General features: G+C 46.1%; 1 long non-coding RNA gene across 1 annotated transcript; it reads left to right on the top strand.

Annotated features, from left to right (window-relative positions):
• The first annotated feature begins 15,204 nt into the window (after positions 1 to 15,204).
• LOC148524066 (uncharacterized) lies at positions 15,205 to 45,650 on the top strand. Its single transcript, XR_015878399.1, has 3 exons — positions 15,205 to 15,462; positions 15,750 to 15,796; positions 45,247 to 45,650. It is a non-coding gene; the product is annotated as an uncharacterized LOC148524066 (long non-coding RNA).
• Positions 45,651 to 72,089: the final 26,439 nt, after the last annotated feature.

Below are 72,089 nucleotides of genomic sequence, written 5' to 3'. Positions count from 1 at the left end.
GATGGTGAAGAAGGGATATGAGGGACACAGGATATCAAGAGGGGGACATGAGGGACACAGGATAGTGATATGATAGTGAGGTGAGGATATGTGGTACACAGAATGGTGAGGCATGACACAGGGTAGTGAGGAGAGGACATAAACGACACAGGATGGTGAGGAGGTGACATGAGAGACACAGGATGGTGAGGAGAGGATATGAGGGACAAAGAATGGTGGGGAGAGGACATGAGGGGCACAGGATAGTGAGGAGGGGACATGGGATGGCGAAGAGGGGACATGAGGGACACAGGATGATGAGGGGACATGGGATGGGTAAGGAGGGGACATGAGGGATACAGGATAATTAGGTGGGTCATGAGGAATACAGGATGTTAAGGAGGGAACATGATGGACCAGATGGTGAGGTGACATGAGAGACACAGGATGGTGTGGAGGAATGCAGGATGGTGAGAAGAGCACATGAGGGATACAGGATGTTGAGGAGTGAACATTAGGAACACAGAATGGTGAGGCAAGGATATGAGGGACACAGGATATTGAGGAGTGAACATGAGGGACCCATGATGGGGAGGCAAGGACATGAGGAACACAGGATGGTGAGGCTGGAACAAGATGGTGAGGAGAGGACATGCGGTAAACAGGATGTTGAGGAGAGGACATGAGGGACACAAGATGTTGAGGAGGGAACATGGGGACACAGGATGGTGAGGAGGGGACATTGGGTCTCATTCAGAGGCGGTCGTTAGATGCAAGCGGTCGCTCTGAATCAGGGCGGCCGCTTGCATCTCAAACGGCTGCCTACTTGTCAATCATTAAGCTGTGGGTTAACACACACAGCTTTAACGACCGACATTGGTCCTTCGGGGCTTACGACCAGACCCTAGGGTACGGTCTGGGCACTCGTAGGCCCCAGAGAGCTTCTTGCTCTGTTCGAGCAGGAAGTTCCCTACTGACATCAGTGGGGCTGCCCCCAAACGGCAAGCGTTCCGACTGGAACGCCTCCGTTTGGCCGGTAACGCCCCCGGCCCGCCCAGCAAACGGGGCGAGCTGTCACTCAACATCAACAGCTCGCCTCATCTGCTACGAGACCCCTAACGAAGGTGTGCCCGTCATTAGTCGGGTCTCGCATCGTGCGCATGCGTTGTGGGGCAACACCGAGACGGTTGTGAGCGCTCAGCGCTCAGGACCGACTCTGAATGAGCTCCCTTGATACAAGATGGTAAGGTGAGGACATGTGGTTCACAGGATGGTGAGGCGGGTAAATGCGGAACACAGGATGATGAGGAGAGGACATGATGGACACATGATGGTGAGGAGGGGACATGAGGGTCACAGGATGTTGAGTAGAGTACATGAGGGACACATGATGGTGAGGAGGGACATGAGGGACACATGATGGTGAGGAGGGACATGAGGGACAAAGAATGTTGAAGAGGGTACATTAGGGACACATGATGGTGAGGAGAGAACATGAGGGACACAGGATGTTGAGGCAGGCACGAAAACACAGGGTTTGATTCAAAGATAGATGCAATGCTGATATTTTTGCAGAATGAGCAATTGTTTGTAATTGTGTAGGAGTGAATACCGCACTGCACATGTGCAGCAATTGCATCACGATTACTGTCATACACAGGAACCACTCGCAAAGTGAGTGACCAAGTAGTTAGCATTTGGAGGTGGTAACAGGGGGAGACGGTAAGAAAAATGCAGACTTGTCGGACCGTTTTGAATTAGCTATTGCAATCATTTTCGGAGTATGAGAGCTCTCTGCATGTCAAGAGAGCTGCAGTATTTGCAGCTGGTAAAACTTAACCTAGATGCTGTGTGACTGCCTGATGTTCATTGATGGCAGTGGCGTCATGAGGGGGGTGCAGGCTGCACCCGGGTGTCACCCTTGGAGGGGATGACACCAAAATGCTGTCTACTCTGCAGTGACAGGAGCCGGGTGCTGTAGTGTGATATTCTCCTGCAGCACCTGGCTCCTATCATGGTAGAGGAATTGACAGTGCAGACAGCCCAGTCTCCGGGGGCAGCCCAACATCTCTGGTGATGCTGGGCTGCCCTGGAGTGATGTTATCAGGATTCCCCATGAGTGCATGCCCTTTTACTTAGGCCAAACTCCCTTTTTAGTCAGACGTGCCTCCAACACGCAGGGGCTATCCAGTAACGCCTTTGATTGATGGTACTGATGTTTATGCTGTTGCATGTTGTCGGATATGAGAAGGCAGCAGTGGTTGTCCCTATGCTCGGCTATGCTTTGGAAGGCATTATCATAGTTTAGAAACTGCGATCCATGAGAGTATGTAGTTGTGATTGCTGTCACATAAATCTCTGAATAAGGCCCACAGGGCCTGATTCAGACAAGGACGCTAAGCTGCGGACGCACGCTATGTGCGATTGTCGCCCGTCTGCACATGCGTATGCATCGCAGTGCATGTTCGCACACCCGTCACTGCAATTGGGAATTGTGCGCTCACAACACAAAGACTGGGGGCCTGATTCAGACCAGCTCGAGAGCGCATGCGCGAGACCCGGGGAGCGACGGGGAAGCCGTCGCTCCAGGTCTCGCACCAAAGGGGGCGTGCTGTCGATGTTGATTGACAGCACTTCCCCTTTGGTGGGCGTGCCGGGGGCGTGGCTGCCAGACGGAGGCGTTCCCATGGAACGCCTACCGTCTGGGTCCGGCCCCACTGACATCACTAGTGATGTCAGTGGGAGTGATTTTGGCTCTGATAGAGCCAAAATCACTCCAGGGCTTGCGGTCACCGAGACCCTACCACAGGGTCTCGTCGCAAGCCCGATGGTCACGATGGTCTTGACCATCGCGACCATCATCATGGACGCTCGCATAAGCTGTGGGTGGTAACCCACAGCTATGCGAGTGTCCAAGAGGCCGCTCCAAGTTTAGGTAGGAGTGCCCTGATTCAGAGCGAGCGCTCTGGTCAGAGCGTCCGGCTCTGAATCAGGCCCTGAGCGCTACTTTGAGTGACAGATAGTGCCGTTTGTGGGTGGTAACAGGGGAAGGTGCTTGCGAACGGGGGAGTGGATGTGCGAACGCAGGCGTGTCAGGGCATCTAAACGGGGTTTTAGGGGTGTGCATAATTAGCAAAGATGTGTCATTGTACACGTCACTTGGTTGTATTTTAGACAGCAGTGCTTGCAGTGGGGTAGGGGCTACCACAAGCGCTGCGTGCAGCTCTGATGGCTCTCGATGTCACAGATTAATCATACACTTCCTGGAGATGACGTGTGTTAAGAAATAAAAGTGGGCGTCTTTCGACTGGCGTGCATTCGCTCTGCCGTCGCTCTCTAAGGCATAGAGGGCTTTCTTCTACCAGACAGTGCGATCGCGGCATTTGCACACCTGGCCCCTTTTGGCTGCGTTCATTTGCGGCTTAGCGTCCGGGTCTGAATCAGGCCCACAGTGCGGACCAATAAGGTAAATTGCGAGACAATTACTCTAAACAGACAGGGAGTAGTGGTTAGTAGTTAGGCTAGAAAAATTTTCGGGGGTACTGTATGTAGTGCACATTATTTATAAAGTCATGGGACTTACTGTACCTTAAATAATTGTGCCAGGTCTGTCCTCCCTTGCTATAGCTCATTCCACCTCTCTGTGTTTGTGTACCTCCTGCAGCTCTGTGCACCTCCCGTCTGTGGGTTATAAGACTGTACACTGACGCAAAGATGGTTCCAGACCAGCCACTGCACAGCACCAGTGTCATGGTCAAGGTCAGTGCATTTTGCAGATGGTCGGGACATCTGGATTACAGCTCAGGACGAGTAATGGGAGGAGTGGGAATGGACCAGGGAACGAGTAGGGATGGACATCGGAAACTGATGGTTAGCAACCATCGATTTTGTTAATCAAATGGAAGTTACTTTTTTGTCATTACGGGTATTGGGTAGTTGCCAGCCATCAGATCCAGCTTTATGATGCTCATCCAATGGCTGACAGCTTATAAGTAGATGCGAACACCCATAAGTGGTGTCCACAGCTCAGCTGACGGCTTCTGCGGATGCGCACATAGGGCCTGATTCAGACCCACTCGCAAGTGGCTGTCCGCTTGCAAGTGGGTCGATGGTGTGCACTGCACATGCGCACGACGGCGGGAGCTCTGTCGTGCGCATGCCCCAGACGCGACGAGCGAAGGACTTTCCTTCGCTCGTTGTGTCTGATCAAAGGGGGCGTGCTGTCGATGTTGATTGACAGCACGCCCCCTTTGGTGGGCGTGCCGGGGGCGTGCCTCCCAGACGGGGGCGTTCCCAAGGGAACGCCTACCGTCAGAAGCCGGCCCACTGACATCACTAGTGATGTCAGTGGGAGTGATTTTGGCTCTGATAGAGCCAAAATCACTCCGGGCCTTGCGGTTGAGAAACTCAACCGCAGGCTCCGGCTCGCAGTGGCGATGGTCAAGACCATCGCGGCCATCAACCTGCATGCTCGTATAGGCTGTGGGTGGTGACCCACAGCTATACGAGCGTCCAGGAGGACGCTCCATAATTATGGAGGATGGCCCTCATTCAGAAAGTGCGCTCTGCTCAGAGCGTCCGGCTCTGAATGAGGGCCATAGTAACTAGAGATGAGCGGGTCCAGTTCTCAGAGAACCGGACCCGCCCAAACATCACTTTTCCGAGTCAGATCCGAGTCCGTCTCGGGCACAGATACTGGGAGTTATAGTTTAGCCAGAGCGCTACAGGATGCTTTCCTCTGATGTAAACAGCAAGTCTTGGTCCCATTATTCCTAACAATCTCCCTGAGCACAAAGTAAATGTCTGTTTACAATATGTACTATTTAGCAGCACCTCCACAAGCAGGGCCACCGCATTTCTATTAGATGTATAAAAACCTACTCCATATCAAAGATATCTTTCAGGAACTGAAGAACTTGATCCTACATTGATTCTCCCTCATAAATTATCTTCAGAATCAAAACATTAAAATAAATAAATGTACAAACTAATCAATCCTTCCGTCCTTTCCCTGACTTCAGTCCATAAACATACTAAAACTCCCACAGGCATCTGATCTAGTGCTTGATTAATGAAAACATTCTTGGTTTTTAAACTTCCTATTGGTTTGTATAGTTTATTAAACTGCCATCCTGTCTACCACTGCAGTGCAACTCTGTGCCATGTTGGAAGCTGAACTGCCACATGTTAGTGCCGCCCAGTGCTGTCGCTTAGCTAAGTCAGTCAGCTAGCTCGATGTAACTTTTTGGACTAAACTGAATTAAATCAATATTGTGAGCTGTGAGGTGGTCAAAATTGACTGGAAATGAATGGAGATACATGTTATTAAAGTTAATAATATGATAGGAACAAAAACAGGCCCAAGTTATATGATTTCAATAGTTTTTATGATTCTTTATAAAAAAAATACAGATCTAAAACCAAAACACGCAAGGGCGGTTTTGGCAAAACCAAAACCAAATACAAAACACGAAGGAGATATAGATCCAAAACCAAAACACGGGGGACGGCGCACATCGCTAATAGTAACCATCAATGGTTATACCATTGAATGGCTTTGATGTGATCGTTAATAGCCATCACATCACTTGATTTGATATCAGAAGCCCGGCATCAATTCAATCCCGGGCTTCCAATGTCCATCTCTAGGGTGGAGGCGGAACGAACCAGGTGGAGGCAGGACAGACCAGAGGTGGAGGAAGAACAGACTAGCGGCAGGCGAGATAAACCAGGGGGGTGGCAGAACAGACTAGGAGGAGGTGAAACAGACCAGTGGGGAACCAGAGCGGATCAGGGGAGGAGACGGAATAGACCAGGTGGAGGTGGGATGGACCAGGAGGGGGGGCAGTACAAAATAGGGGAAGGACAGAATGGAAAGAAGTAGAGCAGACTAGTGGAAGGCAGGACAGAGCAGAAACTAAAGGGCTGGGCTGGCTAGCTCTGTGGATTCTGGACACCACCCACATGGGATTGCTAATGCTCCAGAATCTATAGTCCTTGAATTTTTGTATGGATTCACATTCTGTATCAGTACATGATGGCATCAGGTCGAATATAGGCTCAAAGTACAGAATATTCACGTACATATATGCGTACAAGGCATGAGAAAGCAGCAGAACTGCAATTATTAATAGACATGATCTAGGAGTGGAAGAAAGCAGTAAGATGCAGAGTATATCAGGAGATGAGTAAAGAGTTAGCGGGGATAGGGATGCAGGTGACAGGAGCAGTGACATGATATGAAAAGTTGAATGGAAGCAGCAGGAAGTCACAGACTGAGCGGTATGTAGGTAAAGAAGCAGGGCCCCAAGCAGCACAGAGTACATCAGGAACTGAGTGATTGTGTTATTGAGGACAGGGCTGGATGTAATAGGGAAGTGAAGGGGTGGGGAAGGTGCTTCGCGTAATTAGGTCCATGGGCAGGGCTAAATTGATGCAATAGTCATAGATTTGCATCATATTGGCCCAACCCTCAACCCTCACCCCTACTCCCTATCCTGCCCATTTCACTTGGAAGTGGATGGGATGCTGGAGGACCTCTTCTGGTGGTCTGGGGGACAGAAAATTGTGGAGTCTAACAACTGTTCTAGGAGAGTTGGTTAATATGCCACAGACAGCTATATAGTGGAATGAGCAGGATCCCCCAACAGCACAGAGTATATCAGGATATGTGTTAGTGAGGACAGGTCTGCTTATGATGTGGGAATGAGTATTATATGAAGAGGGGAAACTAGGCATCAAGAAGTCACAGACTGATAACGGAAGGAAAAGGGTGCACCAGCAGTAGGTCTGGGTTGCATTTGTCACAGGCAGTGTAATGATGTGAGTAGGTGAAAGGAAGCAGCAGGAAGCAGTAGTGGATATGCTAATGAAATACTGATGCAGGAAATGTTTGTGTTGAATGTACCCAGGGCCGGTTCTATGGTTATGCATGGTACGTGCCCGCGTAAGGGGCCACATAGTGAAGGGCGCCGCGGCCGCGACCATGCAGATTTCAGTGGCTTACCGCGGTGCAGACTGTGTCTCTGTGACACAGCTGCACCGCGCATGTAGCGCTGACCGGACGGAGTTCGGTCAGCGCTACACAGTGCCAAACACACAGCCGCCGGAGCCGGCAGCTGTGTGTTTGTTTCAGCAGCATCGGCTGCTGCTGCTGCTCCCACTGCGGGAGCCATCTTCCGGCTCCCGCAGTGGGTAATGGGAGAGACGTCGTCATGACGTCATGACGACGTCTCTCCCATAATGCAAAGCGGCCCTGGAGAATGGTCGGGAGTAGCTGATATCGGCGGCGGGAGCAGGAGCGATGGGGGTTCAGGTAAGTGTTTTTTGTTTTTTTATTACGTGTGTCTCTACTGGGGGGGCTACAAGGGGGGGATTACTACTGGGGGCACTTGAAGAGGTGATTACTACTGGGGGCACTTGAAGGGGGATTACTACAGGGGGTACTTGAAGGGAGGATTACTACTGGGGGCACTTGAAGGGGGGATTACTACTGGGGGTACTTGAAGGGGGGATTACTACTGGGGGCACTAGAAGGGGGACTACTACTGGGGGCACTTGAAGAGGGGATTACTATTGGGGGCACTAGAAGGGGGACTACTACTGGGGGCACTTGAAGGGGGGCTACTACTGGGGGCACTTGAAGGGAGGATTACTACTGGGGGGGGGACTACTACTGGGGGCACAACAATGGGGGGACTACTACAAGGGGGGACTACTAGGGGCACTACAAGAGAGGGGATTACTACTAGGGGCACTACAAGGGGGGACCACTACTGGGGGCACTGCATGGGGGGAGGACTACTACTGGGGGCACTGCAAAAGGGGACTACTACTGGGGGCACTATATAAGCTTACTAATGGGGGCACAAGGGGCACTGCACAGGGGGGACCACTACCGCGGGCACTGCATAGGGGGGGGCACCAAAAAACCTACTCGCTTACCAAAAAATTTGGGCTAGGGCCGGCCCTGAATGTACCTCTATAGTAATCAAAGTTAATACATCCAAAGGGGCATATATCACAATCCACATTTTTAATGCGGAAATTTTCAATGTGAAAATGTATATTTTCATGCAAATTTACAATTAAGCTCCTGTCGAGAAAGGGGGTCTTATGAGGTTATTTGGTACTATGACTGCTGCTGCTGAAATGCTTACTAACCTTGTCCATGTTCTGCAATGTTTTGTAATGTAAGTCATTTTTTTCTGTTTACGTACTCTGTAAGATGCTGTGGACCCCTTGTGGTGCTATATATATATATATATATATATATATATAAATGATAATATGATAAATGATAATATTCTATCAAATTGCTTAATGGTTCGGATCCCTCGCAGCTAATATGTATCCCTCTCCGTTAAAATTTTCAATTTCGTAGACATAGGTACCTATAGGTTGACACCATCTGCAGATAATGTTAGCTATAGGGGCCAAGCTCCAGAAAGATTCGCAATTACAGGGTTTGGTAAATCTGGCAGTGCAGTAGTCCCCATAGAAACCCTTCATGCCGTGATCCCTCCATTGTATATCTGGGGGATCCTTAGCAGTTTTCAGCAGGTACCTGCAAATATTGTTTTCAGGAAATATCCCACAAATACTGAATGATAAATATGCTTCAAAGAGATATGATGTAATGGTCATCATGGATAATATTTTAACATACACAAGTGGATTCTTTTGAGTAAACTGATTTTTTTTTTTATATTGTTAATAAATACCAACAACAAAAAAAAAGAATTCCTGATGAAGAAGCCCAAGAAAGAAACCACTAATGCTGCACTGCCATCTTGTGGCAACTGAAAGTCATAGGCTTATTATCATTAAGAGTTATTTATTAACAGTTACTTATATAGCACCATCATATTCCATTGCAATTGGTCACTATATTAATTCAAACAATATGGCTCCAAGACAAAATAGATAAATTCATAAATTCTGCAGTAACCAATGGGATTATAAGAGCATTATAATTCACATTACAAAGTTATCAAACATCATTGCAACAAAAAAAGTCTATGTTTGCAATGCACCTTCATTGGAAGCAAAGCTCCTCTACCCAGCTTGTTTCACTCTCTGGTCAGTTTTCAGGCAGCTCAATGTAAGTTGGACGTTTGCTTGGTGCTGACTCCGACTTCCCAGACTTGCTTTAGCTGCCTGTGCTACATCATCAATCACAGGCAACTTAAAACAAGCCCGGAACGCAAGAGATACCATAACTAACAGGACATTGCGATGTGTGTTATCCAAATGAATTGCTGCCTGTTAAGACAAAGAGACCATCACAGGCTGCATTCAGGAGAGACAGTCACATACAGTATACATTCATTTTTGTCTGTTATTTAATTACCGATAATACTCCTTTGACCTTGCGTATTCAATATATTGTATTTCGTTTTCTTGAACCAAACAGCTTAATAGTGTCACCAAGGGGATAATATTACAATATGAAAGTGATATTTTACCAATAGTTTAAGTTCACTGATAATTTTCGTATGCAACCCTGTTACTGTGTGGCTGGTATGAGGTGCATGAGTACACAGGTCTCCTCCTCACTGATGCATACTTCTACCCTGGCTAGCTTATAGCTATTGGCAATTAGTCACTAAGGTGTCCCCACTCACGCAGGCTTTACAGCAAAGTGTTTTCTAGTGTGGACACAGGTGATGTTATGTGGTGGTTGTGCAGAGTAAATACCGTAAGTTGGACGCCAGACTATCTCTATTCCAAAATATGTATTTTTTATTAGATGACTCCTACAGTACATTATATGGTTGCAACATGATAAAAGATAAATACGTGGGTAATGACAATGAAAACTAAAATATACAGTATACATCTCCTTGCTGGTACCGTCATTCCTAACATAGTCCCCTTCTTTTATCAGGCTCTCTATGATTTACATGCACTAGGCCTACACTCATCTCATTTGCAGGTACAGGTCCCATACTCCACAAGTGTTATGTAGGCCATACATCAGCACTGAAATTCCCTGATCCTCCAACGCTGATCTACCAATCGCCGGGCATCAATGATCGGCGATCCGTCTCCGTTGGGGAATCACACAACTGTATCACTCCCCCCTTCTCGTCACTAACAGATCACACACAAAGCACTGTGTCACTTTGCCTATCTTAGAACCAATCACAGATTGGAAATCTGGCATTTACCAAAGAATTTGACATGGTTGATCATAAATACATTATACTGCTGCTGTCCAACATCACATTCACAGCTGAGCTTCACCAAAATAATGAGAACTTCAACAACATAGATGCATAATGCGTCACTGTGTATACCTATATCACTGTACATAAATGTGTCACTGTATAGTATATAAATGTGTCACCGTGTACAAATGTGTCACTGTGCCTAAATGTGTGTCACTGTACAGTATATAAATGTGTCACTGTGTATATCTGTATCACTGTAAATAAATGTGTGTCACTGTAGTGTCACTGTGTATACCTGTATCACTGTACATAAATGTGTGTAACTGTACAGTATATAAATGTGTCACTGTACAGTATATAAATGTGTCGCCGTGTACAAATGTGTCACTGTGTATGTTTGTCACTGTACAGTATATAAATGTGTCACTGTGTATACCTGTATCACTGTACATAAATGTGTGTCGCTGTACAGTATATAAATGTGTCACCATGTACAAATGTGTCACTGTGCATAAATGTATGTCACTGTACAGTATATAAATGTGTCACTGTGTATGTTTGTCACTGTACAGTATACAAATTTGTCACTGTGTATACCTGTATCACTGTACATAACTGTGTGTCACTGTACAGTATATAAATGTGTCACCATGTACAAATGTGTCACTGTTCATAAATGTGTGTCACTGTACAGTATATAAATGTGTCACTGTGTATACCTGTATCAGTATACATAAATGTGCGTCACTGTACAGTATATAAATGTGTCACCATGTACAAATGTGTCACTGTGCATAAATGTGTGTCACTGTACAGTATATAAATGTGTCACCATGTACAAATGTGTCACTGTGCATAAATGTGTGCCACTGTACAGTATATAAATGTGTCACCGTGCATAAATGTGTGTCTCTGTACAGCATATAAATGTGTCACCATGTACAAATGTGTCACTGTGCATAAATGTGTGTCACTGTACAGTATATAAATGTGTCACCATGTACAAATGTGTCACTGTGCATGAATGTGTGTCACTGTACAGTATATAAATGTGTCACTGTGCATAAATGTGTGTCACTGTACAGTATATAAATCTGTTACTGTGCATAAATGTGTGTCAGTGTACAGTATATAAATGTGTCACCGTTTACAAACGTGTCACTGTGCATAAATGTGTGTCACTGTACAGTTTATAAATGTGTCACCATGTACAAATGTGTCACTGTGCATAAATGTGTCACTGTACAGTATATAAATGTGTCACCGTGTATAAATGTGTCACTGTGTATACCTGTATCATTGTACATAAATGTGTGTCACTGTACAGTATACAAATTTGTCACTGTGTATACCTGTATCACTGTACATAACTGTGTGTCACTGTATAGTATATAAATGTGTCACCATGTACAAATGTGTCACTGTTCATAAATGTGTGTCACTGTACAGTATATAAATGTGTCACTGTGTTTACCTGTATCAGTATACATAAATGTGCGTCACTGTACAGTATATAAATGTGTCACCATGTACAAATGTGTCACTGTGCATAAATGTGTGTCACTGTACAGTATATAAATGTGTCACCGTGCATAAATGTGTGTCACTGTACAGTATATAAATGTGTCACCATGTACAAATGTGTCACTGTGCATAAATGTGTGTCACTGTACAGTATATAAATGTGTCACCATGTACAAATGTGTCACTCTGCATAAATGTGTGTCACTGTACAGTATATAAATGTGTCACCATGTACAAATGTGTCACTGTGCATAAATGTGTGTCACTGTACAGTATATAAATGTGTCACTGCGTATACTTGTATCATTGTACATAAATGTGTGTCACTGTACAGTATACAAATTTGTCACTGTGTATAAATGTGTCACTGTATATACAGGAAATGTATTAATGTACATAAATGTGTCATTGTGTTTAAATGAATCACAGTGTAGAAATGTGTGCCACTGTACATACATGTGTGTTACTGTATATAAATGGCATTGTGTGTGTCACTATGATTAAATATGTGTCACTGTATATAAATATGTCACTATTTATCCATTTGTGTCACTGTACATAAATTTGTCACTGTGTTTAAATTTGTCACTTTGTATAGATTTGTATCACTGTATATGTGTCACAGTATACATTTGTGTCACTGTGCATACATTTGTCACTGTGTTAAAATTTGTCACTTTGTATAGATGTGTATCACTGTATATAATGTGTCACAGTATACATTTGTGTCACTGCACATAATTGTGTCACTAAATATGTGTCACTGTGTGTAAACGCGCCACTGTGATTAAATGTGTAAGTGTGTTTAAATGTGTATCCCTGTATGTAAATGTGTATTAATGTATATAAGTGTGTGATTGTGTATTTATGTGTCACTCTGTATACATGTGTATCATTGTTGTGTATAAAAATGTCACTTTGTATAAATGTGTCACTGTGTTCAAATGTATATAACTGTATGTATCTAGATGTCTGTGACTGTATATAATGTTGCTTCACTGTATATAACTGTGTCACTGTGTATAAATATGGTTCACTGTATCTAAATGTTTGTCATTGTATTTAAATATGTGTCACTGTGTATAAATGGTACTATATATAAATTATATAAACGGCACTGTATAAAAATATTAAGGTTATAAATGTGATCTCTCTGTATGTTATTAGTTATTTTAGATGTGTATGCACCTCTTAGGGTGTATTATATAATGTATATGAACACTGTGGGCACTATATATCATATCACTGAACATTTTGCTGCTGTATGCTAAATCTTTACACAATGGTATATGATATAGATTGGCATTGAGGTTTGTAGACACAGTGGTGAAACTATTGTTAATGATTATGTGGCCTTTAAGGACAAACGTGTATAGGTAGGTAGGTGTGTGTATGTGTGTTGAATGGGGGGGGAGGGGGAAGGCAAACTGAGGCCCTGATTCAGAGCCGGACGCTCTGAATCAGGGCCGTCCCTGCTCCTTTTTGGAGCGGCCTCCTGGCGAGCACCCACAGCTATAGCAAGCGGCCAAAATGATGGTCGCGATGGTCAAGACCATCGCGACCATCGGGCTTGCAACGAGACCCTGCGGTAGGGTCTCGCTTCCGCAAGCCCAGGAGTGATTTTGGCTCTATCAGTGATGTCAGTGGGGCCGGACCCAGACGGTAGGCGTTCCCATGGGAACGCCTCCGTCTGGGCAGCCACGCCCCCGGCATGCCCACCAAAGGGGGCGTGCTGTCAATCACCATTGACAGCACGCCCCCTTTGGTGCGAGACCCATAACGACGGGTTGCCCGTCGTTATTCGGGTCTCGCGCATGCGCACGACGGAGCCGCCTCCGTCGTGCGCATGCGCACTTGGGCACCATCGACCCGCTTGCGAACGCTCGCGAGCGGGTCAGAATCAGGCCCTGAGTGTGATAGAAAGCCTAGCTTCTCCCTTGTCTGGTCATTTGCAGGTTTATATAGTACAGTGAACATTAGGGCTATAAAATATTATGGACATTTCAGGTTACATGAGATATAACATACTCGTATAATATACTGAAAATGTAAAACTATATAATATGATAGACAGTTGGACAGATAGTGCCAATCTAGCCCTGCTTACGAGTTCTGTATAATAGTTGAAACTTGACTTATGCACCCTGTTCTCATATCCTTGATTCCACGTGTCAGGTTATTGCTATTCTGTGGATGGAAAGATAACATTAACAATAATACATGTTATATGAAAGCAGAAGAGGAAAATAAACAGGTACCACTTAAGTACTATTTACCAGTGGCAAATTTTACCTAGGGGCTGCAGCCTCCCCAGTAAAATCTTCCACTTCAGTGAGCCAGTTGCAGTCTGTGACCACACTGGCTACACTGTGAGTGGCAGTGGCTTCCCTTTGGCAGCGCTACCTGCCAGTCACACACAAGCAGCCCCAAGCGGAGGTGTTTTCTTCCCCTGGGACTGACAGTCTGGACTGTGATTAGCAGAGAGCAGCTTCCAGTGGAAGACGCTACTCTGCCTTTTGTGCAGCCCTACATGGCTTATACGGGCTTAAGTTGAAGCACCACCGCCGCTTGTCCGCATGTCAGATCTATTGAGCAGGCGCTGGGACCCGGCCGGCCGGACCAGCGATGGCGATGGCAGCCCCCCCATGCAAGAGGGAGAGAACCGCTGCTGATATTTACAATTACAGAACTACTGCATTGTATAAGCCAATAAAATAAATATATCTTACAGACTTTCCTACTTTCATAAAACTTAAATTTACACCCGATCACTGGTTGTTGGTCTCACATTTACACTAAATTGCAGGTTGTTGAAGACGCAGCATCGGATAATCTGTGTAAACATCGGTCATCTGAGTACCCCTAAAGTTACTCAGGATGGCTGTGTATTTTCATGCTGCCGAGGCCAATTAAGCTGCTTTCAAGGATGCCTAGGCACACTCAGAAAATGGAGTTGAACCCCCCCCCTTTTTCTGAAACGCTGGTCGTCACCGTCCCTTCCCCGCCCCCAAATGACTGCAGTATGTCAATCATCCAGCGGCCTAGGAGTCACAGCGACCGTCTGTACATGCGCAGTATAGATCCTGTACATGCGCAGATCGAAAAACATTGGAGATATACAGTACGTAAATTAGGTTTGCGTACATCTCCAATTGGGACTGATGTGAATAATTAAATAATCTCTGTTAAGAGCTGCATAATATGTAGCTGCTATATAAATAGTTGTTAATAATTTGTGTCTAGTAATGATACCGTATACTAAGGTATAAGTTTATTTCAAATAAAGGCCAAGGCATGTAACCCTGTATAACTGTAATCCTGTTCCATAATGCTGAGTATCCTGGAGAAGCAGGATATTGTCTTTCAAGCTAAATTCCCAGCCCCTCCCCGATCCCACTTCCTCTTTATTCACCTGTACAGGGTGTGACTTATTCACCTGTACAGGGTGTGACTTCCATTGTTTTCCTTACACACAAATGAGATGTTCTCATGAGTAGTATAGAAAACTGCCTGTGTGTCATGGAAGCATAGATACAGAGCTAAATAGCTAGCCCTTGCCAGAGTCCGACCATGTCATCTACAGTACTACAGGAGCAGCAAATAAGGACTATAATAAATGTGGCTTGGCTGTGCCTCCTTGCATTCAGCCAGCATTTACACTTCCATAGGACCGAAGCCTCTTGTGTCTAGTCCTCCGTGTACAAAAAGGGCAATTCCAGCACAAATGTACAAAGACCACACATTATGACAGGAGTCACCTGATGTTCTGCTCTGCTCCACTGGGGTAACTATGATTTTGAAGGTCAAGCTTTTTATTTGCTGCTGTGTGTCCTTCTTATATGCATGGTATCAAACAGCAGTAAAATGGCTACATGGGTGTGTGGCATAGTGGAAAGGAACAGTACTATACAACAACAAAAGAACATAAAGACACAATTACGCATAGTCACCATTCTGTTCCTATTTCTCTGACTTGTGTTCCATATACATTGCTCTGGGGTGAAATAAATAATTGACAGTTAAAGTGTTTGATCTTTAACCATGAATGTTTGAAATATTCTTGTTTTTCAGGCAAAATAGATCATGCTACAGCAGGGGTCCTCAAGACACACTAACAGGTGACTTAATTAGTACGTCCAGTTATTTTGATTTAACCACCTGTGCTCAAGCATGGATATCACTAAAACCAGGACTGTTAAGGCCCACATACATCAGCAATTTATTGCAGCAATTCTGCAATTTGCAATCAATTATGTATAAAAATCTTTCCCTTTTTCAATCGATTGCGGCAATTTTGCAATCTGCAATCGATTGAAAAAGGGAAAGATTTTTATACACAATCGATAACAAATTGCACAGTTGCTGCAATCAATCTCTGATGTATGGGGGCCTTTAGTGTTCCTTGAAGACCGAGGTTGGGAATAGCTGTACTAGAGGTATAAAACATACACACAAGCTGAGGTTACACAATTGGGTGAAGTACAGAGGATACAGGTTAATAATTTTTTTTGTAACAAATGAGGAAAATCAATGGACTGACCATAGGTTGTAAAAATGTACAAATACATTGGTGATATTACCTCTATATTCTATAGCAGAGTTGTTTGGTTTGGTGATAGATTCCATTTATTCACTAAGGGGCCTTATATATCAGGCGGCCGTTTCAACAATCTGACCGGAACTGCCGGTCAGAAATTTAGATGCGCGACCATTGATGATTGCCGAACCGTCAGGGGTACAGTGAAAATCCCTATTTGCTGATCACGATCACGTTTGCAGTGGATGTGCAAAAATATTCAATTGTCGCTGAGGCCGAGGACTGTATTGAGATGCCCTCATGCGGCTTTGCAAATCCCAGCATCTGCGTACAAAGATGCAGCATTGATCGCAGATTATTCAATTATCAATGTTCTAAGTAACCCTATGGTTACTCAGAATGGCAGCGGAAGTTGAGATGCCGCAGTCATTTTCACAGCGTATGGGATCGCAGACGCAGGCTATGATACTGCCCAAAAAACGGTTGTGACACGTCTGAGTTCATTGCCGCCACCCCCATTACCTCCCACAAATGCTCCTTGACACATGCATTGTGCCATTCTGCGAGTGTGTGATTGACTTGCAGAGGCATTTAAGGGGTGGTGTGGGGGCGGGGACCGCCGGCGTGTCCTCCATGTTTTCCGGGAGTGGCCACCCCAGTATCTGCGTTGATCAATGCAGTGTCCTGGGCTCGCAAGCCGGCCAGCCTATGTAAGCTGAGGCTTACACGGAGGCCCGGCGCCGTCCACCATCGTGAACATTGACCACCGATGGTGATCCCAGCCTGCAACCTCCGTCGCAGTGCTGGGATAGTAAATACAGCAAGGGGTGTCATACACCTCCTGTTGCATTTGCATAATAGGAAGGATCGCATTGCAAAGCTGCCTGCTGAATCAGGCCCTGAGCGTTCGGATTTGCGATGCTGGTAGAGGGCTCTTTTTACACTAGACGCCTCCTACAGCATTAGCATAATTTACCACAGCCACTGTGCACAAAGACGGCCATCTCTGAATCATGCCCTTCATCTTATATGACTTGTATGTGTAATAGCTATAGTGAGAACATTATTCAGGGAAATTTTGGTACATAATAATTAGTATTGGACAACAATGGCCACACCAGGCCAGCTGCAGCAGGGCTTAATATTTGAAAAGGATCATAGGGCCTCATTCAAAGACGGTCGTTAGATGCAAGCGGTCGCTCTGAATCAGGGCGGCCGCTTGCATCCTGAACGGCTGCCTCTTTGTCGATCGTTAAGCTGTGGGTTAACACCGACAGCTCTAACGACCGACATGGGTGATGGTCGCGATGGTCAAGACCATCGCGACCATCGGGGCTTACGACCAGACCCTAGGGTAGGGTCTGGGCACTCGTAAGCCCCAGGGAGCTTCCTGCTCTGGGGGTCTTTCAGACCCGCTCGCGAGCGCAGGACGCTCGCAAGCGGGTCGATGTTGCCCCACTGCGCATGCGCACGACGGAGGGAGCTCCGTCGTGCGCATGCACGAGACCCGGATAGCGACGATGTTGATTGACAGCACGCCCCCTTTGGTGGGAACGCCTACCATCTGAAGCCGGCCCCACTGACATCACTAGTGATGTCAGTGGGAGTGATTTTGGCTCTGATAGAGCCAAAATCACTCCAGGGCTTGCGGCAGCGAGACCCTACCGCAGGGTCTCCGTCGCAAGCCCGATGGTCGCGATGGTCTCATCAGCAATGATGTCAGTGGGGCCGCCCCCAAATGGCAAGTGGTCCGACTGGTACGCCTCCGTTTGGCCGGGCACGCCCACGGCCCGCCAAGCAAATGGGGCGAGCTGTCACTCAACATCGACAGCTCGCTCCGTCTGCTACGAGACCCCTAACAACGGAGCGCCCGTCGTTAGCCGGGTCTCGCGCATGCGCACAACGGAGCCGGTTCCATCGTGCGCATGCGCTGTGGGGCAACATCGAGTCGGTTGTGAGCGCTCAGCGCTCACGACCGACTCTGAATGAGCTCCCTAGTCCTAGTAGAAAGTACTGGTTTTCTGTTCTATTAGTAAAACAAAGGCCCTAATTTGAATAATGGGTTTAAAACACTAAAATCATCATATTGCTGCCCAAACTGTAAAGCTGGGTACACACCTAAAGATTTTCTGTCCAACCATCCAACTAGTTGATTGGTTGGAATGAAAATCTGGTAACGTATGGGAGTAAATGATGATCAGCAATTTGCTCCTAAATGCCAGAAAACAAATGTAAAAGTTTGAACAAATTGTTTAGATCAAACATTTAACAAACAGTTTTTGTCCATTTTCCGGCATTTGGGAGCAAATTGCTGATTGTCAATTTGCTTTCATACCTTACCAGATTTTCATTCCAACCAATCAACTAGTTGGATGGTTGGACAGAAAATATTTACCTGTGTACCCAGCCTAATGTTGATCCTTCCAAAGATCTCATGACCAGAAAAAAAAAATATCTCCCTGTCTTTCATTATCACTCATCATATTGTATATTATTATATAATATTTATTATTGCAGAACAGGGCCGGATTAAGGTCTGTGGGGGCCCCTGGGAATCAAACTTGTGGGGGGCCCTATATACCACCGTTTCTTGTCACCCTAGGAATTTTCTTTTTCCTTTTTATTCACCTTAACGTCCCCAGTAGTAAGGACCCTCTTGCAATGCCCACTGTAGTAGTGCCCCTTATGAAATGTCCCCAGTAGCAGTGCCCCTTATGCAGTGGTCCCCCCTATGCAGTGCCCCTTATATAATGCCCCCAGTAGTAGTCCCCCTATACAGTGCCTCTAGTAGTGCCCCCAGACCCAGTTTTGGTCCCCCCTATGCAATGCCCCTTATATAATGCCCTCAATAGTGGTCCCCCCTATACAGTGCCCCTTATATAGTGCCTCAAGACCCAGTAGTGGTCCCCCCTATACAGTGCCCCTTATATAGTGCCCCCAGTAGTAGTCCCCCCTATGCATTGCCCCCAGTAGCAGTTCCCCCTATGCATTGCCCCCAGTAGTAGTCCCCCCTATACAGTGCCCTCAGTAGTTGTCCTCCCATGCATTGACCCTAGTAGTGCCCCCCAGTGGCCCATGAAGCGGCCCCCCTATACAGTGACCCCTGTAGCACCCCCCCTCTATGCAGTGCCCATTACACGAACAAAAATTAAAAAACACAACTTTCCTGAACCCCTGCTCCTGACACTACTGCCGCTGTCCGCTCAGAGTCCCGGCTCTTCTCCTGCACTATGGGCAGTGCCGAAACTACGATATCTGTCACCCAGTGCAAGGCAGCAATTTTGCACCCCCTCCCTTCCCGTACCTGGATTTTGTCCTTGCTCCTCGATAAGGCAGTGCACTACTCAGACATCCCTGGTATAGTGACTTACATTATTCCACACATCATAATGCCCATTACACATTATGCCACACACTGCAATGCCTATTACCAAAGTGCCACTTACATATTTGCCAGACACCATTTTATGCCCCACAGTAATGCTTCTAATTACTTTAAAATTACCTGCTCATTCCCAGGGGGTTTATGCTCGTTGCCAGGGGTTACATGCTCGTTGCCAGGGGTTACATGCTCGTTGCCAGGGGTTACATGCTCGTTGCCAGGGGTTACATGCTCGTTGCCAGGGGTTACATGCTCGTTGCCAGGGGTTACATGCTCGTTGCCAGGGGTTACATGCTCGTTGCCATGGGGTTTCATGCCCGTTGCCATGGGGTTTCATGCCCGTTGCCATGGGGTTTCATGCCCGTTGCCATGGGGTTTCATGCTTGTTGCCAGGGGGTTTCATGCTTGTTGTCAGGGGTTTCATGCTTGTTGTCAGGGGTTTCATGCTTGTTGTCAGGGGTTTCATGCTTGTTGTCAGGGGTTTCATGCTTGTTACCAGGGGTTTCATGCTTGTTATCATGGGGTTACATGCTTGTTATCATGGGGTTACATGCTTGTTATCATGGGGTTACATGCTTGTTATCATGGGGTTACATGCTTGTTATCATGGGGTTACATGCTTGTTATCATGGGGTTACATGCTTGTTATCATGGGGTTTCATGCTTGTTATCATGGGGTTTCATGCTTGTTGTCAGGGGATTTCATGCTTGTTACCAAGGGTTTCATGCTCGTTGCCAGGAGTTACATGCTCGTTGCCATGGGGTTTATGCTCGTTTCCAGGGGGGTTTGAAGGGAGAAGATGCAGCTCTCGGCATCCTCTCCCTGCAGCACCAGCATTCCCGGCACTTCCGGGAACGCTGTGTGCATTGCGCTCTGCTAACAGACACTAGAGGTCCAGTAGGACCTCTAGCATCTGTCTCTTCTTTGGCGGCGGCCATTTTTGGATGGCCGTTTTCAGCAGAGTCCATGCGGACGTCTAGTCCGCATGGAATCTGCTGAAAACGGCCATCCAAAAATGGCCGCCGCCAAGGAGGAGACAGACACTAGAGGTCCAGTAAGGACCTCTAGCATTTGTCTCCTCTTTGGCGGCGGTCATTTTCAGATGGCCGAGTCAGATTTTTCACCCCCCCGCAATACCCACCCGGTGCACGTGCACCTCTAGCCCCCCCCTAGTTGCGGCCCTGCTATGGGAGAGATGTCAGTGTCATGATGTCTCTCTCATCATCCAGCCGGCTCCCTCCATTGACGCAGCAGCCAGCTGCAGTCTGTCTGACTCTCATCGGCTGTTGGAACAAACAGCTGCCGGCGGCGGCTGTTTGTAACTGTGTAGTGTGGCCGCGCTCTACACTAGCGGCGGGTGCAGACAGCGGATCCCGGGGCAAGACACCGGCTGCACCGCTGCTAGTGGGGGCCCCTCCGTGTGTGGGGGCCCAGATATGACCACCCCTGTCACCAGGGCCAGCCCTAGCCCAAATTCTTTGGTATGCGAGTAGGTTTTTTGGCGCCCCCCCTATGCAGTGCCCGCGGTAGTGGTCCCCCCTGTGCAGTGCCCCTTGTGCCCCCATTAGTAAGCTTATATAGTGCCCCCAGTAGTAGTCCCCCCCATGCAGTGCCCCCAGTAGTGGTCCCCCCTTGTAGTGCCCCTAGTAGTAATCCCCCCTCTTGTAGTCCCCCCTTGTAGTAGTTCCCCCATTGTTGTGCCCCCAGTGGAGGTTCCCCCCAGTAGTAATCCTCCTTTCAAGTACCCCCAGTAGTAATCCTCCTTTCAAGTACCCCCAGTAGTAATGCCCTATTCTAGTGCCCCCAATAGTAATCCTCCCTTCAAGTGCCCCCAGTAGTAATCCTCCCTTCTAGTGCCCCCATTAGTAATCCTCCCTTCTAGTGCCCCCAGTAGTAATCCTCCCTTCTAGTGCCCCCAGTAGTAATCCTCCCTTCTAGTGCCACCAGTAGTAATCCTCCCTTCAAGTGCCCCCAGTAGTAATCCCCCCCTTCAAGTGCCCCCAGTAGTAATCCTCCCTTCTAGTGCCCCCAGTAGTAATCCCCCCTTCTAGTGCCCCCAGTAGTAATCCCCCCTTCTAGTGCCCCCAGTAGTAATCTCCCCTTCAAGTACCCCCAGTAGTAATACCCCTTCAAGTGCCCCCAGTAGTAATCACCCCTTGCAGCCCCCCCCAGTAGAGACACACGTAATAAAAAAAACAAAAAACACTTACCTGAACCCCCATTGCTCCTGCTCCCACCGCCGCTATCAGCTACTCCCGACCATTCTCCAGGGCCGCTTTGCATTATGGGAGAGACATCATGACATCATGAAGTCTCTCCCATTACCCACTGCGGGAGCTGGAAGATGGCTCCCGCAGTGGGAGCAGCAGCAGTAGTCGATGAGAGTCTGACAGGCTCTCATCAGCTGCTGAAACAAACACACAGCTGCCGACACCGGCGGCTGTGTGTTTGGCACTGTGTAGCGCTGACCGAACTCCGTCCGGTCAGCGCTACACGCGCGGTGCAGCTGTGTCACAGAGACACAGTCTGCACCGCTGTAAGCCTCTGAAATCTGCATGGCCGCGGCGCCCTTCACAATGTGGCGCCTTACGCGGCCGCGTACCATGCGTAACCATAGAACCGGCCCTGCCTGTCACCCCCGCTTAATCCGGCCCTGTTGCAGAATAAAATTTACTCTCCATAAGCACATAACAAGATTATAATGGGTTCTGCATAACACCTCTCAGACACTGTTAACAGTTTGGAGTGAGGAAGTGCTGGCAGCCTGCAACTATGGTAATGTTAAACTCAGCTCCCTTTGTCACAGATGTATGGTTCATAGGGGTTGGGTATGAAATACAGACGGCCAGGAAGCCGTCTAACTAAATCCCTATGCCGCAAGCCCGAATGCTGAAAATCCCGACTGGGCCTGGTAAGTACCCTAACCCTCCCCTCTAACCCTAACCCTCCCTTAGGGGTGCCTAACCCTAACCCCCTCGGGGGTTCCTAACCCCCCATCCCCGCACCCTAACCATCCCGGCAAGGTGCCTAACCCTAATCTCCCCCCAGGGGTGCCTAAACCTAACCCCCCTCCCCGCACCCTAAAACTAACCCTCCCTGGGTGGTCCCTAACCCCTTCCCCCCCGTGGCTAAGCGCTACCACTCCCCGGCTTACCTTCGTTTGGGAAGCCGTCTGTCTAGATTCCGGAGTCAGCATTTAGACGAGCTTCGGTATTCTGACGCCTGTCTTTAGTCCTACATCGGTATTTAGACGCCGGGATTTAGGCCCTCATTCAGAGCCGTACGCTCTGAGCAGAGCGCACGCTCTGAATGAGGGCCGGGCTCCATTTTCATGGAGCGTCCTCCTGGACGCTCGTATAGCTGTGGGTCACCACCCACAGGCTATACGAGCGTGCTTTGTGATGGCCGCGATGGTCGAGACCATCGCGACCATCGAAATTGCGAGCCGGAGCCTGCGGTTGAGGTTTTCAACCGCAAGCTCCGGAGTGATTTTGGCTCTATCAGAGCCAAAATCACTCCCACTGACATCACTAGTGATGTCAGTGGGCCGGCTTCTGACGGAGGCGTTCCCATGGGAACGCCCCCGTCAGGGAGGCACGCCCCCGGAACGCCCACCAAAGGGGGCGTGCTGTCAATCAACATTGACAGCACGCCCCCTTTGATCGGACACAACGAGCGAAGGACTTTCCTTCGCTCGTCGCGTCTGGCGCATGCGCACGACGGAGCTCCCTCCGTCGTGCGCATGCTCAGTCCATAACATCGACCCACTTGCGAGCGGACAGCCGCTCGCGAGTGGGTCTGAATCAGGCCCTTAATCTGTGTCCCGCTTCACACACTTAAACCTTCCTCGACCAATGCTATATAGAACAGTGAAACCTCATCAAAATCCATCCAGTGATTCAAGAGATTAGCCCAAATTAACAGACAGACCCCTAATCCGGAGACTTTATTTTATTTTTATATATATATATATATATATATATATATATATATAATTACTGTAAATATTGGCAGTACATTTGTGCCAGCACGTGCCCTAGCAGAGTGTACTAAGCTAGGCGGTGCCCTGGCCTGACCCAAATGTATCTAACGTGTCCCGTGTCCACATGCAGCGGATGCAAAATTAATTAATTAACTTTCCCAAAGACTAAAGGCCCCCATACATCAGAGATCGATTGCAGCAATCGTGCAATTTGCAATCGATTGTGTATAAAAATCTTTACCTTTTTCAATCAATTGTGGCATCTCTGCAATCAGCAATCGATTGAAAAAGGGAAATATTTTTATACACAATCGATTGCAAATTGCACGATTGCTGCAATCAATCTCTGATGTATGGGGGCCTTAAGTTTTGTTATAGATACTACAAGGAAATGTTAATGTGCATAGTGTATACAAGTCTCCTACAGTGGAGCACACATGGTTTTGTGTGTTGTGTCTCAACAGGTGGAACGTGTCCAGCCAGGCGGGTAGACAACATTAATTTCTGTCCAGACACTGACATTTGTATTCCACGCAGCTCTTGTTTGCATTGTGGGTTGTATAATGTGTACTTTTCAGGCTGCAGTGCCTTTTGTATTATATAACACAGTTTTTAATTACCAGAAAGGTCATGTGTACATTCAATGTATCAAGTTCTCCTTTACTGTCCTCATTGAACCCCCCAATAATGTATGATTCACATATATCAGATGGAATCTACTCAAGGGTACTTACTTATAAAAATCGGACTTACAGCAACAATAACTATTGGTCAGTGGGTGAGGGAGTCCACGAGGACAGCGTCAGAAAGATTAATTAATTTACACGATTACAGTGGCATATCTATAGTAGGTGTAGGGTGTGCACTTCCTAAGCCCAGGCCTAGTATGTTAAACTGAAAATAAGTGGGTAGTTAATTCAGTTGAGCCTCCGAAGATTTAGCAGCAATGGGGCTGGTGTACACCTGTTTGCGTTTGCGTAGCATATCTTGCGTATGTTTTGCACTGCGCATGCTCCAGAACCAAGTGTATGCAATTACAATGCAGGGTCATCTCCACCTGCGACTGAACTGGGCTGTGATGGGGTGTTCTCACATAGGTAATGAGGACATGGTGATGGAGTGGCTGGCTATGCAGAGCTTGGCGAAAGTGTTTTCAATCACATCTTTTGCGTCAAGGATAGGGCTGCACTGGTGATGATGACGGGTATCATACCAAGTGGGCGTTGTAAGAAGAAGTGTTATTTGTTTTTCCAGGAACTACACACGTTATGTGCTGCAGTTACCGGTTCCCTGCATGTATGACTGCAAGGAAGTGATCTGAATGACAGAGGTGCTATGTGCCCTGTAATTATCAGCCCTCCTATTAATCAGACAGGGTGCCAAAGTGGTGTTCTAAGTTATGGAATGGTCAGTGGCACTGACCACACTGTCCACTCTACCTGTCAATTTTGCCAACTCAGGCGCTTCCACAGCTCTGTCTCTGGTCCCTGGCAGTATGCCTATGGTGTGTTTGTTTTGCTTGGAAATAAAGTTTTGTTTTTCAATAAAGCCAAGGGTGCCGCTGGGGAATTTTGACTGGCGCATGCGCAGACAGCACCTCGTGGGTAGGAGCCATGGTCTCGCAGGTAGAGGGCATTGCCTTGCAGCCCGAACCCCCATTTTTAATCACTCCGGGGGTCCCGAAGATGTGCACTACACCTCGCGGACCAGTCTGTGTGCAGTGCCAGCTCCCTCACTGTGTTACTAGCCGAGTGCTGCACGTAATGCTACAGTGCAGCACCTGACTCCTGTCACTGATGAGTTAGCACTTTGGTATCATCCCAGGGCTGTAACTAAGGGGGTGCTATATGTGCCATGGCACTGCAGGGAAGGGGTGCTGATCGGGCCTGTCAATTTTCAATTTTTTGTTTGCAATCATTCAAACTTGTAGCTTCCTTTTTTTCTTTATCTCCAGCATCTCCTGGCTGCCCCTATTTCCTCCCTGACCAAACCCCCCACCCCCTCCATCTGGCCACCTCCCCAAGCACCTTCAGTCACATTTTCTTTTATTTAACACACACATTTCAAAATACTGTCATACCCGGGACTCAAACCCAGGGCCAGATTAACAATGGGGCGGATAGAGCTACAGCTCCAGGCCTCCACATAAAAATAGGCCCATTGTCATGACAACATGATGTTGACTGGCCATCTGCTCTCCACACGCTCAGCCATAAATCAAGAGTCATAAAATTGTATTTCTATTTACCTCACAAAATGAAGCTTTTTTTTTTCTTTTACATATTTACGGAGACATTGGGGCTGAGAGTATAGTTGGTGTACACGCCCACATGGCACTGGCCACACCTCCTCTGCTTCTCATAATAGGCCCTTGGTCATTTTCAGCTCCAGGCCCATGTGGCCCTCAATCCGGCTCTGCTCAAACCTATCACCTCTCATATGGCATTAAGCCACCTTACACATGAAGCTATCTGCCCTTCAATTTCTGATGGCCACCCCCTTAACACAGCCTCCGATTTCAGACCTAAGTGTTACCTGCACACCTCGAGTACCTTTGCCGGTGAATTCAGCTGCTGGCACAGGGTACATACACAGATCTCCACCGCTGATATTTGCTGCATAAACATTACAAGTATTCATTCTATACCTTCAATCAGTGATCTACACTGCCGGCTCCAGGCTTGTGCAGAGCTGTTCTAATGGATAAATCTTGCTGTAGGTGCAGCTTCATCAGCGCTCTTCTATATCTAGAGCTGGTGAGTTATACTGCAGAATTACTGTGTATTATCACTGCAGCCATTGGATTCACACTGTATTTAGCAGTTACCCCTTCATCATCATAAAGGACAAATCAGATGTGTCATACCCCTTCCCCATGAGGCCACATCCCTTTTTCAGGCGCGCATCTTATATCCCTATCTAAACAAAATGGGCAAAGCTCTTTCTGGTACAGGGAACCAAAAAGCCTACTTACGGCTCTGGTGTCGCCCTCGGTGGGTGACACCCAACACCCTGTTGCGTCCTGCACCCCCTTGTGATGCCACTGGTTAACATTTTCCCTCCTAGGCATACATCCGGATGGCATTTGGCACTGTCTCACCATGATAATAGGTGAAGCAGGGCCAGGAATTTATCAATCTTTAAGCATGATAATACCTCTGCCCCCAGTGTATGGACATGCGGCAGGTGCAGCACAATGAAAAGATGAAGATTTTTTGATCACCCAACAGAATTTGGAGGACAATGGACAGCTCAGAAATGGTGGCTACGTGGGACAAATATTTATATAAAAGTGAAACTTGGAAGTATTTACTTAAATAAAAAAATTCCACCACAGACCAGTTTCTTTCTCCTCATCAGAACATGTCTTTATTGCATGGTCTGTCCCAGCAGGAGTTTTCATATAAATACAACTAAATATATATGAAAAAAAGCAGATAATTATGAAGAGGTTTCTGCTTTTACTAAATAGACCCCTTAGGCTGTTTTAGTATGTTAGATTGGAGATGTCAATTTATAGTGGAAGCTGCATGTAGCTCAAATTGTGAACAAAGTGCTCCGCTTGTGCAGGACAGAGCTGTCATTTAAATATCTAAACTGATAAAACAGACGGCACCTATCCCCTGAGTTTTATCTTCGTAGTATAATGGTGCAATGAGCAGTTAAAGAGCAATTCAAAAAATTTAAATAAGGAGTCATTTGAAATGTGCGGAAACAAAAGTAGATGGCATTAAACATGCTTTAGCATCTAGAGTAAATGGTTTGCACCAGGAAAAGATGACAACAGGGTCCTAATCCCAAATTATATATCAGACAGTCCCAGACACAGGTACTGTATGTACTGTGAGACCATGAACATATATATAGTGAACAGAGCACAATGAGATGTAAGGTAAAATGCAATTTTGTGCCATGTTTGCCTAATAAATGCTATTATCTCTGCCCAGGTAGATATTTTATGATCATTAATTACTAACATACACTGCATGCATTACAATAAAGACTGGAAAATGAGACACTAGATTAAATGTTCTTTAATAAAAGGCAAATTAAATGAAGGGTATTTCTCAGATGAGGCTTAAACAACCGGTAGCTCTTAAACGGTTGTGGAACTACACATCCTAGCATGCCCAGTCAGCCTGTTCTACAACATATGGAGAGCCTCCGGCTCCCTACCTGAGCCTACCTTAGTAGTTAAATGCACAGGAGGAAGACTTCACTGGCAGGTAACTGATTATTGAAGCAACCAGGAAACTGAGCACCACCTGTAAAACAGCAGAGCCCCCCTTCACACACACACAGTCTCAGACAAGCATCTGACATGGAAAAAAAATTGCATGACCTGAAGAAAACAGATTGTATATAAATAGGCTTGCCATATCATCGCTTTCATTTGGGACACGAGAATGACATACATTTTGTGGCAGATTAAAAGAAAACCAGGTAAAATGGGAGACTTGAAGTCAGCCAGTAACAGAATCTGTTTAATTCATATATGTCCTGAATTAAAGGGATGATATTGCAAGCCTACATATAAATATTACTGTCCTGGTCCTATGATGTAATAGATATAAGTTACATGCCCTGAGATAGCTGTGGCCACAGGCTAAACTCACCATATCAGAGTCGCTGGATACCTGAAGGTTGCGCTGAGGAAAGCGCAGGATGAATGCAGGGAGTCTGTATTGTCACAGGACGCCCCGGGCCAGCAGATCCGGGATACACTGTGTAAAGGAACGTGTTTACACAAAGGGTGAGGCTGCCAGAGCTGCCCTGAAAGAAGGAATTAACTATTTATTGTCCTTAGAGGCTACTAGCTCAGGTAGTAAATGGGCAGCAGAGATAGAAGTCAATTAAAGAAATAAAAATGTCTTTGTTGAACTAGTCACTCTGTACTGTACTGTGGTATACTGTATCTTACTGCACTGTGGTGTATCTTACTGCACTGTGGTGTATCTTACTGTACTGCGCTGTTATATCTTACTGTACTGCACTGTCGTGTATCTCACTGTACTGCACTGTGGTATACTGTATCTTACTGTACTGCGCTGTGGTATACTGTACCTTACTGTACTGCGCTGTGGTGTATCTTACTGTACTGCGCTGTGGTGTATCTTACTGTACTGCGCTGTTATATCTTACTGTACTGCACTGTCGTGTATCTCACTGTACTGCACTGTGGTATACTGTATCTTACTGTACTGCGCTGTGGTATACTGTACCTTACTGTACTGCGCTGTGGTGTATCTTACTGTACTGCGCTGTGGTGTATCTTACTGTACTGCGCTGTGGTATATTTTACTGTGGTGTGTTATATCTTACTGTACTGCGCTGTGGTGTATCTTATTGTACTTCGCTGTGGTATATCTTACTGTACTGCGCTGTGGTGTATCTTACTGTACTTCGCTGTGGTGTATCTTACTGTACTGCACTATGGTATATCTTAAGGTGCCCACACACATAGCGATATTTTACACGATCTGGCCGATTCCGACGAATCGTGACGACAGATCGTGTAAAATATGGCCACGAGTCCTAACTCACGATCATGATGCGATGCGCGTCCCCGCTGGTCGCACATCGCATCGTCAGATCTGCCGTGCAGTAGGGCAGATCTGACAATCTGTGACAAAAAGCACTGGGGAAAAAAAAAAAAGTTAAGAAGCACGATAGATCTTATGCTTTTTACTCCAAATCGTGTGTAGGAGCTGCCGGGGGAGAATTCAGGGGAAATCGCACACATCGTGGGATCGTGTGCAGATCGGTATGTGTGTGGGCACCTTTACTGTACTGCACTATAGTATATCTTACTGTACTGCACTGTGGTATATCTTACTGTACTGTTATATCTTACTGTATTGCACTGTGGTATATCTTACTGTACTGTTATATCTTACTGTACTGCGCTGTGGTGTATCTTACTGTACTGTGGTATATCTTACTGTACTGTGTTATATCTTACTGTACTGCACTGTGGTATATCTTACTGTACTGTTATATCTTACTGTATTGCACTGTGGTATATCTTACTGTACTGTTATATCTTACTGTACTGCGCTGTGGTGTATCTTACTGTACTGTGGTATATCTTACTGTACTGTGTTATATCTTACTGTACTGCACTGTGGTATATCTTACTGCACTGTGGTATATCTTATTGTACTGCGCTGTGATATATTTTGTTGGTCATCAGTATTAATTAAATTTGCCAGTTCAGCAGAACAGTAAAATGATTTATATATTATGGCTTCCTGCTGGATACTTGTTCCATTATAGTACTCTCTCCTTTAACACCGTTATGAATGTTAATTAATTTCCTTCTTACTATTGTTGGTATGTTATCTAATTTGCAAAGGCACAATTACAGCCATGAAAACACCATGGGCCCCAATTTATGATAGTGTGCCAAAGTTTCTGCAGGGGCAATTAGGCCTGCGCAGGAAGGTAGCCATAGCATGGTCCACTGGCAAAAGGGAGGAGGGGGGGCTGGATGAAGTGAGGGCTTTTCTAGCGAAGTGCAGAGCAGGCAGAACAAGATTTCAGACTATTGAGTGAGATTATTGAAATGGAATAAAGTGACGGAGTGGATACATTTTCAGGGGTGTTCTTTGTTGTGCAGTAGGGTATACAGCCATTTCCACTTACTAAAATTACTTAAATTTTGCACAGAGGTGGCCGAGGTTGGGACATACTTTTAGTATGACCCAGGGGCTTATCTATAATGGGTGCAGGGTGTGTGGGGAACACGGGCTCCTGGGTGCAGGGGGGCCCCGCACCGCACACCCTGCACCCATACAATTACTTACCTCTCCGGAGTCCCATGTCGGTGCGAGTGTCTGGCGCTGTAAACTGACTGGAAATGACCGCGGCGGCCATTTACCCATCGTTTGCGCATATGCGCAGTACAGGGAAAATGGCTGCCGCGGCCATTTTCCCGGTGACCTGTGCATACACTATAGACTCTGGGCACACTCTAGTGTCCAGAGTCTATAACTCTGGCGCTGGCTGCGCACAGCTCAGTGCACTGCCGGGCGGAGAGGAGGGGGCCCGTGTCGGAAACTGCACACGGGCCCCCTCCTCTCTAGAAACGCCCCTGGTATGACCTGTGTATATATACCTGCCTCTTTTCATATGTACTCAGAAAAATACAGTATAATATAAATCAATCAATCCCCTCACTCTCATCTCTGTATATAGCATAAAAAATAAATTCCCCGGTTTAGGGGTCTGTGTGTTTGTTTGGGCGAATCTCTTGAACCACAGGATGGATTTTTATGGAGTTTTCACTATTCTATACACCATTGGTCGAGGAAAAGCTTAGGTGTATGAACCATTCATCTGTGACAAAAGGGACCCGAGCAGTCACAATTTTAGGGAAACAAGTCACATAATTTTTTTTGCACCAAGAAGCTGTATAGGAGCTTGCCAGTGTGCTGAAATAGAAGAGAACATCTGATACTGAGTCAATCAGAGATAGCAATGTGCCCTGTTGCTTATAAGGCGTCCATTCAGTATTGTGATTAAACCTTTAATAATAACCTTATAACTCTACAATGAAATAAAGAGACGGACAACAACTGCTTGGTTTGAAGGTCACAGCTTTTATTAAATTATGACCGAATTAGAATCTCTGAAAGGTGGCAAAGAGGACGCTATGAGATCAGCTCTAACCAAACTAATTATATATATCACCATATGAGGGACGACTGTAACGCACCTCCTGAGGACGCACCCGCACCGCGAAGGACTCACTTCCCCTCACCCAAGCACAGTCTAAGCGCCTCCGCAGAAAGGTGCCCAGGTTCCCCCCGCAGGAATAGGACATCTGGCCTAATTTTTAAGATGAAGTGTCCCACAGCAACTTCTTGCACCACATGTGGCCGCTGATCGAAGCTGTGCCTCACCTGTGAGAAAATGTTATTATGACTAACAGCCAGGGCCGGTTTAACAATGGGGCGGGTGGAGCTACAGCTTCAGGCCTCCCATTGAAAATAGGCCCACATACACTGGCTGCAGTGGAGACAGGAAAAAAAAAATACTTTTTTTTTCCTATCCCCACCAGCCCAGCTAACTCTTCCCCCGGCCGCCTGCAGCTAAGTTTATCTCTCTCCCACACCCCCTTGCCCACCTTCCATCCCTTCCCCTCGGCCGGTGGACGTAGCCCCGCCCACCTCCGACTCGCCAAAGCTCCGCCCCCCACTCATCCGAAGCTCCGCCCACTGACCCTCCTGCTCCCACCATCCTGTCACCTAGCTCAGGAAACGGGAAGGAAGGCAGCCCAGCAGGTCCATATCAACCTCCCACAGGTCAGTCAGTAATGTCTGGCCCCAGAGTATGTATGTAATGTATATATATATATATATAGTATCTCAATAATCCGGCACTCATTAGCTACATTTCAGCTTCTAGTGTGTCCTTGCTGTAATGTATACAATACTGGTCCTCAAAAAAATCCAAGGTCCACGCACGGCACTACTATAGAAAAAGACTGTTTATATCATATTGAAATATGAATTATAAATAAGTACATGTTACAACTGATCCAGCATGTGAGCAACGTTTCAGGATCCCTCCGGACCCCGTCCTCGTGCGCTATAATATTCACAATGTTCAACAAAAAAAAATACAGTGAATCACTGTATTCACTGTATTTTTTTTGTTGAACATTGTGAATATTACAGCGGCCTGAGGACGGGGTCCAGAGGGATCCTGAAACGTTGCTCACATGCTGGATCAGCTGTAACATGTACTTATTTATAATTCATATTTCAATATGATATAAACAGTCTTTTTCTATAGTAGTGCCGTGCGTGGACCTTGGATTTTTTTGAGGACCAGTATTGTGTGTGTGTGTGTGTGTGTGTGTGTGTGTGTGTATATATATATATATATATATATATATATATAGTGTGTGTGTGTGTGTGTATATGTATATGTGTGTATATATATATATATATATATATATATATATATATTATACTTTTATGTGTGTGTATGTCTGTGTGTGTGTGTATATATAATATATATATATTAGTGTGTATAGATAGAGTGTGTGTATATATATATAATTAGTGTTTATAGATAGTGTGTGTGTGTGTATATATATATTAGTGTGTGTGTGTTGTTTTGCGCATGCTCAGTACAGGGGAAATGGTTGCCACGGCCATTTTCTAGGTGACCTGTACATGCACTATAGACTCTGGACACACTCTAGTGACCAAAGTCTTATCAGTAGGGCACTGCGCTCAATGGACTCGATTTACTTAAATGCGAAGTGAACAGCACCGGGAATGAGCTCCCGGCGCTATTCAGTCAGCACGCTGTTAGGTCGGGGAAGTCTCGTTCTCGCACCTTGAACAGGGTGTTTAGGCGCAAGAACGGGCATTCTCCGACTAAAATTCCCGGCGCGTTGCTGTTTTCCCGCTGCTAAGGGCAGAAAACAGCATCGCGTCTGGAATTTTGTCAGATCTCTGCTCGCATCCCTTCACGTTTAATAGAATTGAGCCCAATGTGTATATATAATGTGTATATATATAAATTGAGAGTGGTGTTTGGAGGGAAGGACAGAGAGTGGCAGATTTCCAACAGTGGCCGCTTAGTTTTAAGGTAGGCGCCAGCAATACCTTCCATGAAACTAAACACACCCACAGCACAGGCCACACCCCTATGTAAACCACACCTACACCACATTGGTCATGACCCCACATCACTAGTCACACTGCTGTGTCACTTGTCACACCCCCAACAGCGGCACACAATAGGCCCCTCATGAATTTCAGCTCCAGGCCCATGTGGATGTTAATCTGGCACTGCTAACAGCATTAAACAAACAAACATAAAATGCCATCCTTCCAGTCAGCAAAAAGATGGAGTCTAATTGAAAAAACCTAATATATACCCCAACTAACTCCTCCCCTAACTCTACTATAGGACCAACAACAACCAATAGCAATAAATACTTAAATTACAAAAACTCCCTAGTAACAGGTTCCTAATCCTAGCCAATCACACACATATCCGGACTCTTATCTAGTCTCTGGCTTATTCAACCCTCGCCCACTTTAAGGCGTCCATTCAGTATTGTGATTAAACCTTTAATAATTAACCTTATAACTATACAATGAAATAAAGAGATGGACAACAACTGCTTGGTTTGAAGGTCTCAGCTTTTATTAAATTATGACCGAATTAGAATCTCTGAAAGGTGGTAAAGAGGACGCTATGAGATCAGCTCTAGCCAAACTAATTATATATATATCACCATATGAGGGACGACTGTAACGCCCCTCCTGAGGACGCATCCGCGCCGCAAAGGACTCACTTCCCCTCACCCGAGCACAGTCTAAGCGCCTCCGTAGGAAGGTGCCCAGGTCCCCCTGCAGGAGTAGGACATCTGGCCTAATTTTTAAGGGGAAGTGCCCCACAGCAACTTCTTGCGCCACATGTGGCCACTGATCTGCAGCGCCCTCCCGCCACAGCTGGGTTTGATAACAAGCCGCAGCCTGCCACCATAACAAAACCTAAACTAATCAAAAAATTGTTAACAGATCCTTTATGAAAAATCCTAGTCCTAGATTTGACAAATGAACCCCATCTGGTCTGTAAAATTGTTGTGATTCCAGATTTATCAAAGGATGCCCAACCACTGAACCACCCATACTCATGAAAAATCAGGATACTGCTATGTTCACCTTTTTCCTGGCCTTCTCTAATGCTACATCATCCCTGGCACCCCTCCAAACTAAACGTGGCACGATCTCAGACCATACTAGCCGCACAGTTGGCCATCTCTCCCGTAAACCATTAACATCAGCTCTTATTTTAAGAATGAGATTGATACTCTTCACCTGACCAATATCATTACCTCCTAAATGAAAAACAATGCATCCTGGCTTGCCCCACTTCTGTATATATATATATAAAATCTACTTTGAAATCTTTATTGAATGGGGCCCCCACATGTTTGTTGCCCAGGGGCCCACACAGACCTTAATCCGGCCCTGCACAGAGTCTAGTAGGAAACAGCGCTACATACTCTGACATTGCACTGCGGAGGAGAGGTATGCCGGGGGGACCTGGACCACGATGCTAGCGTTCAGCAGCATCTGCCACACTTTGGAAAAAAAAGATGGCCTCCGAGGAGCAGAGAGGAGGCGGGTCCGGAGAAGGAGCGGCTGCACACATGGCTCAGACCGCTGTGGAGAGGCCGTGTGCAGCGGGGGAGGCGCCGGGTGCTGTGCAGGGAAGGGGCGCTCCCCTAGCCTGCAATTAACCCTCAGGACGCCGGACTTGATTCTGGACACCGCCGCGGCCCGCTGTCCCAAGGGCTAAGTGGATGCACAGGATAGTAACTGGCTCCACACTGCGGCCAGTCCCCAGGGAGCCCCCTGTCTGGGGACTTAGGACTGTGTATTCCAGCGGGGACCCACCGCGGGAACCCACTGCTTACCTTGTCCCCCATAAATCCAGCCACAGTCCAGGTAACCGGAGTCACCGCTAGCTGTGACCCCAGTTACTTACCAGGATCCCCGGATCAGTACCAGTGTTCTGGTACCAGCAGGGTGGAGGAGTGACAACATGGACGTCAATACTGACAGTCCATGGTGTACACTCAGATTTGCAGCCACAGCTGCCCGACAACTTCAGGGGCCAAAACAGCCCCCCTCTGTTAGAGATGCTCCGACTCCGTGCCTGAGGCTCGGGGGCGGGGTATAGGAGAGGGACCCGAGTGCATCCTGGGAGGATGAAAAACTTTAACTCTGTGGTGCCCGATGCCTGACGTCATCACCTATACCCCAAGGTATCCTGTGGATACCCTATGGACCCTGCAGTAGAAAGAACTGATAACGCACACTGCAGACCTCTTCAGGTATAGCGTCATTAACTGATGCCCCATATGGGAAAGACAGGTGCTGTATAAGTCTAAACTTTCCGGGTTCCTTTTTAGGGACAACTCCCACAGGGGAAATACATAAATCCTTTAACGAGCTGAAGGAAAAGGGCTACACAAACGCCCTAAACTAATCTCCGCATTAACTTTTTGGATTCTCTCTAGCTGAACGCAAATTCCTAGAAGCAACCACCTGCAAAGAACCATTAATAGGTAAACTAAAACAATGTGTAAAACCCTTAAACAAAAATTTTGTCTCATCCCGCAAAGGATACCATCCCAACCATTTGTCTAGCTCGTCCACTTTAACTGGCAACTCAGCCTTAAGAAGTGCCTCCTCTGGGATCCCGCTTATTTCCTGGTTCACCTTCCTTACAATCCTTAGCTGGGTGCCCTCCCCCGCAGATATGGCATGAGTGTCGAAAACGACACCCTGTGCCCCTAAAACAATGGGAGTCATTGTTGGCAAAACATTTCCCTTTTGCCGCCTGCTCTGTTGGCCTGACAGTCCTGCTACGCTTACCTCGAAAATATTCTTGTGTGTTCTTTTCCTGCTGGGTGACTTCCAACCATACTTCCACATCTTTTAAACTGAAAGGAATGACAGACCTACCATCATGCTTACGTCGAAACTCCTCGTCATAATCCTTCGATACTGCACTTCTAACCTTCATAAACATTTCATGCACCAAATATAAATACTTGATAACATTAATGTGTTCTCGTGGCCTAGACTCTAAATAGCATGCAGAGAAAATTAACATACCTTTAATCCACCCAATGTAGCTCTTAAAAGCCTCCTCACCTATGCCACCTGACTTCTTTGCCTTGTCAAAATCCTTCTTTGCCTCCTCCGTAAAACAAAAAGATCTACAAATTTACCCTTACCAATTCTTTCCTTAACCTTCCTTCTCACTCCCCTCATGATTGCTGTATTCGTGCAATGCACCATCTCATCAAAAGATCCTACTTTCTCTGTTTCAACAACCCATGATTTACTACTACTCCTGACCTGTTTCTATTTAAGCTTTTTTGCAATAAGCTTAGCCAATTTACGCGGCCTATGTGGAGCGCTTGAGGAAACATCGCTACTGCTACTAGAAGAATGTGCAGAAGACATAGAAGACATGTTATCCATGAGGGGAACATACTCACCAGTGCCCGATGGCCCTGGTACTTCATTATCTACCAACGCTGCTGATCCCGCCACCGACTGCCGCTGTACTTCTGAATTCACCCTTGAAGCAACACTGCTCGTCCCATCTCCACTAGGGATTAAGGCACTGATTCAGAGGCGGACGCTCTGGCAGAGCGCTCGTCCTGAATCAGGGCGTCTTTTTTTTTTTTTTTATGGAGCGGCCTCCTGGCTGCTCGCATTGCTGTGGGTTGCCACCCACAGCTAATGCGAGCGGCCAGGATGATGGTCACGATGGTCAAGACAAACGCGACCATCAGGCTTGCGACTAGACCCTTGTGGTAGGGTCTTGTGGCCGCAAGCCCCAGAGAGCTTTCGGCTCTAACAGAGCCGAAAGCTCTCCCACTGACATCACTTGTGATGTCAGTGGGGCCGCTCCCGTTCTCATGGGAACGCCTCTGTCTGGGTAGCCACCCCCCCAGCCCGCCCACCAAAGGGGGCGTGCTTTCACTCAACATCGACAGCACGCCCCCTTTGGTGCGAGACCCGGAGTGACGGATTGCCCGTCGCTATCCGGGTCTCGCACATACGCATGACTGAGCCGGCTCCGTCGTGCGCATGCGCTCTGGGCCACCATCGACCCGGTTGCGAGCGCTGTTGGAGAAATGGAAAAGGCGGTGGGGGGTGGGGGTGGAGGAGGAGAAGGTGGGGTTACCGGCATCTGGGATAAAGGAGGAGGCACGGAGATGGCAGGGGAAACTTGAGATGCTCCATCCCCTAAATGTGAAAATTGGACTATGTTTGGAGTTGGCACTGGGTAATTCTGCCACCACTCAGGGGGCGCCTGATAAAAACTTTGTAAGTGTTGCGGGAACTGTGCAGGTACTGCGGAAAAGGTGGTAGAATTAGAAATAGGGGATGGCCAGTATGGAAAACCTAAGCGCTTGCCAGGGGAGGGAGCACCTGTATAAGGTGTAATATAGGAGGAATGACTTAATGCAGGTTGGCCAGTATGAGACTAAGTAAGCTGGGCACAAGTGCTGAACGCATGCGGAGAAAAAGCTGCCACGCTAGCCAGTGAACTCCCTTGCCAAACTAACAGAGTTTGCTCAGAAGAAACGTTACTCATAAAAACTGACCTAGTGGCAGCTTGTGCATTCCATGCAGCACTGAAAGTGGGAAAGTGTGTCATACCAACCCCACTATGTGATGCAGCTAATACAGGTTGAGCTGAAACATTTAAAGTATCCACAGCTACTGCTACACTAGCCCAACCTCGCTGCATATCTGCCTGAGTCTCCTGTCCTCTAACTAGAAAACCTGCTGTGATGGCATCAGAGGTGAGCGCAGGCTCCACCTCTGGTGTGGTCTGATCCCGGGGCTAACATGCTCTAAAATGGCCGCTGCTCCTAACATGGTGGGCGCCTGCTCCCGTCCTAACGACAGGAGCCTCATATAGCCTTCCCCCATTGCCCCAGGGGATGCCCAATCCCCGCTGAGGCCGGCATCACTTGCGGCGCTGGCCGCCGGGACCGGAGTCACGTGACCATGGGGGGCCACGAGTCAGCTCCGCCGGGTCCGACGGAGGGCCCATGACCCCAGCCGCAGACACTGCCCTCCGCTGCCGAATCAAGGTAGGGGAAGGAAGGGGGCGAGAACCTCTTAGGACGGGGCATGTGTGCGGGAATGAGCACACATGCTCATTCATATAATGTCTGGAGGGTGTAGAGGGGGAAGGGGGGTACTGTGATGTGAGAGGATGCAAGGAAGGGGGGTTTGAAAAAGAAAAACGGGGGAGTGTGAGTGAAAATCAAAAAGGGGGGGATAGAAACAGAGGGTCTCAAGAGCTGAGCGCTCGCAACCAGGTCGATGTTGACCCACTGGGCATGCGCACGTCGGAGCTGGCTCCGACGTGCACATGCGCGAGACCTGGCTAGTGACGGGCGCTCCATCGCTAAGGGTCTCGCACCAAAGGGGGCTGTCGATGTTGAATGACAGCTCGCCCCCATTTGGGAGGCGGGCAGGGGGGGTGGCTGGCCAAACGGAGGCATTCCCGACGGAACGCTTGCCGTTTCGGAGCGGCCCCACTGACATCACCAGTGATGTCAGTGGGGAGCTTCCTGCTCGATCAGAGCAGGGAGCTCCCTGGGGCTTGCGCTTGCCAAGAACCAACCTTAGGGTCTCGTCGCAAGCCCCGATGGTCTCGACCATCGCGACCATCACCCTGGTCAGTCGCTAAGCTGTGGGTGGTAACCCATAGCGTAGCTAGAGATCAGGAGGCCGCACTTCAAGATGGAAGCGGACGCCCTCATTCAGAGCGACCGCTTGCATCTTAAGACCGACTCTGAATGAGGGCCAGAGTGCGTAGGGATAGAGAGAAAAACAAAAACAGACAGAAGAAATAGAATAAAGCTAGAAAAGGTGAACAACTATTACTGAGGTAAACTTAATGCAATACAGACTACTCAGCCTTCCAGTCAGCAAAAAGATGGAGTCTAATTGAAAAAACCCAATATATACCCCAACTAACTCCACCCCAACTCTACTATAGGACCAACAACAACCAATAAATACTTAAATTACAAAAACTCCATAGTAACAGGTTCCTAATCCTAGCCAATCACACACATATCCGGACTCTTATCTAGTCTCTGGCTTATTCAGCCCTCGCCCTCTTTTAGCAGCCTAGTGAGGTGTGGGAGTCAGGGATAGGCAGACAGAGAGTGAGAGGCAGCCTCCAAAGAACCCATGAAGGTGCTGTGATGCAGACACAGTAGCCAGGAAGGAACCAGGGGAGGCATAGCTTTTAGGAATTTAATAAAAATAAACAACCAGCTGAACACCATCTAATGATTTCCACTCGAAGGTGGCAAACATCAATTGGTAAAAACACTACCATCGTATCATAAAAAAATTAATTGTTAGTAACCATCGGATTCAAATGTCCAGCCCTACACTGAACCTGCATGCGGACTCCGGCCTCCACTCTTCCACTGTTAAGTGCTCCCTTTCCAGCGTGATGTTCCCGCTCAACCACACGACCTCACCTCCCATGGAAGTCATTGCTGTTGAGTAAGCTTAACAGGAAGCCCAGGAAATGCAGGGTACATTGTGCAAAGAGGACTTTGCTCATTACCATGTTCGGCAGCTGGTAAGGGGTGCACATGGAGGCTGCGGAAATATGCACAGCCACAGGGACATGCTGATAATGCTTACGGTAGCTGCAATACCAATCTCTCATTCATGATCCTCCTGCTCCTCCCAGCACATGTCAGTAGCCAGGCCCCAGCCAACTGCAGAGCTGCAGCAGCGGGGGTTGTGGTGACACTGGTGAGATGAAGGCGACAGGAGTGAGAAGCAAGGGGTTGTGGTAAGATGCAGGTGCCTGTGGTGTGATGCAAGGGCTGTGGTAAGAAGCAGGAGTGAGAAGCAAGGGCCTGAGGTGATGTGGTGAAATATAGGATGCTGTGTTGAAATGCAGGGGGGCAGTAGTGAGAAGCAGAAGGTTGTTTTGAGATGCAGGGGGCAGGAATAAGAAGCAGGTTGATGTGAGATGAAGGGGGCTGTGGCTAGATGAAATTGCCCACATGCAAAGCCAGGGCAGGTCGCTAGTGATTAATATAAGCATACTTGCCAACAATTCAGACGGATGGAAGGTGGTGGTGAGGAAGCGGCATGGTGCCATGATCCAGTGGCGTCACTAGACCAGGAAAGCCACCTTTCCTTATTTAGTAGTAAATTTAGTAGTCTAAATGGGAACGCCTCCGTTTGGGCAGCCACTCCCCCGGCCCGCCCACCAAAGGGGGCGTGCAGTCACTCAACATCGACAGCGCTCCCCCTTTTTTGCGAGACCCGGAGCAAAGGAGGGCCTGTCGTTATCCAGGTCTTGCGCATGCGCACTACGGAGCCAGCTCCGTCGTGCGCATGCACACTGGTCCACCATTGACCCGGTTGCGAGCGCATAGCGCTTGCGACCGGGTCTGAATCAGGCCCAGAGTGAAAAGTGATAATGTACCAGCCAATCCCCTCCTAACTGCCATCTCACAGGCTGTGTTTGAAAAATGACAGTTGGGAGCTGATTGGCTGGCACCTTATCACTTTTCACTCTGTCTCCTAACACTGCTTAGTAAATAGACCCCTTTATCTTACATGATTTGTATGTGTAATAGATGAAGTGAGAATCTTATTCAGGGAAATTTTGGTGCATAACAATTATTGTAGCATTGGAGAACAATGGGCCTGATTCATTACAGATCACTATTGCTATTGCGCACGCAGACAGCCGATTGTTGCGTGCTGCCCATGTGTATGCATTGCAGTGTGTGTGTGCAATGGCTACCCTGTGATCACGCAGAGCACGGTAAGCCATCGCGGAGTGATTGACAGGTAGTCAGCGTTTTGGGGTGGTGATGGGGGAGTGGTTGGTGAAATGCAGGCGTGCCTGTCCGTGTGAACGCCGTTGCAAGGGCGTGCATAATTAGCCACTGCGATGGCATACACAGCCTGAGTAAGGTCAGACCTGTTGTAATTGTGTGGGATGGGCCAATGTTACTCGATGTTCCCAATGTATATGCAGGACTGCAAGGTATTACGGATGTGAGATAGCAGTAGTGGGCGTCTGTATGTTGGCTGTGCAACGGCATTGCGATATCATTCATTAGCATATTTTCACAGCGGGTCTGCGAGCGCAATCGCAGTTGTTATCGCAATAGCGATCCCGTAATGAATCAGGCCCAATGTCCATTGGAGATTGTTTTTTTTTTTTTTTTTATCATATTAATAAACCAAAGACCTTAATTTGGATAAAGGGTTTAAATACTAAACTCACCATATCGCAGCCCAAAATGTAAATGTTCTTCCTTCCAAAGATCTCATGGCCAGAAGACCAGGAAAGGAAAATGTATAAAAAAACAGACTTATCTCCCTGTGTCTCATTATCAGTCATCATATTGTATATTATTATATAATATTTATTATTGCACAATAAAATGTACTCTCCATAACCACATAACAAGATTATTATAATGGGTTCTGTATAACATCTATTAGACACTGTTTCAGTTTGGAGTGAGGAAGTGCTGGCAGCCTGCAACTATGGTAATGTTAAACCTACTATAGGATATACCGCCTGCAATGGCCAAAAATAACTTTGTCCCAGGTTTTTCTTACCATATTTATATTTCCTACCTGGTTTTTGGGCAGAGCCAGGGCCGGCCCTGTGCAGCAAGGAGGTGCCAGGCTGGAGATGTGCGCCGCCGCATTCTTCATTTTCCTAGTATTTTCATCACGCACTCCTTGTTTAAATTATTACTTATCCATTGTATCATGTGGTAGTGTAACTTATCCAGACCAATCTACTTCATTTTCCTGACGCCTGCCGAGATTCCTGCAGCCGGAAGCTGGAGTTCACTCCTGAGCTCCACCTTCCGGCTCCTGCAGTGTGTGTAGGGAGCGACGTCATGACGTGACCATGCCCCTTTTTTGCCCCTTCAGCGCGCACTGTCCTTCTATAGTTTGCAAGGGGTCGCCAAACACCCTAGCATTGGCCCTGGGCAGAGCAATGTGAAAACACACATTTACTATTTTAGACTGGTAACTCCCAGTGACCTGGGGTTACTTTAACTGTAAATGCAGGCAGCACATTTGTGCCAGCAGGTGCCTTAGCAGAGTGTAGTAAGCTAAGCGGTGCCCTGTCCTATATGTATCAGATGTATTCACATGCAGTGGATGCAAAATTAAGTACTTTCCCAAAGGCAAAGTTTTGCTGTAGATACAACAGGGACATTTTAATGTGCAAAGTCTCCTACAGTGTAGCACACAAATGTTGTGTGTTGTGTCACCACAGGTGGAACGTGTCCAGCCAAGCAGGTAGACAACATGCATTTCTCTGCAGACACTGACATTTGTATTCCGCGCAGCTCTTGTTTGCACATTGGGTTGCATAATGTGTACCTTTCAGGCTGCAGTGCCTTTTGTATTATGTAACACAGTTTTTAATTACAGGAAAGGTTATGTGTACATTCAATGTATCAAGACAGGAGGGTTGTCTTAACAGCAGTGTGGGCCCTGGGCAAAGCAATGCACTGGGGCCCCTACTCACCCATTCATGGGAAAAAAATGTAAATGGTCAATAAAATTAAACCCTCCTGGATGAAGTGAAACTGGGATTGAGGCTTATAAAAATATCACAAATTTACCAACTGGCCGCAGCTGCAGGAGGGCGGGTTGGCGGGCCCCTACAAGCTTCGGGCCCTTGGGCAACTGTCCAACAAGCCCGATGGAAGAGATGGCCCTGCAAGACAGTTCTCCTTTACTGTCCTCATTGAACCCCCAACAATGTATGATTCACAGATATCAGATCATGTGTACTCAATATTGACAGAGGGGACTTATTTGTTAAAATTGACTTATACCAACAATAACTGTTGGTCAGTGGGTAAGGTAGTCCATGATGACAGCATTGGATAGCTTAATGAATTGAATTTACACATTTACAGTGGTATATCTATAGTAGGCATAGGGTGTGCACTCCCTGCATCCAAGGCATCCCCCACTGTATATGATGCAGTAGTTTCCCTGTAACCTGCTAGTGGTGCCATCCATTGTGGCAGTTATTATTGATTATTTATAATGAGCCACAATATTATGCATAATATAAAGTATATTCTCATTAGTCTCTGCTCCAGTGGTGCTTACCGTGTAAATTGCCTAACAAACGCCCACAAAAACTTGAGTCCATTTTTGTCTGTTGTCTAGTAGTTTTTTTGGACAATTGAAGGAAACCTGAGCACCTGGAGAAAATTCATACAAACACACTGAGAGAACACAGAAACTCCACACAGATAGGGAGCTGATAGGAATCGAACAAATAACCCAGCACTGTGAGGCGGCTAAATTAATAATTAAAATATGGATTTTGTTAATTATACAGATTTGTCATGCAATACGAACTGTGCAGGATCTGCTTTCATGTGCTGACATGAGTAACCAAATCCATGGAATAAGAGGTGGACAGATCATGTCAGTGACTCCTCCTTTTAAAGTGTGGTGTCATTATAATTAACAAATACCAAAACACTGTTGCATAACAACAAAAATGCTGCAACTTGAAGGGGGACATTATACAACACACAATAGCTGCATGGAATACAAATATCACTAGCTGCTCAGATGATAAATATTAGGGATGTGCAGGCTCGGATTTACTCGGATCTCAAAACAGCATTTTATTGGCTATCACCTATCGTGTTTTGGATAGCCAATATAATAAATCCGAATTTGTGGTAAAGTGGCGATAAGAACCGAGTAAATCCGAGCCTGCACATCCCTAATAAATATACGCACTTCATGTTGATTGTATAAAACTTTTAGTTGTATTCTGAACCACTTTTTTGAGGGCTGTATCACTTTTGGTCTGCAATTGAATATTTGTTTGGAGAACAACACACTTGAAAGCAGAAAATTAGGATATTTTACTGCTTTAATGAAGTTGGTGGTGATACGCTAAAGTGTTGTAGAACTGTAGGTAATTTGATTTATAACATGGTCTTCATGTCAACAGTGAACACATGGTCAGAATGTTGACAATGTGTTTTAGTAGTAAGTCCCTAACCGTAATGGTGACAGTTTCACAATGTTGACACATTTTCCATGTAGATATTTTTAAGGTATTGCCATTGATGATGTTGAACATCTAGAACCAGATACGGCAAGATCTAATTAGGGCTGCACAAGCTAATGTGTGCACTTAATTTTTTTTGCTACTGGATCCTTCAGTCCATTATATCTAGAGTGGTGGGTATCAGTCAGCAGACATTCTCCCATCATCTCTCCAAGGTGCTGGAAGGACTGTAGACCATATCATATCTTCTATCTGCTTCTTCAGCCAGGACTCACTTAGGCATGAGCTAAGGGTAGCTTTGTATAGTCATGCCTAATGTCCTAGGAGCTACAGACTTAACACACATTGGACTGAGACAAACTAGGCAAAGTGCAGAGGTATTCATTAATAGGAATCATGCCTATTATATGAAGGTAGGGTGCTCTGTGATGCAAAAATGAAAATAATAAATGTTGTAGCTGGCTATCCTGGCTCATGTCACATTGCCTTTATTCTCAGACAGTCATCTCTACATTAGAAATGTAATGTGAGAGAGTGAATAACCATAGGAATAGCTGCTTTTATTTGTAAAATTTGCACATTAACTAAAACATATATATATATATATATATATATATATATATAAAATGTTTTTTTAATATACACAGATAATTCTGGTTATGGCTGTTACTCTTGGCTTCTTACTCCTCTGTGGCTACTACAGACTCCTGTTGAGCATAAATATAATGAGGCCCAGAAAACCTTTAGCTTTATGATAGAGCATACTTTTGGGCTATTAAAAACTAGGTTCAGGTACCTTGATAAGTCTGGTGGTGTGTAATTGTATAGTACATATTAAATATAGTAACATATTTTAAATATGTTAATATTTTTGCATTAATGGTATATTGAACATTTAATATACATACCTATTCACAAAGACTGACATTAGTATGTACTAATAATATGGTTTTAAGCATGACGTGTGCATTATTCTGCAATAGACACAGGTGTGTTTTAAATATAACTTGTTTGATTTAGGATGCAAAGCCGACGTTTTAGGGCCAGTGATTGGATGAATTATATCATGTGACCCATGGAGACTGGGATAAATATCTCCAACTAACAGTGGCAGATTTTGAGACAGGAGATCAGATCTGACATTACAGGTATTGCCTGAGGTATATGTGTGAGAGACGGCGCAGTGAGGACCTGCTGTAATTACATCTCCATCCCTGGATTAAAGCTGCAGTACAGACACGGACACAGCCGTAACATCTTCCTCCAGTGCTGCGGTATTTACATTGCATATCCTCACATATCGGCAGTGTTTGCTTTCATATTTGTTTTTATGAAAATTTTTCCGATGTTGGTTAAAAAAAATTTGATGTGGTCATGCACATCGATTTGGTTTTAAATCTATAAGGATTTGTTTTTAATTACGTTTTTCCCGATTTTGGATCAATAAATCGATGTTTGTCATGCACATCAGTTTGGTTTTATATCTATAAGGATTTTTTAAAGGGGTTACAACTATATGAATGCCCACTACATTATGTCAAACACAAAAGGGGAATGAGTTACAAAGAAACCTTAAAATGAACACCTGCCAGAACTACAATGTAAGTGTCATTTCTGGTAATGTTGCATGTCTGCCATTTTGAAAGATACAGAAACCTTGATGTGGAAGCAATACAGAATTGTAATGTAAGTGTCAGCTTTCTTACGCCAAAGAACATTTGATGACAGCCTGAAATGTTAAAAATACCTTTATGTGAACACGAGAAGGAATTCATGTGTCAGTCCTTTTGGTGTGAGAGACCAAAGAAAAGAAAGGGATCATCAGGACAATAGCAGGGGACATTGCTTTGCACATTTAAGTTTGATTATGAAACACCTGTAAATGAATGGAGCACTGGTTTTCTATTTTATAGTATATACCCTTTTAGTTTACTAACTGCTAGACACACTCAGTGAAACACAGGTTTGAATATTCTTGTCTATGTGATTAAGTTACAACATCAATTCAAGAGGTCAGACTATATGGGCCTGTCATGTGTTTTTTAGTTCAAACTTAAACTCACTCTCTCACTTTTAATGCTGCTGCTCTAGCAGAAGCTGCATAGTGTATACTGAGTGGAGTGCAGGGCAGGCAGTTGCATGCTGTTGCCATGTCAGAACTGCAGCGCCATTTCCCCTGCATCTCCCAAATGTCATTCCCCCACGTCTCTCCAGTGCCATTCCTCCTGCTTCTCACCAACATCTTGTCTCTTCATCGCCAACCCTCACGCTCCTCAACAGTGCCATTCCCCCTACATCTCACCAATATCATTCCCACTGCGCCTCTCCAGCACCAACCCTTCTTGCCAGCATTATCCGCCCTCTCTCACTAGCGCCATCCTCCTGTGTCTCTCTAGTGCTACTCCCCTATGTCCCTCAAACTCACCCTCTGATACACTCCAGGTCACTCCATTGTGTCACTCCAACTTAGCCCACTGTGTCACTCCAGCTCACCCCCATGTCTGTCCAGCACCAGCCAATTTTAACCCGTCACTGACTCACCCCCTTTATGTATATTTATTTACTGCCCTTTGACCCCCACTTTATGTATAATTTTTTAATTTTTAAGTCACAATCACTGCCCTGCCCATCCACCAAGCTTCACCATTATATATATTTTTTACTAACCTGATTATAATGGCCAGAGTGATGACACGCTGGCTTCTATTAGTGCTGCAGCCACACTCCTCGATTACAGTCCTCACAGTCATGGTCAGTGTGAGAGGAGTCAACTTCTTAAATGTCCTGTCTGGAATAATGAGACCGCCACATTTTGTTCCTATCACAGAACGAGGGGGAGGCACTGCCCACAACATCTATTGGGCAGGGTGCACGACAGCCTCTCTGTGACTTCTCTAACAGAAAAGGTGTCAATGATTGGCAGCAAACGGGGACTGTGCAGGGTTGCAGCAGGGGAGGGGCAGGGACTCGGAAGGCAAGGTAGTTGCTCTTTAAGGTGCTCGGCTGGCTGAGGTATACTTTAATAAGTCCATCTGACTCATTATTGGACTGCTCTAATAATGCAGGTGGCTGCAGAGCCCTTGATTGCAGTGGGCCCCGAGGCAGTGCATCGGCTGCATCGTGCATAGTTGTCTGTGAGGAATCTACAACACTCCAGGATGTGGCTAATAGAATGGATCAAGTACTTTTCACATTGGAGGTTCCGGATGCTATGCTTTTGCAAGACACTACACATTCGCCCCTTAGCAAACTCTAGTTCATAGAGGACAACACTGAGGAGATCCCAGTGATATCCCAGTGAGAAATATACAACACTTATGGATGTGACAAATAGAACTGATCAAGAACTTTTCACATTGGAGCATCTGGACACTGCACATTCGTCCTGTAGCAAACTCAGGTTTATAAAACAGAAAAACTACATACAGCAGTGCTCAGGAGGTTGGACATCTTATCGAACAATAATCTGCAGGCTGAAAATACCAGTCTGATTTAAAGCAATGAGAATACTATTGAAGAAACCATGAAGCAAGTCATTCACCTGGCCAAGGAAGAATGGTACATTGCTGTTGGTCAGCCCTATAGGAATAAGCCCGACCAAGGCGTATTCAATTTGAGGCGAAAAGTCCGGATCCGCGATACTCTTTCGCCGATGACGTAATTTTCGCCTGTTTTGCTTTCACCCTGTATTAAATTTGAAAGCCTTTCCGCCTAGGCTGAAAGTCAATGCAATGTAATAGGCGAAAAAGTTTCGCCTATGAATAGCAGGCGGAAACAAGTGCAGAATTGGGGTTTTGGGGTGCAACGTTGCGGGAACCCCCGTGCAGCCTTCAGACAGTCCCCCAAAGGTAAACTGTCAAAGATTTTTAAAAAAACATTTAAGAACACCCCAAAAAATCACTTTCATTCTGGGGGCGAAAAAAAAAAATTGGGGGGACAAAGTTAAAAACTAGCAAAATTGACTCTGGGGGGGTCCTCAACTATGCCCCAAGTGTTTTTTTGATTGCAGGTGTTTGCGGCAGGTGGATTTTTCAACTTCACTTTAGCAACTTTTAAATATACTGACCCCCAAATTTGATGGGATAACTTATTTTCTGGAAAAAATACTCCTGAATACTATTCTGCACCATGTATAGAAAAACGCTATTTAGCAGCTATTGAGCCCATTTAGAAACACCAAATACCTTCAGAAAATACCATAGGGAACCCCCATGTCAGAGCATCTTTTGGGGGGTGTCAGGCTGATTTGACAGTACTTTCCGCCTGTTCAAGTTTCGCCGGTCCCGTTTTCGCATACTTTCAAATTGAATACAGGATAAAGCGGGCACGCGCGTGATACTTTTCCAGTAAAAATAAAATACTTTTCCGCCTGCAAAACAGGCGAAGTAGGCAAAAAGTCCGGGAAGCGAAAAAGTATCGTGGCTCGGCTCCAATTGAATATGGCTCCAAGTGGGTCAACACAATGTTTAAATAGGGATCCATGAAGCCCCTGATGTCAGCGTTGTTCACGCTGATTTTGACTTGAATAGTACACCAGTACCATGAGGCTTCCTGACAGCTGAAGGTAATAGATTGGACAATGCAAGTGAACTATCACCTAGAATACCTGACATGTCCAGCACACCTGCACCGCTGCATGTATATGGAACACCTGTAAGAAGTTTTTGCTGCAGTTTCAAGGTTTAAATACAGATCAGTTGGTAACATACCTTGCTAAGCTTGATAAATTGATTTGAAATGTTGCTATTTGCGCAATAAGCACATTGGTTTATTGCATCTAATCCTGAGTGCCGTTGAGTGTTGAGGTGTACAACAGTTTGTTGAAAGCAGCCGGGGGAGTAATGCATAGATATGCACAAGCAATATTCCAAGAGCATGTTTCACATCATGTGTACCAGACTTGGGCCAAGAATGTCAACTGTGAAGGTAGCAGGAATAAAAGAGCAATAACCAACAATTTGAAAGAAAATATAATGAAGAACTGTGGAGGGCGGTTTGGGATTGGTGAGCTGGAAATGACGAAAATAAAATATACATTGAATGGCATGCTATGGATGTGCAATGTACAGCCACGGAAATCCATAATCAGAAAGCTGCTGACTGTGCCATATTCAACACTAGCTGTGATGTGTAGAAGGTTCTAGAGCTCATGGCAGTGGCGTAACTTGATCCCAGGTGCCCGGAGGCAAGATAAATCTTGGTGCCCCCCCAAATTAAAATGTACCACCCCCCCAGTGCCTATGCCAGCCCCAGATGCCGCCCCAATATGCAGTTCCCCCAGTAGTGGTCCCCCTGTGCAGTGCCTTCTGTAGAGGTCCCCCTAAGCAGTGCCGCCTATGTAGTGCCCCCCAGTAATGGTCCCCCTATGCAGTACCTCCAGTAGTGGTCCCCCTTTGCAATGCCCCAGTAGTAAGGGCCCCTGTAGTGCACCCAGTAGTAAACTCCCTGTAGAAAGCCCCCAGTAATGCCCCCTGTAGTGAGCCCCCAGTAATTCCCCCTGTAGTGAGCCCCCAATAATGCCCCCTGTAGTGAGCCACCAATAATGCCCCCTGTAGTGAGCCCCTCCCACGAGCGCACACACATACAAAAAAAAAACAATACTTACCTGAAACCCCGCTCCAGTGCTGCTGCCTTCTGTCACCGGCTGCGGCTCCTCGGAACTATGGGAATGACGTCACTCCCATAGTGCATTACAGGACCCGGAAGCGGAGCTCAGGAGTGAGCTCCGTTCCAACAGCTACCGCTGAGGGGAAAGGAGCCGGGCGCCCACTGGTAACACACTCAGCGGGCACCCGGCAAATAGGGGGTGCGACCGCACCACCCGTTTTGACGCCACTGGAGTGGAGCGCCGATCAGTGGCGCTCCATCTCCATAGCAGTGCCTGGAACGGCCCGTGGGACAATGGAGCCAGGTGCCCCCTTAAGGGCTGGAGCCCGGCGGCAAATGAGTTCATTGTCTCCGGGAGTTCCGCCACTGGCTCATGGTATTTACTCACACATCAATACAAAAAAGGTATAGTAATAACTGTATTTTAAGTATTCAGATTCAAGTACAGTAATTTTAAACTGGATACAAAAGTGTTTCTCAAACTCAGTCCTTGGGACCGTGAACAGTTCTCATTTTCCAGTTCTCATGGCTTTTGCACTGGTGTATTTGTTACTGACACTTTTAAAAGATCCTCAGGTGGTGTGGAAAGCAAGAACGATTAGGGGTGCAAAGGTCCAAGTATGAGAGAGACTGGCGTAAATGATCCATTGTAAAGTACTAATTGTATTTTCTGGTATATGTTCTTATCAGCTACATGCACTAAAATATGATGAACAACCGCTGTGAGGGCTGGATTCAGCTTGGTTCACAATTGCAGTTGCATCTGCGAATCCTGACGGCACGCAACTGGTAATATATGCAGATGCAGCCACAACCTTATCCGTGCATAGAGACGCCCACCGCAGCCTTCTCATCTGCAAGCGCACACGCAGACCAGTGTACACTTTGGGATCATCGGCCATTATCGACCACTTGTGGCTAGTCTGACCACTCTAATTCTATGAGTCTCTGCACACAGAGAGAGCTCTTGTGCTACGGAGGTGATTGCACTGACTAAATTATGGTCGCCGTTTAAATGGTAAGACACACCTGCGTTTTTATGACCACCTCCCCCAAATGCTTGGTAGCTGTCAATCATTTCTGCGTGTTCGCTGGCTTGCGAGTGCCATCGTAATGTGATCGCAGTGCAAACGCACGTATGTGCTATTATGTTAGCTGATGTTTGCAATTGTGATCCAAGCTGAAACAGGCACTGAGTACATACTGTACTGTCTGTTGGATTGGAGAGAAGTTGAGGATTGGAAAACATGACAAGAAGAGAAGATACATCCAATGGACTGCTCAAGGTACAGCCATGGAAGATAATTATACGGATGATACAGCAAGCTTCTGACTTTGCCACATCCAACACGGTTCACAGTGTTTATTCACATGTCAATACAAAAAGGGTCTTCGTCAGTCCTGTCTCATCAACTACTACTCTTACTCACTGGCATAGGCGAAACTAGACATTTAGTAATAGGTGGTCCCAGTTCCAACGCCTCACCAGAACTTATGTTCCCTTCAGTGGTGCAAGTGGAAAATATTTCACAAAGGTACGGTATGTGTGTACCGAAGGCGCACGCCCCAAAAAATATGCGTGGTTACTCAAAATATATAATATATAATTATATAAAGTTTCTCTGCAATGTGGAACCTCTGAAAAAAACGATCCTCCCTGGACAGATGGTGTCTCTTTAGTTGGTAGTCACTTTTCATGTAGGAGATCACATGGTCCAGAAGATGCTTGTTTGTGTAGAACTATAACCAATGTCCTCATAATACAACTGAGGTTCAACCAGACTTGTGCCCCGTGTCATCTATTGCCTCCTGTATCCCCTCCAGCCTCCTGCACCTTTTTGTCTCTAAAACCTCCTTTCTTTACAGCCTGCTGCCCCATCACTCCAGCCACCTGCCTTTCCAGCCTCCTTGTCAGGAATGTGGTCACAACGTCCTGATGCAAAGTCCGCTCAGCGGCATTACGTACCTCCGGGCCTTTGGTTCACTGGCGCTGAGCATGGCTCCCATCGTTTTCAAACTCTTGCTCCCACAACTTCTTGTGCAGTTGTGTGTCATCCTCCGATTCCATCAGCGAGGACGCCGGTTCATGGGTGCGGCCATCTTGCTTCTGCCATGTAATGTTGGATCATCCAATCAGAGATAGCTCTCAGGTCTGCTGTGGATCAGTCACCAATCAGAGACAGGCACCGCCTATATAAACTCTTCATGGATGTTCATTCAGTGCCTGTACAATGTCTTCTCAAGTCCTAGTATTTGGCTCCTGTTTCCCTTAAGTCCTGGACTTTCTATCATTCCCGTGTTCTGCTCCACTACCTAAAGACCCTACTTTTGATTCAAACCCGAAGCACTTAAAGATGCTACTTTGGGTACAAACCCGAAGCACCTAAAGACGCACACCTGCGCCTTCCTTCCATATCTTCATGATGCATCTCAGTGTATTTCATCTGGAGTTCGACGCATCTTTGTGTACTCAAGACCCACACTCATGACAAGCCAAGGTCATCGCTATCTAGCTGGATATACCGCTATACTTTTCACCAAGGATTCTTGTCTCGTCTTGCTGGGCGAACCCCGGTGACTCAGACTCAGGATTCTTGCATCTGTCTATTGAGGATAATTCAGTGTCATCTGATTAGTGTCCTGCTTGTCGTGGAATTCATACACTAGTCGTCCTACTTCCTACACGCTGTTACCTTCAAGTTCCAGATTCTCAGGACTCTTCATTTGTTCCTTCATTCTGGACTATTAGTTCTGTTCTACCCATCATTCCCAGCAGTCCTCTGTTTGTTCCAATAAAACCTCATATACTTCATATCAACTGAATTCTATCTTGTATGTCTTATGAGGAAAATGTATTTGAAACCTCCTCAGTTTCTGCCATCACGGTCCCAGCCCACAGAGCCTGCTCCAACACAGATGGACAATCTTCCTAGAGTTGTGACAGTTTGTACAGGCCCAATGAATTCTGAACAGGATCAGACCTCAGGGGTTCAAGCTTTGCATAACTTGGCGGCTCGACTAGAGGCATAGGAGAACACAAGCATGAGTACTCCAATGTTTAGAGGAACTTTCAGTTCATTTGGATCAGCTCCAAGTTGCTGTTTCTTCAGCCTCCCCGGTATCTGCTACAAGACCCACTGAGTCGCATTTACGTCTTCCGACCCCAAACCATTTTGACGGTAACCCCAAGAATTGCAGTGGATTCCTTTACCGGTGCAAGGTGCACTTGGAACTCCTCCCACAGAATTTTCCCTCCCCCAAAGTTAAAGTAGCATATATTATCTCTCTCCTGACTGAGGCAGCGTTGGATTGGGTATCCCCATTGTGGGAGAAGAATGACCCTCTAGTTTCGGATTACCAAGAATTAATTTGCTCCTTCAAGAGAATATACGATGAACTGGGCAGGTCGGTCACAGCTTCTGTAGACATTCCTCGATTAAAACAAGGATCTCGACCTGTGGGGCAATATGTTGTCCAGTTCCAGGCAGTAGCTGCTGAGCTACTGTGCAATAACGAGGCTTTAAAAGCACCCTACTGGAATGGCCTCTCAGACCAGCTCAAGGACGAATTGGTCATACGGAATCTACCGGACAACCTTGAAGATCTGATATGTCTCAGTGTCAAGATCGATCTGCGTCTTCGTGAACGTGGTTGAAAAAAGCCAAAGTGACCATCTCAGGGCTCGTCCACTACCTCAGCCTCGCACTTCTACTTCCATCAATGAAGAACCGATCCAAGTGAATCGTGCCAAATTAATGGAAGAGGAGAAGCCGCGTATGCTGCGTCAGAATTTATGCCACTGTTGTGTATCCCCAGAAATTTTCCTGAATTAGTGTCCTTTAAGACCAGGAAATGGACGAACCTAGTCTGCAAGGGGGAGGTCAGGCTGGGGGTTCTTGTTGCAACCTTCCCAAATCAAGATTGTTCCATTCCTGTCTACATCTAGGATATAGAGTCCCATTTTCTTTTGTTTGCCGCTCTAGTTGACTCCGGCACTGCTGGCAAATTTATTTCCTCATCCATTGTTCAGCAGTTAGCTGTTCCAGTCTTTCTTTTGCCTCATCCTATTACTCTCACTGCGGTCAATGGGACACTGATCGATAATGGATTCGTCATCCATACTACCAAGGTTCTCGGAATGAAAGTTGGAGCTCTAAACATTGAACAGATAGTTTCTAGTCATCCCAGCCACCACCCATGAAGTTGTCTTGGGACTAACATGGCTACGTCAGCACAATCTCCATATCGACTAGTCAACTGCTCAGATTTTGTCTTGGAGTCCCCATTGTCATCAGCAATGCCTGGATCGAGTGGTTCGAGTTGCGGACACCAAGACATCTTTGTAATGACATTCCCCATTAGTATCTGGACTTCGCTGATGTGTTTTTTCGGAACAAGCAGCCAATAAGGTGCCACCTCACCGGCCTTGGGATTGTCCTATTGATCTAATGCCTGGGAAAGTACCTCCTCGGGGTCGTATAAACCCTCTGTCGATTTCAGACACCCTGTCAATGTCCCAATATATCCAAGAAAACCTACAGAAGGGATTTTTCCGGCCTTCTTCATCTCCCGCCGGTGCTGGTTTCTTTTTCATCAAGAAAAAAGATGGGGGTTACGGTCGTGCATTGATTATCGAAGTCTTAATGATATCACTATCCCCTGCCCCTCATCATGGAACTCTTCAACCGGTTTAAAGGTGCCTGTATCTTTTCTAAGTTAGATCTCAGAGGAGCCTATAATTTGATAAGAATTCATGAAGGGGATGCATGGAAGCCCAAGTTCAACACCCGGGGTGGGCATTATGAATATTTAGTGATGCCTTTCGGTCTCAGTAATGCTCCCTCTGTGTTTCAAGGGTTTATCAATGAGGTCTTCCGGGATGTTTTGTACCAGTTTGTTATTATCTACCTGGATGGCATTCTCATCTTTTCAAGTGATCTCAGTACCCACCGACAACATGTGAGGGAAGTCTTGCTCCGGTTATGTGCTAACTATCTCTTTGGGAGGCTGTCAAACTGTGTTTTCGAGGTTCCTACCATAGCATGCCTTTGATATGTGATCTCCGGCTCAGAGTTGCAGATGGATACCGAGAAACTCAAGGCTATCCCAGGATTGGGTGTTTCCCACCTCATTGAAGGCTAGCCAGAGGTTTTTGAGCTTTACAAACTATTACAGGAAATGTATCAGGTAATTTTCCACCATGGTAGCACCTATCACCGCCATGACCAGAAAGGGAGCCAATCCGGCTGATTGGTCTCCAGAAGCGCTCTCAGCATTCCATACCCTCAAGTAAGCCTTCTCTGCACCCATTCTTTCATAAGTCGACATTGAAAAACCTTTTGTCCTAGAGGTGGCTGCATCATTGTATGGGGTGGGAGCAGTCTTATCTCAGATGTCTCTGGAAGGGAAGCACGTATCCGGTGGGTTCTTTTTCTGGAGATTTGTTAGAGGGAGCAAAACACGCTGTCGAAACCGGATAATTGGCGAAGACAGAATCTGCAATTGGAATCTGCGCAATGCTATCTTGTAAAGGGCGACAAGACTCCATCTTAGAAATAAAATCTCACAACACTGTTTTGAAAAAATGGTACATAGTCAGCCTTCCTCAAACACAGGCAGACAGTGTTTAACACAAACACTAACTTATTAACATTTGGAATCCTATACAAAGCCCATCCTGGAGAAAATCCCAATACCATAACACGACACAATATACCGTGGTGCTATGAGCATTTTTACATAAGAATATATGAGCTGTGGCAATTGTAATGTAGCCTAGCTATGGAGCTACACAATTGAGTCCATCCCCACAACCAAAACAAGCAGAATAAAGAGTGAGGCTCCGACTACACTGCTGGGAGCCTCCACCCTGTATGAGAACTAAATTCACTGTATAAACACATTTTGCAATTGCAGTTTACAAACATCAGAAAAATACATGTGTGCTTGTGTGTGTGTGTGTATATATATATATGTATGTGTGTACATGTGGCCCATCATGCATGGACTTACGTGTATAATATCACACACAGACTTATATTTGAAAAGTAGCAAAATTCCCTGCAACTCATACACACAGTGTTAAACAGAACACAGTCAGCTTTTTAGTGATCCTTCCCAAAATCATACTGGCATGGCCACACACACACACAGATGTCCTTCCAGCTTAGTGCTGCTTGCTAAGTGCCCCACCGACCCTCAGACGCACAACGCAATTCAGTGCTGTTTCTCCCCGCATACATACATTTAAAAGCAATGGTCCCGTAACGCAAAAAGGATAATTATTACTTGATTTAAACAAAATGTCAGTATATAAAGAAATGAATGTTTTCTGTAACTATGGCTTAGTAAATGACAATTGGACTGTGGTGCCGTACTGATCTACTCTGTTTCAACAGCGTTCCGGTGGCATCGGTGAGAAGATCAGAACATGCGGCTATGAAATCTGAATGTTAGAGAGAATAACTTCTTGAAATGTTGTATGCCATAGTTTAGACTAGATTTATTATGCAGCGGGAAAGTGGACACAATCAAGTTGTTGGAGGCTGGGTTGTGTCTTTGCACTGACCTATGAATTGTACCGTAACGGAAGAAGCAAGAAGAGGAACCAATGAGAACCTGCCAACGTATTCTATTGTATTGCTTATCCCAGTACGGGTATATATGTGAATGCTCAGAAACAAGATGCCAGTCTGCAGTGTTCCTGTTATGCTGTTCGACGGAGGTCTCATTATTGATGCCGGTAACTGGACCCAGAGCGCACGCGTATGTATTGACTGTACCTTATGACCTAATGTTTGTACAATTTATTTTGCGCTCATTTTTAGATCATAGTGTGGTAACATCTGTACTTTTACCTGAATAATAATCTTTAGCGCGTTGGACCGCTATTCAACTGTCTTAGAGTTTTATTAATGGTATAATTAAACAGCGCTAATTAGCGACATCTTGTGGTTTTAGAAGGTATAGGCAGGTTTTGTCTTAGAGGTTCTAGGCAGGTGAATCTTTGAGGTTTATAGGCAGGAATTTACTAAAGGTTTATTTACGATTCAACAGTTGGGGGCTTGTAGGTTTATCACGTTATCTGATACACGGTAACACTCGGTCAGTTCTCTCAGCAAAAGGGTGGAGGCGCCTTGAGTACGCGGCTGAGACACATTTTTGCGTACGCAGTTAAAAAGTCATACGGTTGTGTGGTAGTCGCATTATTGTGTATGCGACTGGTATACGTATACGTACTTCCGGTTGTGCTGCCACATGTTTGAACAAAGCCATTGAGGTTTAAATTTTTTTTTTTCTATTACCAATATCTGGATTAAACGTGTATTTTTCTGCGCAGGAAAAAAAAGTGTGTAACAGTGAATACTTGTTGAACAAAGTTAAGGGTATCGTATGATCCTTAAGGGCTAGGTGCAAGGGTGCAAGGTTTAGCCTAGCCGCTCGGTAAGCAGCTTTACCATTCTATACACAGTAGCAGGTGTACATGTTGTCTTTGTTGTATAGAGGTGCGTGAGAGTAGCCGACATATAAACTCTCATAGGTTTGGAAGTTGCCTTACTAAATCTTATCCGGGTGTGGAAGTTGCCTTTTTCAAATCTTATCCAGGTGTGGAAGTTGCCTTACTAAATCTTATCCAGGTGTGGAAGTTGCCTTACTAAATCTTATCCAGGTGTGTGGGCACCGCCGACTTAAATCGTCCACAGGTAAGTGAAAGTGTCTTGATTGTCTTTCACCGGCTTAAATCTTTATTGAAAAGTGTAGGAGTTGTCTCAGAATGGGAGCCACGCAAACAGTAGAGATGTTAGGCAATGATGTGCTGCTAATGGAGGCTCCGATTGGATCGGCCCATCGTATTATGCATACTAAGTACGGTACTTATGCAATAAGGTATTGTGATTTATGGTTTAATATGACGAGGAAGAGTGTTAGACAATTTCCCAGAATTGGTAGTTTTGATAAAAATGTGTTAGACAATGTCCGGGATCACATCAGTTTGATGCGCTCCCGAGAGAATAAGGTTAAATATTTTGAATGTTTAAAACTGTGGCAGCACGAGGGGGAAATGTGGCTGAAGAATGTACCCGCGACGCAAACAGGCGTCGTGGGCACAGTCTCGGGCAATGCGCCGGTGACGCTAAATATCTGCAGCGAATGCATCGTTTGATAGTGCGCACGCACTGCAAGGTAGCGTCGCAGAAGGTAGTACAGATGGTTCACGCGCACCACCGCCGCCCTATGCGGATGGGGGTGTAGGTGCAGTCAATGTAAAAAAAAAACATAAAAATGTAACAAGCAACTTGTACCCTCTCTTAAGCAATTATAAAGAAAATGTTTATGATATGGATGATGAGCCTATTGTAATGTCTGCCATTTCCCATGCTGTGCAAATGATAGATGCTGCATAACCACAATCACGGGTGGTGCCGCCATCTCCATCGGTAACAGCAGCAGATTAAACCCCCAGCCAGGTAACGGTCAAAGGTAGCAGTGCTACCTGTCTGCATCCCATTCGGACAATAACTGTTCCGAATGGAAATGCAGACGCAAACGGTATAGTGCCCACGAGGTAAGTAGTAATGCATTGTCCTTGGACAAGAGCAGAACTAAATTCCATCATAACTGATTTCCCCGATCCCAAAAAGGAATTAGCCAAATGTCAAAGATTTTTGAGAAATTTGGGTAGTTCACATGAACCCACTAATAAAGATTGGCGTGTGGTGTCTGCCACGCAATACCGACGTGACAAAATTTATCACGGATTGTGTATTGGATGGTGACGTCCCCTTAACAGATCAAGTAAACCAAGGTAACATTTACCGCATTGTAACTCAATTGGGTATATATTTTCCAGTAGTAGTTAACTGGAACAAAATTTTCACCATTAAACAAAAAGAGAGTGAGACTGCAGAAGATTACTGCGATCAGGCTCTGCAGGCTATCACCCAGTACACTGGGATAGAGGATATTAAAGATAGCACTCACCACAGGGTGATGATAGTTACGGTACTTGTGGACGGTCTGAAAGAGACTTTAAAAACTCGGGTTCAGACCTCACAGCCTGGCTAGCGGGGACTTACAATAGATACCCTCATAGAAACCGCCATTGAACATGATAAGAACATCTCCAAAAAGAGAGAAGCCCAGAGCGAGAAACTAATGGCTGTCAGTATACAAGCTCTGGAGGGAATGACGGTAACATCACAGCCAACAGACACACTTGCACACACACTCACTCTCACTAACCCCACTCAACAACAAACAACTCTATCCCACTAACCCGATGCAACCACAGGTCCCAGGCTATCCATCAACTTCTTATCCCCCATAATACCCTTACCCTCCCTATCCTTACCCATATCCACCACCTTTACCCTCTGCGCAAACCTCACAACACCACATGTCTTCACCCGAAACACGAACATGCTTTAACTGTAAACAAACAGGACACTTAAGTAGAAACTGTACAGTAAAAGGAGTAGGGATCCCACATCAGCACAAAGGCCAGCAAATGTTCCCCATAAGGGATATGCACAAAGGCCAGCAAATGTTCAACAGGCACCAGCTCCAATTGTAGCCGTAAATGCATTATTGGAGAATGGTAGCCAACGCTAGGGGTCAGGTCATCCCTGTAGTCTACAGATGGTCAGGTTAACGGGAAGTACTAGGGAAGAACCGGTCATGATGGTTGATGTAGCTGGTACTGAATATTCTTTTCTTGTAGACACAGGGGCGACCAGGTCAGTGATGAAATCTCCCGTTAATTTACAGGTGACCAACGAGACAGTACTAACAATGGGTGTAACAGGTAAAGTGGAACGTTATCCTTTAACAAAGTCCACAGAGGTTACTATTGGGCCGTTGCATACCAGACATTCTTTCCTTCTGGCTGCTGCGGCTCCTACTAACCTACTGGGCAGAGACTTGTTATGTAAGATGGGATGTGTTATATATTGCACCCCTGATGGTGTATATTTAGATATCCCAGAGAGAATGGTATACGAGGTACGGGATATGTTAGACACTCCTCAAAGGATAATGTATCACTCTACAGTTTTAAATGAAACTCCATCACAGGTAGATGAAATGTTGTCCCTAATTCCAGATTCCCTTTGGACTAAAGAAGGACAGGACACTGGATTAATGGCAAACGTAAGCCCTGTAATGGTAAATTTAAAAAGCGGAAGGCAAGTCCCAAAAATTCCCCAATACCCACTAAAACAGGAGGTAGAGTTAGGGGTGTATCCCATAATTGAGCGGTTATTGCAGCAGGGAATTTTAGTCCGTACAGCAAGTGTAGCCAACAGTCTCATTTTTCCAATGAAGAAGGCTGGTGGGAGGGGTTATAGGCTGGTACAAGACCTTAGAGGGGTTAATAAGGTGGTAGAGAGCCAATTTCCCGTAGTGCCGAATCCAGCTGTCATCCTTATGCAAATTCCACCAAATGCAACCCATTTCACTGTCATTGATCTTTGTTCTGCTTTCTTCTCTGTACCTCTTCATCCTCACTGTCAGTACCTATTTGCATTCACATACAGGGGTGTACAATACACATGGACACGATTACCCCAGGGTTTCATAGACAGCCCCAGTATCTTTTACCAGGCATTACACGATTGTTTACAGTCTTTTCAACCCGCCAATGGATCTGTTCTAATTCAATATGTAGACGATTTATTGCTATGTTCTGACTCGTTTATGTCATGTTTGAATGATACTAAACTTTTGTTGCTTCATCTCGCAAACAGGACACAAGGTTGCTAAGGACAAACTACAGCCGTGCCAATCCAGAGTTAAATACTTGGGACACTGCCTAACCCAGGGGCTGTGACATCTCACTACAGATAGAATCCAGGCCATACAAAACATGACACTGCCACGTAACCAGCAGCAAATCCGTACCTTCTTGGGAATGTGTGGATATTGTAGAATGTGGATCCCAGGTTTTTCTATTTTGGCCTTACCTTTACAGGAATTAGGGCCTGATTCAGAGCTGAACGCTCTGACCAGAGCGCTCGCTCTGAATCAGGGCCCTCCTACCTTTTTTTGGAGCGTCCTCATGGATGCTTGCATAGCTGTGGGTTACCAACCACAGCTATAGCGAGTGTCCATGATGATGGTCGCGATGGTCTTGACCATCGGGCTTGCGACGGAGACCCTGCAGTAGGGTCTCGCTGCCGCAAGCCCTGGAGTGATTTTGGCTCTATCAGAGCCAAAATCACTCCCACTGACATCACTAGTGATGTCAGTGGGGCCGGCTTCAGATGGTAGGCGTTCCCATGGGAACGCCTCCGTCTGGCAGGCACGCCCACCAAAGGGGGCGTGCTGTCAATCAACATCGACAGCACGCCCCCTTTGGTGCGAGACCCAGAGCGACAGCTTGGCTGTCGCAGTCCAGGTCTCGCGCATGCGCACGACGGAGCTCCCTCCGTCGTGCGCATGCGCAGTGGGGCAACATCGACCCGTTTGCGAGCGTCCTTTGCTCGCGAACGGGTCTGAATGACCCCCTTAGTCTCTTCCTCAAAGCCCGATCGTGTCATACACACAGAGGAATCAGAACAGGCTTTCCTTAATCTTAAGGATAATCTGACAAGAGCTACTGCATTGGGAATACCTGATTATGAAAAACCTTTTGATTTGTATTGTACGGAAGCTGATGGTTGTGCCGCAGGTGTCCTTACACAAAAACATGGGGATGCCAGTAGGCCCGTAGCATATTACAGTGCACAATTGGACACTGTGGCGAGATCACTCCCAACCTGTTTGAGAAGTGTAGCAGCAACGGCTCTATTGGTCAGCAAAAGTGAGGATGTGGTATTGGGCCATGATATGATTGTCTATACCCCACATGCTGTGTCTGCCCTGTTGAACTCTGCCCAAACCAGACACGTATCCTCAGCTAGATTCACCAAATGGGAACAAGCTCTAATAGCACCCTCAAATATCACTATAAAGCGGTGTAATACATTAAATCCAGCAACGTACTTACCGTATGTGCATAAGAATGCACAAAGGGTGGAGGATGAGTCTTTCGTAGAAAGTGAGTTTTGCAAAGGTATTGATACGCATGATTGTATGGATTATCTTAACCAGACCTTTACCGCTAGACCTGACATACATGACATACCTTTAGAGAATGCAGATGTGACACTTTACACGGATGGGAGTTGCCATAGACAAACGGACACAGGTGAGTTATGTACAGGTTATGCTGTTGTAGATGACACAGACATCATAGAAGCTGAACCTCTTGGTCCTCCTCACTCAGCCCAAGTGGCGGAGTTAGTAGCACTGAGAAGAGTGTGTGAATTGGCAGCAGGCAAATCTGCCAACATTTACACTGACTCTAGGTATGCGTTCGGGGTGGTTCACGATTTCGGAGCTCTATGGCGTCTGAGAAATTTTATGACAGCAGCAGGCACACCAGTCGCACATTCCAGACACATAAAAGGATTATTAAAAGCAATTCAGTTGCCCAAAATGGTAGCAGTAATAAAGTGTAAAGCCCACACATGTGAGGAAGACCTGGTATCATTGGGCAACAACAGGTCGGATGAAGCTGCCAAGTGGGCAGCAGGTTTAAAAACAAATGTACCCATAGAACAAGTAATGGTTTTCCAAACAGTTGACATGCAGAAATAAATTGAGATGCAAAATTTGTGTTCTACCCAAGAGAAAGCAACCTGGAAGTCTAAGGGATGTGGGCAAGAGCCCTCTGGACTCTGGAGGGACGGACAAGGTAAGCCGGTGGCACCTAAGGTGTATTACCCAAGCCTGGCAGAGGCAGCACACGGACTGACTCATTTGGGAAAACAAGGTATGTGTAAGTTAGTGAAGACATTGGTGCGCACCGGGTTTTTCTTCACAAACAAAAAAGAGAGCAATGTCCTGTCTGACCTGTTTGAGGAAGAACATAGGGAAAACGATCCCTACCGAACCATCCCACATTCCCCCGACTGATGGTCCTTTCCAGGTAATACAAATTGATTTCATCCAATTACCACCCTGCAGGAATCTCAAGTATGTGTTAGTTTGTACAGATGTATTTTCTAATTGGGTAGAGGCATACCCAGCGGCCACTAATACTGCTGTATTCACTGCTAAAAAGATTGTACAGGAATTTGTATGTACATATGTTATCCCTAGAATGATTGAAAGTGATAGGGGTACCCATTTCACCGGGGACGTCTTCCAGATAATGTGTAAATTGATGGGTATTGATAGCAAACTCCACACCCCATATCGACCCCAATCCAGTGCCAAGGTGGAGAGAGTGAACGGCACTATTAAAAACAAATTAAGTAAGCTCATGGCTGAGACTGGACTAGCATGGCCAGAAGCACTACCTTTGGTCCTACATAGCATAAGGACCACTCCTAGGTCTTCACTTAATCTGTCCCCATTTGAAATACTGTTTGGTAGACAACCTCATTTAATTATAAGCCCACAGGAAGACCTGAAGAGTAACAGCGAGGTCACTTAAGTATCTTATAACAATGAGCAAACAGTTGCAGCAACAACAGCAGAAATTGAAATTGTTGTCACCCGATATGCCAGAGATAAACTGTCATGATGTCAAACCTGGAGAATATGTTATGATCCGAAATTTTCTACGCTCAGGTTGCCTAATAGATCGATGGGAGGGGCCGTACCAGGTGCTGCTGACGAATGCCACATCCTTGAAGGTGGCCGAGAGAGATACCTGGTTCCATGCCACTCACTGCAGAAAGGTTAATCAACCGGTGGAGAAGCAGGGCAGAGTTGAAGCAGATAATGATGATCTGGCAATTGCGAACCTGTTCCGGGAAAATTAAAAGGTGACAGTGAGAAATCTGAGCTAAAAGAAAATTGTAGATCAGTGTCACAGCAAAAGAACCGTTCTGCTGTGTTCATGTGTGTACTCTTCTTTCAGAATTTCCATCATGATTGGTTTATCTGGAGATTCCTGGTTCTTGTGACGGAGGATAGATGGAGGAGGCGGGAGCTGATGCTGGTGTAATGAAGTGAAATTGAGAGGAGGAGTGCTATACCAAACCAGGGGAGTGCCGGTCCAATTTCAGTACAGTAAATTGTTGTGAAAATATGAATAACAATACTAAGGAAGAACTGTATTACAATCCTGAGTTATGATGTAGTGTATAACAATGTAGCCTGAGTTTGAGTGGTCGTGCATGGATATAACGTTTATGTTGTTTTAAGTCATCTTAGGTAATGCAGTCCCATCCCCTTTCAAGGCTCCCCTTATAGGATAGGTGCATCCCCACATCTTTCCCATGATCCCTTAAGGATCCGCGGTGTGCTTATAAGGGCAGTTTTATGTCCTCCCGGAGACGCATTATCTGAATGGTTCAAATAACCACACTGTGTCATACCATAATAACATTGAACGGTATATTTTCATGCATGGCTAAACAGATTCAGAATAGTTTGTGATAGCACTTGATTGGCTATCAAAGGGTGGACTGTCGAAACCGGATAATTGGCGAAGACAGAATCTGTTTGCAATTGGAATCTGCGCAGTGCTATCTTGTAAAGGGCGACAAGACTCCATCTTAGAAATAAAATCTCACAACACTGTTTTGAAAAAATGGTACATAGTCAGCCTTCCTCAAACACAGGCAGACAGTGTTTAACACAAACACTAACTTATTAGCATTTGGAATCCTATACAAAGCCCATCCTGGAGAAAATCCCTATACCATAACACGACACTATATACCGTGGTGCTATGAGCATTTTTACATAAGAATATATGAGCTGTGGCAATTGTAATGTAGCCTAGCTATGGAGCTACACAATTGAGTCCATCCCCACAACCAAAGCAAGCAGAATAAAGAGTGAGGCTCCGACTACACTGCTGGGAGCCTCCACCCTGTATGAGAACTAAATTCACTGTATAAACACATTTTGCAATTGCAGTTTAAAAACATCAGAACAATACATGTGTGCTTGTGTATATGTATATATATGTATGTGTGTACATGTGGCCCATCATGCATGGACTTACGTGTATAATATCACACAGACTTATATTTGAAAAGTAGCAAAATTCCCTGCAACTCATACACACAGTGTTAAACAGAACACAGTCAGCTTTTTAGTGATCCTTCCCAAAATCATACTGGCATGGCCACACACACATATAGATGTCCTTCCAGCTTAGTGCTGCTCGCTGAGTGCCCCACCGACCCTCAGACGCACAACGCAATTCAGTGCTGTTTCTCCCCGCATACATACATTTAAAAGCAACGCAAAAAGGATAATTATTACTTGATTTAAATGAAATGTCAGTATATAAAGAAATGAATGTTTTCTGTAACTATGGCTTAGTAAATGACAATTGGACTGTGTTTGGTGCCGTACTGATCTACTCTGTTTCAACAGCGTTCCGGTGGCATCGGTGAGAAGATCAGAACATGCGGCTATGAAATCTGAATGTTAGAGAGAATAACTTCTTGAAATATTGTATGCCATAGTTTAGACTAGATTTATTATGCAGCGGGAAAGTGGACACAATCAAGTTGTTGGAGGCTGGGTTGTGTCTTTGCACTGACCTATGAATTGTACCGTAACGGAAGAAGCAAGAAGAGGAACCAATGAGAACCTGCCAACGTATTCTATTGTATTGCTTATCCCAGTACGGGTATATATGTGAGTGCTCTGAAACAAGATGCCAGTCTGCAGTGTTCCTGTTATGCTGTTCGACGGAGGTCTCATTATTGATGCCGGTAACTGGTCCCAGAGCGCACGCGTATGTATTGACTGTACCTTATGACCTAATGTTTGTACAATTTATTTTGCCGTCATTGTTAGATCATAGCATGGTAACATCTGTACTTTTACCTGAATAATAATCTTTAGCGCGTTGGACCGCTATTCAACTGTCTTAGAGTTTTATTAATGGTATAATTAAACACAGCGCTAATTAGCGACATCTTGTGGTTTTAGAAGGTATAGGCAGGTTTTGTCTTAGAGGTTCTAGGCAGGTGAATCTTAGAGGTTTATAGGCAGGAATGTACTAAAGGTTTATTTACGATTCAACAACGCTATAACCATCCACACTGATCACAAAAATCTCCTCTACCTGAAGTCGGCCCATTGCTTGAATCCTCACCAGGCCTGCTGGGCACTTTTTCTCCCATTTCATTTTTGTCTTAAAATATCATCCAGGGTCTTTAAATGTCAAAGCCAATGCTCTCTCCAGGTCCATGTTGAAGAAGGAGGAACAAAACTCTATGCAAGAATATCCTATTGTTAATCCTCTGGCTTTTGGAACCACCGAAGTCTCTCCTACTCCTCCTCAGGGAAAAACTTTTGTTGCTCCAGAACTATGGATCAAATTGCTATCCTGGGCTCATGATTCCCTCTTTTCCGGTGTTCGCAAGATGTGTTCCTTTCTGCAATGAAAATATTGGTGGCCTTCCATAAAAGCTGAGGTAGAAGAGTTTATACAATCCTGTCCCAATTGTGTTCAACATAAAAATTCACGGCAACCTCCTGCAGGATTACTCCATCCTCTCTCAATTCCAGTCAAACCATGGTCACATGTGTCAATGGACTTCATCACTGATTTACCAGAGTCTAAAGGGTTTACCATCATATGTGTCATAGTGGACCGTTTCATTAAAATGGCTCACTTTGTCCCCCTGCCTCGTTTACCTACTGCTGCCATGTTAGCACGACTATTCATTCAGGAGATCTTTTGTTTGCATGGACTACCTCAGGAGATAGTCTCAGATCGTGGAATCCAACTCATGGCCCGTTTCTGGAGAGCTTTGTGTACAGCTATGCAAATTAATTAGTTTTTTCAGCCTACCACCCGCAATCTAATGGCCACATGGAGAGGGTAAATCAAGACCTGGAAACTTTCCTCAGGATGTACTTGTCCTGCTCTTTAGATGTCTGGGTGGACTTGTTACCCTGGGCGGAGTTCACTGACAATTTCCATTACCATTCGTCTACGGGAATAAGTCCTTTCTTTGCCAACTATGGGTTACACCCACGCATCCCTGAGTTCCAGTCTTCGCCAACCATGGAAGTTCCCGCTGCCAATTCTGCTTTACAACATTTTGCACAGATTTGGAGACAAGTTCAGCTGTCTCTTAAGAAGGCATCACATAACTACAAAGTCTTTGTAGACAGAAAACGTTCCGCTGTGCCCAAGTTTACATCTGGTGATTGTGTATGGCTTTCAACTAAGAATTTGAGACTCAGGGTGCCCACCATGAAATTTGCCCCTTGGTCCAATGGGCCATTCCGGATCGAACGGGTCATTAACACTGTGGCGTGTAAATTACACCTTCCTCCTAATCTGCGAATTCCTAACACTTTTCACGTTTCTTTACTCAAGCCATTAATACTGAATCGTTTCCATGCCAAGATTCCCACGACACCACCGGTGCAGACTGCTCATGGAGTTGAGTTTGAGGTTGTGAAGATCTTAGATTCCCGTAGGTACCAAGGATGATTACAATATCTTGTGGATTGGAAAGGGTATGGCCCTGAAGAAAGGTCCTGGATCAAGGCCACAGATGTACTTGCTCCTAGATTGGTGCACAACTTCCATTCAAGATTTCCACAGAAGTCCGGAGTCCGCCCTTAAAAGGGGGGGTACTGTCAGGAATGTTGTCACCAGGTCCCGATGCAAAGTCCGCTCAGCGGCATTACGTAACTTCGGCCGTTAGTTCACTGGCGCTGAGCGTGGCTCCCATCATTTTCAAACTCTCGCTCCCGCACTGACTGATACTTCTTGTACAGTTGTGCATCATCCTCCGATACCATCAGCGAGAACGCCGGTTCATGGGCACAGCCATCTTGCTTCTGCCGCATAATGTTGGATCATCCAATTAGAGATAACTCTCAGGTCTGCTGTGCATCAGTCTCCAATCAGCGACAGGCACTGCCTGTATAAACTTTTCATGGACGTTCATTCAGTGCCTGTAAAACGTCTTCTCAAGTCCTAGTATTTGGCTCCTGTTTCCCTTAAGACCTGGACTTTCTATCCATTCACGTGTTCTGCTCCACTACCTAAAGATGTTACTTTGGGTACAAACCTGCAGCACCTAAAGACACTACTCTGGGTACAAACCTGAAGCACCTAAAGATGTACACCTGCGCCTTCCTTCTATATCTTCGTGACGCATCTCAGTGTATTACATCTGGAGTTCGATGCATCTCTGTGTACTCAAGACCCACACTCATCGCAAGCCAAGGTCATTGCTATCTAGCTGGCTATACCTCTATACTTTTGACCAAAGATTCTTGGCTCGTCTTTCTGGGTGAACCCCGGTGACTCGGACTCAGGATTCCTGCATCTGTCTATTGAGGATAATTCAGTGTCATCTGATTAGTGTCCTTCTTGTCGTGGAATTCATACACTAGTCATCCTACTTCCTACACGCTGTTACCTTCAAGTCCCAGATTCTCAGGACTCACGTGTTCTTCATTTGTTCTTTCATTCTGGACTATTAGTTCTGTTCTGTTCCTGAATCTGTGTCTCTCAGACTCAATTCCTTGTTTTGTGTCCCTCAGCTTCCCCCTCACCCTGTGTCAATCAGCCTCCCCCTCTATCAGCCAAAAGGTTTTGGTGTATGAACTGTGTCTCTACTTACCAAAATATCCTCAGATGGTCCACTCACTTCTGCCACCTCCTCTTGTCCCTCTTGCTCAGCCATCAAGACCAGAGACTGCCGTTGTGGCTCCTGATCGCTGATGAAGGTCATCAGGTTGTAGTACCACAGCGTGGGCTGATAGAGGTCGTCCATGCCCTCTCCAGACTGCTTGGATTGCTCCACTTTCTTCCATGCCTTCACGTACACCGTCCTCAAATTTTGGAATTTAGCACGGACAGTTTTGAGGGTAGCATCCGAACAAAACTTTTTTGGTGTACTCCAGCAACTCCTCCAACGCTGCCAATGTTTTGGACTTATTGGCGTATTGTCTACAGCTTATCCGCCATAGACATTATTTGGACTCCAGGATCTCCAGGAATCCAGTGATAAATTCTCTCTCCTTATTAATAGACATTCCTATGAAGAAGAAAAATATGGACATATACAGTTTTAGCAATAATTATAAAGAGTTTTTTTTTTTTTAATGTTGATATTTGATTTTTTAGATACAGTTTTAAGTGTTTGTTCATGTTATGGTGTTTAAATATTTTTTAAATGGTTTTATTATATTTGTTATGGTCTTTTAATATGTTTTTTACAGGGTTTTAACATGTTTGTTATGGTCTTTTAATATGTTTTTTACAGGGTTTTATTATGTTTGTTATGGTGTTTTAATATATTTGTTATAGTGTTGTAATATTTTAGTTATAGTGTTGTAATATATTTGTTATGGTGCTTTCATATTTTCTAGGTATTTAATAGGTGGCCCGTGACATTGGTGGGCAGTTGTTAGGTGGGTGGCTCACATTGGTGGACTGGGTGTATAATGTATGATCCAGCCACCGCCCGCCTCATATAACCGGACGCTAGCTGGGTCATGCAGTTACAGGTGGACAGTGGGTGGCACACATTGGTGGACAGTGGTTAGGTGGGTGGCTCACATTGGTGGACAGGGTATATAATACATGACCCAGCCATATAGGCAGGCAGTGGCTGGGTCATGCATTTACAGGTGGACAGTGTGTGGCACACATTGGTGGGCATTGGGTAGGTGGATGGCTCACATTGGTGTACAGGGTGTATAATGCATGACCCAGCCATCGCCCGCCTCATATAACCGGACGCTAGCTGGGTCATGCAGTTACAGGTGGACAGTGGGTGACACACATTGGTGGACAGTGGGTAGGTGGGTGGCTCACAATGGTGGACAGGGTATATAATACATGACCCAGCCATATAGGCAGGCGGTGGCTGGGTCATGCATTTATAGGTGGACAGCGGGTGGCTCACATTGGTGGGCAGTGGTGGTGCATCAATGCAGCAACAATACTCACCAAACCACAGAAGTCCAGACTTGGGTGTGCAGGCTCAATCACGTCCTTCCTTCTCCTTCAACCCACGATGCTGCACAAGATGGTGATTGTACAGGGATCTGTCAGTCAAGTTACATAACGTACAATGGATCATGTGATAGATTGTGAGTAGTACTCGCGATCGTCATTACATCATGTCCCAGATTAGCAAATCAGCCCTACAGCATGGCAGGTCTGAAGATGTGATGTACGACCTGCAGGTACGCGCATCGGCATCGTGATCATGTCTGTACACTCACGATTTGAGCATATTTTACACGATTTGTCACCACGATTCGTCGAAATTGGGCAAATCGTGTAAAAAATCACCACGTGTGTAGGCACCTTAAGTGTGTGTCTCAGTAAGTGGTGTCTGTGTCAGTAAGTTGTGTGCATGTGTGTGTCTCAGTAAGTTGTATTTGTGTCAGTGAGGGGCATTGGTCAGTAAGTGATGCCTGTGTCAGTAAGTGGTATCTGTGTCAGTGTTTGTGTAAGGAAGTGTTGTGTGTTAGTAAGTTGTATTTGTGTCAGTAAAGGTGTCTGTCAGTAAGTAAGTCTATTAGTAAGTGGTGTCTGTGTCAGTATGTGATTGCATCTGTGTCAGTAAGGGGTCTGTGTCAGAAAGTGGTATCTGTCAGTAAGGCACTGTGGGCCTGATTCAGACCCTCTCGCAAGCGCTATGCGCTCGCAAGTGGGTTGATGCCCGGGCAGTGTGCACGCGAGCATCGGAGCAAGCGAGAAATCACTCACTCCGGCGCTCGCATCCAAAGCGGGCAGCTGTCGATGTTGATTGACAGCTCTCCCTGTTTGGTAGGTGGGACGGGGGGGTGGACAAACAAAGGCGTTCTTGAAAGGAACGCCTGCCATTTGGGGGCGGCCCCACTGACATCACGAGTGGTGTCAGTGGTGAGCTTCCGGCTCTATTAGAGCCAGAAGCTCACTGGGGCTTGCGGCAGATGAGACCCTACCACAAGGGTCTTGTCGCAAGCCCCGATGGTCGTGTGTATGTGGCTAAGGGGGCAGTGTGTGTGGCTATGGGGGCAGTGTGTGTGTGTGGCTATGGGGGTAGTGTGTGTGTGTGGCTATAATGGCAGTGTGTGGCTATGGGGGCAGTGCGTGTGTGCAGCTATGGAGGCCTTGTGTGTGTGGCTATGGGGGCCTTGTGTGTGTGTGGCAATGGGGGCCTTGTGTCTGTGTGGCTATGGGTGCCTTGTGTCTGTGCGGCTATGGGGGCCGTGTGTGTGTGGCAATGGGGGCCTTGTGTCTGTGTGGCTATGGGGGCCTTGTGTCTGTGCGGCTATGGGGGCCTTGTGTCTGTGCGGCTATGGGGGCCTTGTGTGTGTGGCTATGGGGGCCTTGTGTGTGTGGCTATGGGGCCCTGTTTGTGTGCGGCTATGGCGACAGTGTGTGTGTGGCTATGGGGGCAGTGTGTGTGTGTGTGTGGCTATAAGGGAAGTGTGTGCGCGCGGCTATAATGGCACTGTGTGTGTGGCTATTGGAGCAGTGCATGTGTGTGGCTATGGGGGCCTTGTGTGTGCGGCTATGGGGGCCTTTGTGTGTGCGGCTATGGGGGCCTTTGTGTGGCTATGGGGGCAGTGTGTGTGTGTGGCTATGGGGGCAGTGTGTGTGTGTGGCTATGGGGGCAGTGTGTGTGGCTATGGGGCAGTGTGTGTGGCTATAATGGCAGTGTGTGTGGCTATAGGGGTATTGTGTGCGTGTGGCTATAATGGCAGTGTGTGTGTGGCTATGGGGCAGTGTGTGTAGCTATAATGGCACTGTGTGTGGCTATGGGGGCAGTGAGTGTGTGTGGCTATAATGGCAGTGTGTGTGTGTCTCAGTAAGTTGTATTTGTGTCAGTGAGGGGTATCGGTCAGTAAGTGATGCCTGTGTGAGTAAGTGGTATCTGTGTCAGTAAGTGTGTTTGTGTAAGTAAGTGTTGTGTGTGTTAGTAAGTTGTATTTGTGCCAGTAAAGGGTGTCTGTCAGTAAGAAAGTCTATTAGTAAATGTCTGTGTCAGTGTGTGTCAGTAATTGTGTCTGTGTCAGTAAGTGATTGCATCTGTGTCAGTAAGTGGTCTGTGTCAGAAAGTGGTATCTGTCAGTAAGGCACTGTGTGTGTGCAGCTACAGCATGGGAACAGTGTGTGTGTGGCTATGGGGAATTGTTTGGGTGCATCTATGGTGGTAGTGTGTGTTTGTGTGTATCTGCGGCTATGGGGGCAGTGTGTGTGTGTGGCTATGGGGGCCCTGTGTGTGTACGGGTATGGGGGCCCTGTGTATGCGGCTATGGGGGCAGTG

This window comes from Taudactylus pleione, unplaced genomic scaffold (assembly GCF_031769625.1).
Source record: "Taudactylus pleione unplaced genomic scaffold, aTauple2 ptg000122l, whole genome shotgun sequence".
Taxonomy (NCBI): Eukaryota; Metazoa; Chordata; class Amphibia; order Anura; family Myobatrachidae; genus Taudactylus; species Taudactylus pleione.
The sequence above is the reverse complement of the archived record's forward strand: the minus strand, read 5'-3'. Positions and strand labels throughout refer to the sequence as shown.